The sequence below is a fragment of the Canis lupus genome, chromosome 1, assembly GCF_003254725.2.
Source record: "Canis lupus dingo isolate Sandy chromosome 1, ASM325472v2, whole genome shotgun sequence".
Lineage (NCBI taxonomy): Eukaryota > Metazoa > Chordata > Mammalia > Carnivora > Canidae > Canis > Canis lupus.
The window spans coordinates 78,736,185-78,808,273 of NC_064243.1; the positions used below are offsets into that span (position 1 = coordinate 78,736,185).

Consider the following 72,089-nt stretch of genomic DNA (forward strand, 5'->3'; position numbering starts at 1 on the left):
GGCTACAGGCCTCCCAGGGTGCCCAGGCTGCAGGCCTCGTAGGGGGGCGGGGTGGCAGGGCAGCAGGGCAGCAGGGCTGCATACCTCCCAGGGCAGCAGGGCTACAGGCCTGGCAGGGGGGCAGGGCTTCAGGGCAGCAAGGAGGAAGGGCTGCAGGGCTTCCAGGGCTGCAGGCCTCACAGGGGGTCAGGGTTGCAGGGCAGCAGCGAAGAAGGGCTGCAGGCTTCCCAGGGTGGTAAAGCTAGTCCTCGCAGGCGGTGGGCTGCAGGTATGGCAAGGCAGCAGGGCTGCAGGCTTCCTAGGGGGGCAGGGCTACAGGCCTCACAAGGCGGCAGGGCTGCTGGTATCCCAGGGCAGCAGGGCTCCAGGCCTCCCAGTGCAGCAGGGCTGTAGGTATCACAGGGCGTCAGGGCTGAAGGGCAGCAGGGCGTCAGGGCGGCATGGAGGCCGGGCGGCAGGGTGGCAGGGCTTCAAGCCTCCCAGGGCATCACAACTGTGGGGCAGCAGGTCGGCAGGGCAGCAGGGCAGGAGGGCAGCAGGGCTGTAGGGCAACAGAGCGGCAGTGATGCAGACCTCCCAGGGCAGCAGAACTGCAGGGCTGCAGGGCGGCAGGGCTACTGGCCTCGCAGGGCAGCAGGGCTGTAGGGCAACAGGGCAACAATGCTACAGGCCTCGCAGGGCTGCAGGGCTACAGGGAAACAGGGCAGCAGGGCAGCACAATGCAATCGGGGTTGGCAGGCTCTCCTTTTGGCACCACTGTCAACAAGCAGACGGCCTATGGTAACCAGCCAGGTATTCTCCACACTCCTCGTTCTACCACGACTGGCTTTGGAGGTCCCACTGGGATCCCTAGCACTGGGAACGGTAGCTCACCAGTTACAGGTACCACGACAGGCCCACAGACCGTCGTGGGGCCTGCAATCCCCAGTGGCTCACCAGTAAAACCTAACACCACAGGCCCTCAGACCTTTGTGGGACCTGCAGTCCCGAGTGGCTCACCACGCCCGGATACCACTACAGACACACAGATGTTGGCGGGACCTGCAATCTCCATGGATGGGCTTAATGTGTCCACACCAGGGTCCATTCCCTCACAGGCATCAGGAGCATTCAACGTTGGAGCTGGACTGAAGGCGACATCCAGCACCCCTTCGGCTCGTCCTCTTGGTCAGATAGCCTCCAATCCATCGCATGGAAGTCCAGCTGCTGCTATAGGAAGGGCTAGTACTGTCCCAGTATTGGGACATGCTTCTCATGCCACTTTCCATCCAGGCACCAGGGGCCCACCTGCCCAAATCACAGGCGGTACTGTGATGGGAAACACCACCATTCCCCCTGTTGGAGGCGCTGGTGCGCCCACTGCCAGTACGTGTCCCCAAGGATCACCAGGAAGAACAAAATCCGGGGAAGGACCCCCCCCAAGCCACAGCACTTCTCCGTGTGGAAACGCCACCACCACAAAGGTCTGTGTGTCCAAGGTCGTGCGTGTTTCCCTCTTACAGAGCACCAGGGCCTTGCCTGGCCACACGACCTCACTTTTAGTTGCAAGAAGCAGCACCGAGATCTCAGTGCTTCGATGCACTTCTAGTTCTACCTTCCCGCCAGGCACCCGGGGCCCACCTGCCCAGCAGGTAAGTGGTGTGAAGGCGGGGAACAACATCACTCCCACGACTGGAAGACCTGGAATTCCTGCTTTATGTCAGCATACCGGGGGCCCACCTGATGCAAGCACAGATGAGAACATCATCGTGTCTATGATGGCAGCCCTCTGTATCGGCAACCGCCCTCAGACCCCTGGGGGCCTACCTGTGTCTAAGGCCCCTGGTGCTCCCGGGAACAGCACCGTACCTACTGCGACTGGACATCATAACGGTCCCCCATTCCTACAGAGCACACAGAACCCCCGCAAGCCACAGCACTGGTGGTGCAATGGGGGATACCGCCATGCCTTTTAGAGAGAAATCTCCACTCTTGGAACATGTGGGCCTGCCCCTAGTCAGGGCACCCCTCTGACTTTGGTGAGCCAGCGCTGTGTGTGCAAGTTCTTGGTCCACTGTTCTGTGCTCTGCGCATGGCTGGGGAACCTTCATAGCCTGTCTAGGAGCCGCCACCAACTGCTTCCTTTCTTTTGTCATGAATCTCAACCTCTACGGAACAGACATTCCCCCACATATTCTGTGTCATAGTAAATGGATTTTGCTGTATCAGACCCTCAATGGGCTCTTATCTTTCCCAGATTACGTAGATATACTTCTATATCTATAAAACTTTGTTCTCACTAATCTGCCTTTGCTCGTGTGTCTTTTTGTCTCGGCAGTAGAGAAAGAATGAACCTATGTGAGTGGGGTGGGTTGAACCAGACTTTGTGCCAAATTTTCTGTGTCTCAGTGACTGGAATGTGGAAGTAGCCACAGGTTCTGGCTGCACGCACAGAACCTGAAATCTGCATTTTGAGTGTAAGGGATGGGAATCCAGGAGGAAGGAAGGTCCCAAGGAGGGAGACATGAGGTGACTTGTCCTTGCCTCCACCCTCTGTGCTTTGCTCTCCTCTCCCCCGACTCTGACCTCAATAGAGGTTGAATAACCCTTGATGAGTGAAAGGAAACCACCCTATGATTTTAGTTTTCTAAAACTATTTAAATGTTTTCTTGGGTGCCTTCCTAGTTTAGACTTAGGCCAATCTTTCTTACGTGTTCCCACTTCACCCAGAGAAGACAGATTTGAGCCCGGAGAAGCAAATGGAAAAAGAGCACATACATGCCTGCTCTGTCTGTGTGTGTTAGAAATTTCAGTTGACTTAGAATTTATTGTGCTGCTTAAGTGCACTAGAACAGGTCCTTTTCAATAATCAGCCCAGCTCTGATCTAAATCACTAAAATATCAAATCACCTGTGTCACCATTTTGCCCAGTTCTGGCTGACCCTAAACTTTTCTGGATCTCCACTAGACTTAATAAAGGCAAAATTCCTGACCTTGTGGGGCTTACATTCTAGTTGGAGGGGAGAAAAATACATACGTGTAAATTATCTGCTAGGTTAGTGAGTTCCAACTCCTTTGGAAAACAGAGTAGCCTACGGAGCATTGAGGCTGTAGGCAGAGAGAAGCACAGCTTCAATTTTAACAGTGGACAGGATAAGCCTCACTAAAAGTGGCAAATGACATGCTGGAGGGAGGTGAATGAATGAAATATCTGAGGGAAAAGCATTGTAAATAATTGGAATAATCGCTGCAAAGACCCATTAGAGGGGTACCGGATACCCTCAGGGAGCAGTTATAAACTAATGTGGGTGGCTGGCATAGGGTCAGCAGAGGGAGGAAAGAGAAGATTTGGGTTGAATACTCTGCACCATTTATTGGCTGTGCGATGACTAATGGTAGACCAACCTTCAAGAGTCTCCAGGAACTCAGTGCTTTCTCCGTGGCCTATTTACGTTGCAAGATTTTGGGAAGGCTAAGATAAGGAAGTAACTTATAACCCATGTTGTTGTCATTCTATAAATAAGGATAGATGCACAGATGATAGGTAGGTAGGTAGGTGGGTAAGTAAGTAGATATACAGATAGAGATAGGATGGAGATAGGGCATATGCATATATATGCATGCTAATGAGCTCCTTAGGCAAAAGTGCTTTCCTTGCCTTCAGCAGGCAATTCAAATAGGAGATCCCATTTTAACAGGAGCATAAAAGTGCCTACTTTTATGAAGTAAACACGTGGAAAAATATGATAACTGAGCTTAAAAATGCACAGCACTGAGCCTAGTGCAACATTTATGAGATCAGCCCTGTAAAAACAAAGAGCACCAGCACACAGAGGCTGCTGGACCCCTCCAGGCACCCTGCTGCCCGATTCATTTACTCTAAGTTGTTTATTACAGTTCCAGAGGATCAAAGCTCCTGCTCCCTGGCTGCAAAGAATTGCCTACCCTTTGTAGTCAGAACTGCCTCTCAGAAGCAGGGTTGAAATCCAGTTTGCTTCTAATAGTCCTGCACCCTCTCTCAGCCCTGTCTGGTAATGTTACCAGGGACAACTTTTAAAAATTCCTACTTCTTGACTTTTTTTTTAAGCCTTCAAGCTAAAAGTAATACCCTGAATAATATTTGTAAAATATTTAACAAATATGTGGTAGAGGTAAAGATGATTTTGAATATCATGTTTTGATGCACTTATGCAGTAGAAGCAATTTCTATATAGACATTTTATTTTTATGAAAAGAATACCTGAGCCTAACAGCAACTTGAAGGATAGTGAAATGCAGCCCTTCTCCCTCAAGGTCCCCTCTCCAGAGTCAGTTTCTTGCTACTTTGATGTCACCCCCACAATTCTAAACGTTATGCTTATCCTGCTGTATCATGACATACTCCTTTTAGACAACGTTTTTACCACTCTAACATGATGGAGGAAGATAAATTCCACTCCCACTGTTTTCTCTCCCTCTTCCTTTCCAAACATCATATTCAATTAATTTTGCTGCTTCCTCGTTGTACCTTCATGTAACTGCGCTGGGTTTATTGGTGAAGGAAGTGGTAGCAAAGGGCTAAAAGCTGTGGTTCTGATGATGCACCACTTGAATTAGAATCACAACCTACCTTATGGGGTTGCTTATGATAATGCAAATAGTAACGTATTTGCAGCCTTTAGTGTCTAACACACAGGACAGGTCAAGAAATATTAACAATTATTTATTTCTTGTGTTACTTACTTTCACCCTAATCTCGTGATTTTCCTCTATGCATGATCCTGTGTGCCATGGCTCCTCTGCCTTGTCTCTCCCCTTGCATAACTAACTCACTTAACTTACTTTCTATCAATAACATGTTTGCTTTTGTTTGTGCTGTTAGTATTTACATGTTTCCATACAATTGTAGCAAAGTGTTCTGTGTTTTATCCACAGCTTGGCTCTAAGGGCTGAAAACCAACAGCCTGTATTGACCAAGTATTGCTTAGTCCTGGGGAATATAATGTGGTAGGATTATATATTCTACTCTGTCAGTATAGCACTCCTACTGGTCTTTACCATTCCTTGTTTAAAATCATGCTCTATTTTAGTTTGCTTGATATTTCATCTACTATTTTCTCATACATTTTTAATAATTTTTCCTAAAATTTGAATTGTTTCCCTCTTTTTTCAATCTTTGCACTGCTCGCTCACTCATTAATAATTTTATTTTCTTTTTTTTGAGATTTATTATTTGACACAGAGAGAGAACATGGTAGACAGAGGGAAAAGGAGAAGCAGGCTCCCTGCTGAGCAAGGAGCCTGGTTCAGGGCTCAATCCCAGGACCCCAAGATCATGACCTGAACTGAAGGCAGATGATTCACATACTGAGCCACTCAGGCGACCTAAACTATTTTATTTTCAAACAGTGGTGTTTACTTAGCCAGGTCCCTTCCTTTCCTAGAACCCTTCACCCCTCCCCCTTCTCAGTTTGGAAGATACAAGATCAAAGCATAAGAGAAAGGGAGCCAAAGGGGCCATTCAAACTGCTTTTAGGCTAGGCCAGAAATGCTCACTAATCACTAATTATGAAAAATGCATAATTCTGGCCCCACTATCCTAAGTTTGTAGCTCTGTGGAAGAAACAACAGTCTGGATTTCTACCAGCACTCCGGGTAATTATGATGCAAATAGTCCACTTTCTATATTATACCAAATACTGGTTTAGACCTTAAGTGAGAGTTCACCAAAGGCCCCATACATTTTACAAGATTAAACATTTTATATGGCATTTTGGGCTACAACTCCAGTTAGTAATAAGCAGGACATTTTCCCTACATATATTTCTCAAGAACTAAATGGTAGCTTGTGAAAAATTTCAGTGGTTCAGACTCATGTATGCATATCTTTCTTGCCCTAAATATATTCATTTTAAAGATCTAGAAACTACCTGAGTGTGATGTGCCTGCACAGGCCCTTCCTGACCTAATCACTGCTAAGATCCCAGGGTCATGTGATGTAACCAGGCTTCCCATCAGCAGTTCACACCTCACCTGAGACAGAGCTGGAAATGTTCTTTTTAGCAGTCCTAAGACAGTGTTGTCCTCAGATATCCCTTCCAGATTAGGAAAACTGAGGCTGGCAGAATCAAACAGGTGCTAAGAATTAGAGCCATGATGTGGATCTCCTGATTTTGTCTGAGGCTACAGGTGCGAGGAGGGCAACCAAACAAAACAAGACAAAACCAGGCCTGAAAAATTCTCTCTCTGATGTAGTGTCTTTTTGTTAAATCCATGCTGAGCTTGACATCAGAGACTTAGAAGTAGATTTTCATAACGTGGAGGACGAATGAAAGTTTATGCATAAAGAGATGGCAGTGAAGGGCCTTGAGGTAAAGGCTTTAAAACAGAAGTTCAGTTTCTAGTTTTCCATTAGACTAATCAAGGCTGTCATACAGAAATTTGGAAACATTGGCTACTACCTAAGTTAGCCACATGGACAATCACTCAAAAATATTTTCTGGACAGAAATATCTTTCTGTTCCTCTTAAAAAGACTTATATTGATTTCATCAAATATATATCTCAAAGTTATGATAGGACGTTGAGATAGTTATATGCTTGAATTTTGCATTTATCATTGTTAACAAACATATTTGTAGTGCTTACACTATGACAAGTGCTTAGCAAATATTAACTCACTTAATCCCCATAATAGCAACCTATAGGTATTATTAATAATATCCACTTTTTGGGGGAAACCAGAAAGGTTATATAGCTTGTCCAAGTCACACAGTAAGTTGGTAGCAAAACCCAGGATGTAAAACCAGACCATCTAGATTTTAATCACTTTGCTGGGTTACCTTATTATAAAATGAGTTTAGGAAAAGGACTAAGTTGACAAGCATGAACTCAAAGCAGAAGAGAGATATGAGGAAATGAATGAGCACAGAAACTGGAGAGGAGTTAATTTTCAGAAATTGCTGGTAGTAAGACCTAGAAATAATAATCTGGTTGAAATGTTAATTTCAGGTAGCACCTGAATCCATTGAGAAATGCCTTTGCTTTCTTTAAGGTTTAGAAAGACTGGTTGAATGAAGAGTAATGAAAATTGAAAGGGAAATAATGTGACTTGAATGAGGAAAAAGGAACCTTTCTCCTCCAAGTATTAGAAGACGGAGGTTGTGGGGAGAAGAAAGATCTTCCTACCAGGCATCTAGATATTTTTACCAGGATGAACATGAAGAAAAATGATGACCATTGTACTGGTTTTGATGATCCTCAAAACCAAAGCTTTAGTTTCCAAAAATAAAATACATTCACAGCATCCCTACTGAGCAACAGACATGTTGCTAAGTGCATGTCCAGTCACACATTTTTTTTCCAGTCACAGTTCCTATGAAGTATAAGTTCCCTATGGCTGCTGTAACAAATCACCACAAACTTGGTGGCTTAAAACACATTTATTTTCTTACAGGTCTGGAAGTCAGAGATCTGAAAGCATTTTCACTAGGCTGAAATCAGGAGTTGACAGGGCTGTGCTCCCTCCGGAAGCCCTAAAGGAGAATCCATTCCTTGCCTTTCCTTGCTTCTGGTGGCTGCCAGCATTCCTTGGCTTTTGGCCACATCAATCTAATCCCTGCTTCTTTGACACATTGTCTTTGTAGTAAAATCTCCTTCTCCCTTTCTTTTAGGAGAACACTTGGGATTACTTTCAGGGTCCATCAGATAATCCAAAATAATATAAAAGCTCCATCTTCAGATCCTTAGCAATCCCATCTGCAAATCCCTTTTGCCATTTCAGGTAACATTCTCAAGTTTTGGGGATCAAGGCATGGACATTTTGGAGTAGGAGTATTATTCAACCTATAATAAGGCAGTTACTTTATTTTCTAAGATGCAGGAAAAAAGTTTAGGAAGTAATTTGTCCCAAGGCCTTAAGATGTTTCAGAATGGCAATTTTTAAATTCTGGCATCCTGACTTTCAGACACATTCAACCACTGCTAACCTGTGATGTTTTGTTTTGTTTTTAAAGATTTTTTTATTTATTCATTAGAGACATAGAGAGAGAGAGGCAGAGACACAGGCAAAGGGAGAAGCAGGCTCCATGCAGGGTGCCTGATGTGGGACTCAATCCCGGTTCTCCAAGATCACACCCTGGGCTGAAGACGGCGCTAAACCGTTGAGCCAACCGGGCTGCCCCCTAACCTGTGTTCTTAACCACTGGGTATGCTTGTTTAAGAGTCACAAGTCTCAGGACCACATTGGATGAAAGTCTATGTCCTGTCTTCTTCTGCACTTTGTTCTCCTGGTGTATTAATGAACGTCGCCTGGAGTAAAAAGAGTTCAGAAAACTGCTATTTAGGCTTACTAAGAGAAAGCATTCTTTGTTCGGTTTGCATTTGGTAATGGAGGGCTTTTTTAACTGAATATGTCACCAAGCAGTGTGACCACCACTTCGTATACATAAACAAGACAATAAAAACTGTAGAGGCAAAGGTGTAAGGGACTTGTCTAAGGCCATCCTGGAGGGCAGAGAAAGAGCTAGTACCAGCTGTCAGGTGCCCAAAGCTGAATGCATCCTATCCGGTCCTGATTAAGCACCTGTTCAGAGGGATTGTGACTGATCACCCAGCACCTGAGATCTTCTACCCCAACTTCAAGACTGAGATTAGCTGAGGGAATCACAGGTGCTTGTACTAATCACTAATCTATAATTGGCTAACGCCATCATTTCTGGGAGAGAACTTGGCCCTTTTAAAATCCCTTTCTGCTTGAGAAAGAGCAGAGCAGCCTTTGCTTCTCTGGCCATGACCTACTATGCTTTGCAAAGGTGATTTGGCAAGTGCAGCTGCAAACCCATCTCCAATATCACACATCTACCCAATCACAGTACATTTTTCCGAGGATCAGTAATGATTTGCTGAGGATCAGTAATGCTCTCTGTATGCTGGCTGACAAGGGCATGATCTCTGTGCTTATTATACTCCATTTGTCAGCTCTACTCTGACATAGTTGTCCGTGGGATTCCTGAGGAATATTTGAGGTACTTAGGCACCATTTCAGGAGCTGCTCCTGCCTGTATCCTCTCATTTCTTAATCAACATTTCCTCGTTGAAACTCTAAATAATCCAACCTCTGGTGGGTTAGCAGAGGCATTCCTCCCTACTCTGCTTCATTTGAATCTCTATGCCCCAGAGGGTCTCCATACATGGAATCAGGTATCTTCCATCATCCTTATATTCAGAAGCTGGGGCTACAAGGGTAATTGGCAAGTTCATTAGCCTTTCCATTTCTTTCCCTCTTGATTGTTTAAGAGTGATTTGCTACAGACTGTGTGTTTCAACATTTTGCAAAGCTCAGTGGTGCAGAGACAATAGTGGAATTCTGCCCCAGGAGAAACAGACATTCTGTTAATTGTTCTTTTCTTATAGAACAGAAAACAGATTCATCTATCACAAAGTTACTCAACATTTCTCTAAGTGCATTGCACAGGATCGGGATTAGACTGAGGATACACTGCCTTTCCTATTGGAAGATGCTTTGCACTCCATAGCATGAAGTTCGCATGGTGAGAAATGGAGTTTAACCTCCCGACTACTGATTCCTGAGGTTCAAATCCCTTAGATTTCCCATCCTTACACTGTTGTAGAAGAAGGAATGGTTGGCCAAATTCTTGGTCAGATGTTTATAATTCCTAATTTGTCACTTGTCTTGTAATTTTATTTTATTTATTTATTTATTTATTTATTTATTTATTTATTTATTTATTTATTTATTTTTATTGAAGTTCAATTTGCCAACATATAGCATAACACCCAGTGCTCATCCCATCAAGTGCCCCCCTCAGTGCCCGTCACCCAGTCACCCTCCCGCCCACCTCCCCTTCCACTACCCCTTGTGTGTTTCTCAGAGTTAGGAGTCTCTCATGTTCTGTCATCTTCACTGATATTTTCACTCATTTTCTCTCCTTTCCCCTTTATTCCCTTTCACTATTTTTTATATTCCCCAAATGAATGAGAACATACACTGTTTGTCCTTCTCTGATTGACTTACTTCACTCAGCATAATACCCTCCAGTTCCATCCACGTTGAAGCAAATGGTGGGTATTTGTCGTTTCTAATGGCTGAGTAATATTCCATTGTATACATAAACCACATCTTCTTTATCCATTCATCTTTCGATGACATGAGGCTCCTTCCACAGTTTGGCTATTGTGGACATTGCTGCTATAAACACTGGGGTGTAGGTGTCCCGGTGTTTCACTGCCTCTGTATGTAAATCCGTTTAGATTACTTTTTGCCATGTAGAATTTTTTAAGTTACACGAAGTCCAATCCCCTGTCTGGTTCTTTCTGATATCTCACTTTCATGTTCTGCTTAGGCAAAGACTTCATCATAATAAGAACAGTATTTCTCATCCTACCTTATGTTCCTCTATATTATTCTTTTCTTACAATAAAATATTACCAAATGCATACTATACAGGCAGTTTTTGCTCTGCATTGCACACCTCTGCACAAATTTCAGTTACCACTATTTAGTTAAATAATATCGGTCCCAGAGCAACACAATTCACATTTCAGTTACCACCATATATTAAGGGTGAGAAAGAACATGAAGTACAAACTTCATAGCTAATTCCTCAGATCTCAAATTACCATACAGATAACAGATGTGTGTCGTGATCAGCAGTCACTTCCTTCACGGTCGGGCAGTGCTTGGTCCCCGTGCACATTATTCAGTTCACACACAGATACCCAGACAGCAAACATGTCATTCTGCTGCTTCTTTGTCCTCCTCTTGAACATCCACATCACAGATCACAAAACTGGACAATCTTGAGTGGGAGGGAGAGACAACAAAGGGACACGTGTCACAAGGGAACAGAAAGCGATTCTTTGGAAGTGCAATTCTCACAGAATATGAAGGAACCGCTACAGAAATAGCTGCCTCTGGGGATGTTGAATCTGCAGGCACAGTGAGAGTAAATATGCAACCAAAGCTACTTAGTAAAGGCACAATCAGTACCTGTGGAAAGGGATGAAGGGAAGGGATGGAAGGGACAAAAGGATGAAGATGTCCGAGAGTAAACGATGTCAGCCAAAAGCTTCACATTAAAGGAACTTTCAGATATATCTATATATCTCCCCACATTAAAAGCACAAAGGATAAAATGTCAGAAGTGGATACCAGACTCAGAACGGAGTATGACACTTTGCCAAGGCATGGAAGAGATTCTTGCTCTTTATTGTCAGCTACACGGCAGGAGGAGGGCAAGCACTGTGCAAAATAGCCTTGATAGAAGTCTTTTCTTTTCTCCTTTAAAATTAGACTTTATTTTTTGGAGTGGTTTTAGGTTCATAGCAAAACTGAGCAGAAAGTAGGGAGTTCCATATCTCTTCTGCCCCCATGTAAGCACAGTATCAACTTCCCACACCAGAGTGGCATATTTGTTATAATTGATGAGCCTACATCAAAACATTATTATGGCTCAAGTCGACAGTCATTGGTTCATTCTTGGTGTCCTATATTCTATGAGTTTGGACAGATGTATAATGACATATATCTACCTCTGTAGTCTAGTTTCCCTGTCCCCCAAATCCTCTCTGCTCTGCCTTTTCATCCCTTTCTTGACCCTAATCCCTGGAAAACTATTGACCTTTTTACCGTCTCCATACTTTTATCTATTCTAATATGTCATAGAGTAGAAATCATATAATGTGTAGTCTTTCAGATTGGCTTCTTTGGTTCAGTAATATGCATTTAAGTTTCTTCCATGTATTTTCAAGGCTTGAGAGCCCATTGTATTTTAGCACTGAATAGTATTCCAGTGTCTGGATGTACCACAGATATTCATCCATTTATGCATTGAAGTATACCTTGGTTGATAACAAGGTTGATAACATTAAAGCTACTGTGTACATCTGTATGCAGCTTTTTATGTGGACTTTTCAACTTCTTTGGGTAAATACCAAGGAGAGCAATTGCTAGGTTGTATGGAGAGCAATTGCTAGGTTGTATGGCAAGAAAATGTTTAGTTTTTCTTGTTTGCTTTTTAGTTTTTTTTTATTTGAGTGTAGTTGACACACAAGATTACATTAGTATCAGGTGTATAACATAGTGTGATTCAACATCTCTATAGATTATGCTGTGCTCACCACAAGTGTGGCTGCCATCTGTCACCATACAACATCATTACAATATCATTGACTGCATTTTCTATGTTCTACCTTTAATTCCTGTGACTTCATTCATTCCATAACTAGAAGCCTATATCTCCCACTCCTCTTCACACATTCTGTCCATCTGCACATCCCCCTTCCCTCTGGCAACCATCAGTTTGTTTTCTGTATTTATAGGATTCTGCTTTTTCTTTGTCCATTTACTCATTTGTTTTAACAGTATGTTTACTTATATAAAATCATCAAACTATCTTCCAAAGTAGCTGCACCATTTCACACACCAACTAACAATGAACAAGACTTTGTGTTGCTCTACATTGTTGTCAGCAGTCAGCATTTGATGTTGTCAGTGTTCTGGAGGCTGGCCCTTCTAATAGGTGTGGACAACCTTCCTCTGATCACTTATTAGTTTCAGAAGTTTTTGGATATTTTTTCTGATTTTTTTTCACATATTAGACAGTCATGTCATCTGCAAAAACGAAGACAGTTTTAGTTTCTCCTTTTCCATCTGTACTCATTTTATTTCCTTTTCTTGGCTCATTGCATTAGCTAGAATTTCTGGTAAATGTTGAAAGGGAGTATTGAGTGGAAACCCCCTATCTTGTTCCTAACCATAGCAGGAAAGATTTTAGTTTCTCACCGTTAAGTGTGATGTTAGCATAATGCTGGCTTCATAGAATGAGGTAGGAAGTATTCCCCCTGCTTTAATCTTCTAAAAGATATTGTGTAGAATTGGTATAATTTCTTCCTTAAATGGTAGAGTTAATCACTAAACACATCTGGGCCTTGTGTTTTCTGTTTTGAGAGTTATTAATTATTGATTCAATTTTAAAAGTAAATATAGGCTTATTCAGATTATCTATTTCTCTTTGTGTGAGTTTTCAAAGATTGTCTTTCCAGGAATTGGCCTGTTTCATCCAGATTCTTCTCAACTGGGTAGGCATAGAGTTGCTCTTAGTATTCCTTTGCTATCCTTCTAATGTCTGTGGGATATGCATTGATGATATCCTGTCCTGCATTTCTGATATCAATAGTTTGTCCTCTCTCTCTCTCTCTCTCATTAATCTGACTAGAAACTTTTAAATTTTATGTTTTCAAAGAATCAAATTTTGGTTTTGTTGACTTTGTTGATTTTCTGTTTTTATTTTTTTTTAAGATTTATTTTTAAAAAAAGATTTATTTATTTATTCATGAGAGACACAGAGAGAAAGAGACAGAGACATAGGGAGAAGGAGAAGCAGGCTCCCCATAGGGAGCCTGATGTGGGACTGGATCCTGGACCCTGGGATCATGCCCTGAGCCAAAGGCAGACGCTCAACTGCTAAGCCACCCAGGTGTCCCAATTTTCTGTTTTTAATTTCTCTGATTTTTACTGTTTCTTTTTTCTGCTTACTTTGGATTATATTTGATCTTCTTTTCCTAGTTTCTTAAGGTAGAAGCTTAGGTGATTGATTTTAGATATTTCTTCTTTTCTAATTACACATCCAATGCTATAAATTTCCCCCTATGCTCTGTTTTTGCTGCATCCCACAAGTTTTGATCTGTTCTCATTTTCATTTTGTTCAAAATATTGTAAAAGTTCTCTTGAGATTTTTTTGACCAATGCATTATTTAGAAGTGTGTTGTTTAAACTCCCAAGTATTTGGGGGATTTTCTAGCTATTTATTTGTTCTTGATTCCTCATTTAGTTTCACTGTGGTCTGAGAACAAACATTATGATTTCTGTTGTTTTAAATTTGTCATGTGTTTTAGGGCCCAGAACATGGTCTGTCTTGGTGTATATTCCACATGAGCTTGAGACATATATTCTACTGTTAAATGAAGTGGTCTATAGATGTTTGTTAAATACATTTGGTTGATGGTGCTGTGGAATTCAGCTATATTTTGATTTTCTGCCTGTTGGATCTATCCATTATGGTGAAGGGATGTAGAAGTCTCCAGCTATAATCATGGATTCATCTCTTTCTCCTTACATTTTTATCAGTTTTTGTCTCACAAAGTTGGATGTTTTGTTGTTAGGTATATACACATTAAAAATTATGTCTTCTTAAAGAATAGACCCCTTTATTATTACATAATACCTCTCTTTGTACCTGATACTTTTCTTTGTCTTGAAGTCTTCTCTGTCTGAAATTAATATAGCTCCTTACACTGATTCATATGAGCATGGTATATTTTTCTCCACCCATTTACTTTTAATCTATATGTATTTTTATATTCAAAGAAGATTTCTTATGGTTAGATCTTGTTTTTTTCACCCTCTCTGATAATCTCCTTCTTTTATTTTATTTATTTTTTTCTAAGATTTTATTTTTTTATTCATGAGACACACACACACACACACACAGAGGCATAGACACAGGCAGAGGGAGAAGCAGCCTCCATGCAGGCAGCCTAATGTGGGACTTGATCCCAGGACTCTAGGATCATGCCCTGGGCTGAAGGCAGGCACTAAACCGCTGAGCCGCCCAGGGATCCCCAATCTCCTTTTCAAAATAATATATTTAGACTGTTGCAATTTAAAGTGGTTATTTATATAATTGGATTAATTTCTAATTAATATCTAACATATTTGTTACTGTTTTGTATTTGTCGCTCTTATTCTTTTTCCTATTTTTGTTTGTCACTCTTTTCCTGCCATTTGTGGTGTCAATTAAGCATTTTACATGATTCAATTTTCTTTCTTTCTTTCTTTCTTTTTTTATTTCCAAACTAATTTATTTCTTAGAGTCCAAAACTTTGTGAGCCCTGGCCCAGAAAATTCCCCTGGTCCTGATGGAGATCCAAGCTTCTTAAGCCTCAAACTCAAATTCAAAGTACTGTGGGTGAACTAGTGGATGTGGACATAACCACCTTCACCACCGCTGCTATAGCTCTTGCCATTGGGATGGAAGGCAACGCTGTTGATGGGTCCGAGGTGACCCTTGACTCTTCCAAACTCTTCTTCAAAGGTCAAGTGGAAGAATCTGGCTTCAAACTTGCCAATCCTGGTAGAGGTGGTGGTTACATCCATGGCTTCCTGACCACCACCCAGCACCACATGGTCATAGTTGGGAGAGAGGGCAGCTGAGTTGACTAGATGTTCTGTCCAGAAAGTCTTCTGGTCTTCAAGAGTTTTGGAGTCAAAGAGCTTAGCTGTGTTGTCCTTGGAAGCAGTGACAAACATGGTCATGTCCCTGGATAACTGGATATCATTGATCTGCTGGGAGTGCTCCTTAACATTCACCAGTACTTCTCCAGACTTGGCGCTATACTGGTTGAGCTCTCTGTCTTCATGACCCGCGATGATGCACTCCCCCAGGGGTCCCCAAACAGCACTAGTGATCTTGGAGTTGTTGCAAGGGATCTTAATGTAGGGCTCATTGTTATCAATTTGGCTTGGATCCCGCAGGTCAAAGAAGCTCACAAAGCACTGGTAGCCCATCTGTTTGTCCGTGGAGAACATGATGATGTTGCCCCCAAAATCAAAGCCACACGTCCTGACAGCTGAATTGGTCTTGAGTAAAGCCAGCTGCTTCCCTGTTTCACAGTCCCAGAGACGACAGCTATTATCAGCTGAGCCGGTTAAGGACATGTTTGGTGTCCCAGTCAGCATCTACACACCACACAGCTCCACTATGGCCCATGTAAGTGCCCAGCCTCTCACCATTCACGGAGTACCACACATTGACAATAGGGTCCTTGGCCACCGTGAAGAGGAGCTCTCCCTCGCGGTTGTACTTAATCTGCATAATGGATCGTTCTTGGCCCTGCAGCAGGATGGGCTTCATCCTGCGTTGACTCGAGGGAAGCCTCAACTTTCCATCCTTTAAAAAATCCAGGGACACCTGGGTGGCTCAGTGATAGAGCATTTGCCTTCAGCTCAAGGCATGATCCCAGGGTCCTGCGGTAGAGAACCACATCAGGCTCCCCGGAGGGAGCCTCCTTCTTTCTCCCTCTGCTTATTTCTCTGCCTCTCTCTCAATGTCTCTCATGAATAAATAAATAAAATCTTTATTTAAATCCAGATTTGAAGTACTGGATGAAATTAACTGCAGAAAGTAAGCCCTTAGTGACGTGATGTTGTGGTGTGGGAGTGGAAGCATTCTAGAGTCCTACCACTAGATTTCAGTCTTGCAGTGAGCTTGTGCCCCTGAGCTATACACTTCACAAATGCCTCTCAGGTTTTACTCCCACCTGTTGATAGGGACAGAATGGCTGGACAGGGCTGGAGTTGGGCATTTTCCTTCCTCCAGGTCAGTTAGTATCTGACAATACCCCAAGAGGTTTCTTAAGAACAGGCCATAAGTGTGACTACATGCTTTTGTGTATTTCCAACTTGTGCCTTTTCTCTTCTCCCTGCAGGAACCCTAAGGAGATTTTTCTCTGATCTTCAAAATGACAATCTGGTAGAGGTCCAAGAAGGGAAACTCGAAAGTACGGGGGCTACCCTGGAATTTTTAACTCACAGACTTATTTATTTATTTTTTTTTACAATAAGCCTCTAGCAATTTGCCAAATATAATTCAAGTTTTATACCTCTGTCCTGGTTTCCATGCAGATTTCTGCTCTTGGGTTTCCGCTCCAGTATGTTGTCATTCTCTGTATCTGCCTGTTTGCCTCTCCAATTTTGTGGACAATGATTTGCCCTGTGATCCCACTCTTCTAATGAATCTAAGAGGAATTGTTGATTTTTCAGTTTGTTCAGCTTTTTACTTGTTAGGACAGAGTTGTGACTTCTAAGCTCTTCACATGCTGGACTGAAAACTGGAAGCATCATGAGATTTTTCCAGTGAAATAAACTGTTAATTCTAAGTATTTCTAATGTTCTAATTACAGTATGTTCACTGAATATAAGGTTTACCATCTTTTAAATTTGTCTATACCTTTATAACCGACAGGAAGAGATTTTCAGATTTGTCAGAAAACTTTTAAGGTCATGGAACAGTCATATTTTTCTTATTGATCATTAAGATCACTTTAAACAGATCAGCTTGCATGATCATCTTAGCAGTTCCACAAGTAAGAACAGCCTGTATTTTATTTCTTCTATATTTTATTTCTCATAGATGCCTGGGTTCCTCTTCTGGCTCAATGATATATATATTGACGTACTGTTACAGCTTATTAGATTTTTAAAACTTTGGAGTGTATTTTGATTTTGGATATGGACATTTCTCTCTCCCTTCCAACTATTATTTTAGTTTTACAAATCTGCTTTATGGTTTGATTATACTTGAAATCATAAATCATACTTGATTACAATGACTTTTTTTCAATATGTCACTGGAATTCATTTGCTGACATTAATTAGAACCTAAAAGCTGAAAAGAAAGGTACTCTAGTAAACTCTAGTAAACTTTTACTTATTTGGTATATTTTCCATGTCTGATTTTTGTATTAGGATTGTTAGCTTTCTTTTATTTCTTTTTTTTTTTATGAATTGGAAAGCAACCAATGTCTTTCTAAGGTGTACATCTTTGATTATGGTTTCTAATTTCATAAAGCTGTTTGTATTTTCTACTCAAAATATAAGTCAATATTGGCTTCATATAATTTATTCAATAGTCATCCACTTTGTCTAGATTTTCTTTTTTTAAAAATATTTTATTTATTTATTCATGAGAGACACAGAAAGAGAGGTAGATACATAGGCAGAGGGAAAAGCAGGTTCCCTGTGGGGAGCCTGATGCAGGACTTGATCCCAGGACCCTGGGATCATGACCTGAGCCGAAGGCAGATGCTCAACCACTGAGCCACCCAGGTGCTCCTATCTAGATTTTCAAATGTGTTGGTATAAAGTTAGCATGGTACTCTTTTGTAATTAAAAAAAGAAAATCTCTGCTTTATGGCTAATCACATCTCTATCATATTTGCCAAATATTGCTTATTTTAATGGTCTTTTAAAGAAACAAGTGTTTGGTTTTATTTGTCAAGGTTACAGCTTTTCTTCTCCATTTTGGCTTTTCTGTTTATTAATTTTGTCCTTTTACTCTTTTGGATTTACCTTGTTCTTTTTCTATGTCCACTGTCCAATTCCTTTGAGAGCCATTTTCAACAACTCAACCAGGTCTTCCAGCTGTGTCATAGCCACTTCATCATATGCCATTAAAACTTAATCTTGTACACTGGGTGAAGACTCAGCAGCCTTATTTTGCTTTCAAAATTGTTCTATGGCCTTAGACTCTTCTCCTGAATTAGCACTATCATGAGGGAAAATTCTAGTGGGCCTTCATACTGCTTATAAACCTTGCCTTTCCTCCAGTTTCATAATGAAAGAAAAAATATTTCTACTCTTTTTGTTGTTGTTGTTGCTGTTGATCAAAAACTTAGCAAGGCTCCTTTGCAGTCTATTCAAATCCAGAAAAATAAGCAAGTCTTCATACACAGGCTTACTGAAATGTCATAATTTAAACTATATATAACCTTGAACAATGGTCCTTTCAAAATCCCCATAATCTCCCTTTCTAGGTATTCAAAGTTTTCTATTCCTACAATATATTTTAATGGTCAGTTTGTGTCCTACAGTCTTCCTCCTGCTTCTGGGTATACAGCTAGCTGACCCCTGAAAAACCACAGGTTTGAACTGTTCAGGTCCACTTATATGTGAATATTTTACAGTACCATACTATAAGTGTAGTTTCTCTTTCTTATGATTTTCCTAATGGAATTTTCTTTTCTCTAGCTTACTTTGTTTTAAGAATACAGTATATAATCCATATAACCTACAAGCTATATATTAATTGACTGTTTAGGTTATCAGTAAGGTTATTAACAGTTAAATTTGGGGGGAGTTGAAGTTATACATGGATTTTTGACTGCACAGAGCATTGGGGTCCCCTAACCCCTGCACTGTTCAAGGTCTACTGCATATTCAAAGGAAACATAATTATTACTTGAAGAGCTATCTATACTCCTATGTTCATTGCATCATTATTCACAACAGCTGAGGTATGGAAACAACCAAGGTGTCCATCCACAGATGAAAGGATAAAGAAATACAATATACAATGTAATATTTTTCAACCTGAGAAAAAAAGGAAATCCTATCATTTGCAACAACATGTATCAAACTGGAGGGCATTATGCTAAGTGAAAGATGCCAGTTAAAGAAAGACAAATACTACATGGTAGTGCTTATATATGGACTTTAAACAATTAAAAATTAAATAAACTTCCTCCCCAGGACATTTTTCTGTAATAATATCGAGCACCCTATGCCATTTGGGTATAGGGTGTCACATTTTCTTACTGTTTGTGCTAGATTGCAACCCCATGGGGTCTATCATATTTACTAGAGTATCTAGATTATAGTTTAACCATTGTTTTGTGTCATTTTGCTTTCTTTGTAATTTATTCCTCTACTTCTGGCATTAGAACCTAGTTTCTTCCTTAGGAGAAGTCCCTATGATTCAGGTAGGTTGCATGTCCCTGCCCTACCCCCCTAATTTGGGCCTGGTAAATCACAGTATTTTTTATATACTCTATATGTCTTAAGTACTTATTTTCTCTATTTTATCCTCCAAATTTTAGTCTGGTTATTTTTTTTCTTGACTTTAATAGTCCTTTCTTATGTTTGACTAATGTAATATTAAACCAATCAACTGAGTGCTTCATTTCAACTATTGCTTTTTTAATTCTAGAATTTTCCTTTGGTTGCTTTACATAGATAATTTTGCTTAAATTGTATATGTTGCCCATGGGTTTTCTTGAATACATTAATCATAGTTTTTAAATAATAGTTTCATTGAGATATAATTTACTTTCCGTACCATTCAAAATGTACAATTTAATGTGCTATGCATCTATTGCCACAGTCAATCTGACAACATTTTAAATCACCTCCTCCTCCAAAAGAGAATGAAACCTATTAACAGTCACTCACTCCCCATTTCTCCCAATTCTAGACAATCACTGATACACTCTCTATATCTGCAGATTTTCTTATTCCATACATTATACGTTTATACATTTAATATGTAGGCTTTTGTGACTAGCTTCTTTTATAGCATATTTTCAAGGTTCATTTATGCTGTAGCATATATCACTACTTCATTTCTTTTTATGGCTGAATAATATTCCATCAGTATGGATATATCATGTTTTACTATTCCATTCATCAGGTAATGGACATTTGGGTTATTTCCACTTTTTGATAATTAGAAATACTGCTTCTATGGCTATATTTGTGTGCAAGTTTTGCATGCAAGTCTAGCAAAAATGTTAAATTATAGTCTATTTTTTAACTGTTTTTTTTTTTTTGTTTATGGAAAGATTAAGCAGAAAGTACAGAGTCCTCATATATCCCCTCACCACTCTATCTAGTTTCCCCCGTTATTAACATATAACATTAGGGCAATACATTTGTTACAGTTAATGAGCCAATATCAATACATTATTATTAACTGAAGTCCATAGTTTAGAGTTCATTCATTGTTTTGTACATTATACAGGTTTTCACAAATATGTAATGACATGTATCTACCATAATATCCTACACGGTAGTTTTACTGTCCTAAAGTCCCCACCCCCCCGATTCTGCATTTATTAATTCCCCCCCCCCCCCGACTTCTGGTAACCACTAATCTTTTTACTATCTCTAGTTTTACCTTTCCCTGAACTTCATGTAATTGGAATCATATAAGACAGCCTTTGCAGATGGCTTTTTTTCACTTTTTTCTTTGATATCTTTTCATGGCTTAATAATTTTTCTTTGTATTGTTGAATCCTATTTCTTTGTGTGCTATACCATAGTTTGTTTATCCATTCACCTATTGACAAACATCTTGGTTGATTCCAAGCTTTAGCAATTAAGAAAAGAGCTGCTATAAACACCCACATGTAGATTTTTATATGGACATTACTTTCCAACTTCTTTGGGTAAATTCCAAGGAGTATGATTACTAGATCATATGGTGAGAGTATGTTTAGTTTGATTAAAAAAAAAAAAACTGCCAAACATCTTTCAAAGTAGCTGTAATATTTTGCATTCCCTGTAGCCATAAATGTGTATTCCTGATATTCTACACCTTCACCAGCTTTGGTATTTTACTTTTTGGATCTTAGCCATTTGATTAGGTGTGTAGTGGTATCTCATTACTGTTTTAATTTAAACTTTGCTGATGACATATGTGTAGCATCTTTTCATATGCTTATGAGCCATTTCCTTTATTAAATCATATATATCCAGATTTGCAGAAGGGAAGCTAAGATGGTGGCATAGTAGGAGGACCCTATGCTCATGTCATCCCTAGAGGACAACTAGATAACTATCAAATCATTCTGAATTTCCACAAAATCAACCTGAGTACTGACAGAACAACCAGCACAACTAGAGGGAGAAGAGAGGCCACATGGAAGGAGATAGGAAGTGTGGAGATGTGGTTTGGGGGAAAAATGGATTGTGAGTACTGCAGAGACAGGATGGAGCTCTACTCATAGAAAAAGGTAAGACAGAGAAGAACACAGGGAAAGCACATGGAGATCACTTCCTTGAAACTATTGGCTAGGTAGGTAGTAAGAGGGGCTGATTTTCATGAGTTTTCACAACTAGCAGTTCTCAAAGACTTTAGTTTTATTCTATTTTATTTTTTAAAGATTTTATGTACTTACGAGAGACACAGGGAGAGAGAGACAGAGAGAGACAGAGACAGAGAGACAGAGACACAGGCAGAGGGAGAAGCAGGCTCCATGCATGGAGCCTGATGTGGGACTCGATCCCAGGATCCAGGATCACACCTTGAGCCAAAGGTGGAGCTAAACCACTGAGCCACCCAAGGCTGCCCCCAAAGACTGTAGTTTTAAAGGTCAGTGTGCTTAGCTGGGATAGAGCCCCCAGGGCAGTGCCCTACTCCTGGAGAGAAGGCAGACAAACAACACTGGGGCAGATGATGTGATCTGAGGCATGCCTAAGGTTCACAAGAGAGACACCATTCACTATTCTTGGACTGTGTCTGTGAGGGGTAGCATTTGCAGAGGTGCTTTTCCAGGGACAAAGGAACCTCTAGGCACATTCTCCCACCTCTTCCCAACACCTGGCCCTCAGCATAAACCAGCTTCAGTAAACAGCACAGCACTAACACTGGGTGCCTAACCTGTTTACACCAAGTCCTGCCCTCCTGCATCTTGCTGATACTGCTTTTCTTGGGCAAGTGTGCTTAAGGACCAGCACAGTGGGACCCTTCCCCCCAAAACCAACAGAAGCCCCCACACATACCACAAGTCCAGACCAGCAAGTTCTATAAGGCTTCAGTTCTAGTGGAAGTAACATCAAGTCTCATTTAACAAGCAGATCAGAGCACATCTCGTTAAAACTTGCCACACTCTGGCCAAGACCAAACACTGTCCACTACAGGCAAGGAGAACCTCTAAAGATGACTGGCCTGAAGCCTACAGCAGCCAAAACAGCAGTAGAGTGAATGCAGCACACACCAGAGATACTTCCTGAAGCACCAATCCCTGGACACTGTATGACTTCTTCATAAAGGCATTACTCTCAGGAACAGGAAACACGAGAGGCTTTTCTAATGCACAGAAGAAGATAAAGACTTAGACAAAATGCCAAGACAAAGGAATTAATCCCAAGAGAAAGAAACAAGTTAAGGTCACTGACAGAGAGCTAATAAAAGTAGATATAAGTAATATGCTTGATGGAGAATTTAAAGCAACAACCATAAGGATACTCACTGGGCTTGAGAAAAGAAAGGAAGACTTTAGGGAGGCCCTTACCATAGAGATAAAAGAGCTAAAAAACAATCAGAAATGAAAAATGCAATAACTGATATTTGAAATTGACTGGATTTGTAATGCCCACAAGGATGGAAGAAGCAGAGGAACAAATAAGAGATATAGAAGATAAAATAATGGAAAATACTGAAGCTGAACAACAGAGAGAAGATTATGGACCATGAAAATAGACTTAAAGAACTCAGTGACTCCATCAGACATAATAACATTCATATCACAGGAGTCTCAGATGAAGAGAGGAAAAAGGGGGCAGAAAATTTGAGGAGATTATAGATGAAAACTTCTCTAACCTGGGGAAAGAAACAGGCACCAACAGACATCCAGACCCAGGAGACACAGAGAACTCCCATCAAAATCAACAAAAGGAGGCCAATGCCAAGATGTATTATAATTGAATTTGCAAAATATAGCAATAAAGTAAAATTCTTAAAGCAGCAAGACAAAAGAAGTCCCTGACTTATGGGAAAGACCTATATGGCTAGGTGTAGATCTCTCAACAGAAACTTGGCAAGCCAGAAAGGAGTGGCATGATATATATATTCAACAGGTTGAATGGGAAAAATATGCAGCCAAGAATATTGTATCCAGCAAGGCTATGATTCAGAATTCAGAACAAACAGAAACTAAAGGAATTTGTGACCACTGAACTAGCCTAGCAAGACATAGTAAAGGGTACTCTTTGAGTGGAGGGGAAAAAACAAAAGTGATAAAGACGGAAAAAGAACAGAGAAAATCCGCAGAAACAATGACCAAACAAGTAATAAAATGGCACTGAATACGTATCTATCGATAACTCTGAATGTAAATGGACAGAATGCTCCAATCAAAAGACATAGGGTGTCAGAAGAGATGAAAACCAAGACCCATCTCTATGCTGTCTACAATGGACTCATGTTAGACCCAAAGACACTTGAAGACTGAAAGTGAGAGGATGGAGAAACATTTATCATGCAAATGGACATCAAAAGAAAGCCAGAGTAGCAATACTTAGACAAACTAGATTTTAAACCTAAGACTGTAACAAGAAATGAAGAAAGGCACTATCTCATAATAAAGGGGACTATCTAACAAGAATATCCAACAATTGTAAATATTTATGCCCCCAACATGGAAGTATCCGAATATATAAAACGATGACAACATAAAGGAATTCATTGATAATAGTACAATAACAGTAGAGGACTTTTACACCCCACTTATATCAATGGCCAGATCATCTGAGCAGAAAATCAACAAGGAAACAATGACTTTGAATGACAGACTGGACTAGATGGGCTTAACAGATATATTCAGAACATTCCATCCTAAAGCAGCAGAATACATGTTCTTTTCAGGTGCACATGAGTCATTCTCCAGAATAGACCACATACTAGGTCACAAAGACTGAGATTGCACCATGCTTATTTTCTGACCACAATGCTATGAAACTCAAAGTCAACCATATGAAAAAATCTGGAAGTACCACAAATACATAGAGGTTAAACAACATGTTACTAAACAAGGAATGGGTCAACTTGAAAATCAAAGAAGAAATTTAAAAATACATGGAAACAATGAAAATGAAAACATGATAGTCTGAATCTTTGGGATATAGCAAAAGCAGTAAAAAGAGGAAAGTATATAGCAATACAGGCCTACCTCAAGAAGCAAGAAAAAAAAAAAAAGAAAAAAAAAAAAAGAAGCAAGAAAAATCTCAAATAAACAATCCAAAGTCAAAGGCACAAGCTGAACAACAGAGAGAAGATTATATTTTATAGCAGCATTATCAATAGCCAAATTATGAAAAGAGCCCAAATGTCCACCAACTGATGAATGGGTGAAGAAGATGTGGTATATATATATATAAAATGGAATATTACTCAGCCATCCAAAAGAATGAAATCTTGCCATTTGCGACAATGTAGACGGAGCTAGAGTGTTATGCCAAGTGAGATATGTCAGTCAGAGAGAGAAATACCATGTTTTCACTCATATGTAGAATTTAAGAAGAAAAACAAATAAACTTAGGGTGGGAAAAAGGGAAATCAAGAAAGACTCTTTAACTACAGTGAACAAACTGAGGGTTACTGGAGGGGAGGTAGGTGGGGGATGAGTTGAATAGAGGATGGGGATTGAGGAGTGCACTTGCTGTGATGAGCACCGGATATTGTATGTAAGTCACGAATCATTAAATTCTACACCTGAAACTAATATGACACTGTATGTTAACTAACTGGCATTTAAATAAAAACTTTAAAAAAATCATATATATCCAGAATGTCCAAGATCTCACCATGCTGTGTGAGGTTTCTATTTTTCCTTAGTTTTTGATCATTTTGTTTTTTTCCTGGAATGTCAAGGAATATATGTGTGTGTATATATATATTATATACCATATAAATATACAATAATATTTTATATTATTGAATACTGGGCTTAATTTTAGAAAACTATAGAGATACTTACATTCCAGTTCTGTTTTCCTTGAGTAGATTAACTTTTACTTTTTTATTTTATTTTATTTTATTTTATTTTATTTTATTTTATTTTATTTTATTTTATTTTATTTTATTTTTTGCTTATGGCAGAGCTTTTACAGAGACTGATAACCTTAGTCCATTCTTAGTTTGAGCTCATTCAAAGCTGGCTTCTATCTTTGTGAAGGCTGATCTATTTAGGAGATCTATTTAGGGTGTGGCCCCTGGGATTACCACTTAAAAGTCTGATTCCCCCCTGTTCCCCAGTACCCTTTTCCTTGTTGGGATTTGAACCTCATTGTTATCCCTGCTTGTCAGTGTCTTAGCCATTGCTTTTTGCTTCAGCTCTTGCCATTGGGCTTCAGTGCTTGCTGTCTTTTCAACTACTTGGCTTCTCAGCCCCTAGGCTGTAGTTTTGAATCCGTGAATGCCCAGGAGAAAAGCTGTCACAAATATCAAGCTTGTGCCTGTGTTTCCCTTCTCTCCTGAATTTGGCCCATATGTCTTTTGCTTTTCTCTAATATTCTGATGCCTGCAAACAGATGTTCTCTTACTTGATCCAGCTTAGCTAAACTCTCTCAGCTCTTACCTGATCTTATTTCATTATTGAACTATCACCTCAATTTTTCCTGGGAATGAAATTTAAAGTTTTATGTTTAAAGTGTTTTTGGCCTTTTTTAAAACTTTCTGTATTAATTCAATTTCTATAGGGACTTGTTTACTTGACTGTTTTATCTAGTTTCTGTGTTATCAGTAGGAAGTAGCTAATGTGTTATCAGGGAGGCTACATATATTGGGGAAAAATAACTGATGAGTGAGTTGTTCTTTTTATTTTTCTTCTTGTTTACTCTGGTAGTCTAAGTTGGCCTTTTTTGAGTTGACCCAATTGCCCAAATAAGAAATCCACACAACAAAAACTTGACTTCACCCTAATAAATGTCTGCATGTCAGGAGGAGCTAGACGATGAATACTGTAACAACTTTCTCTGTGGGAGGATTTTGCAGCATTTCCCAAGACCCTTTAATTTGCCTTCTGCCAACACTGCTCAGGTTGTGGAGGTTTTCTGAAATTCTGTAGGGCAACCCTCTCTACTTGCTCTTCCACCAGATGAGCTCTTCTCTCTTTCTCTGAGCTCATTTGTGGGCTGTTGCTCTTGTTTCCTCTTTTTCTCCATCCAATCATAATTGTTCATAAGTTCCACAAAACCTTCAAAGCACATTCTCCCTCCCTGCCTCTCTTTCCAATACTGTTAAATATTAATAATATATTTGCATATTCCTATCTTAGTAACAATGGAAAATTGGAAGAGCAAATCTTTAAGTATGAGTCCCATTGACTCACAGAACACCTCTCCTCTGGGTCTAAGCTTGGGATATCCACCTGGTTTTCCTATAATATCTTCTCTGTTTCTCAATTTGTAATGATTTAGCTAATTCCCGAGTTGTGTGACAATAACAAGAGTAGCCATTAGCACTGCAGAAGTACAGCTTCAACCTAGAAACCAGAACCAAGGACTGGAAAATCTACTTACCAATAAGTTTTATTTGTGCTTTATGTTTGACAAGCGCTGAGGGCAAATGACAAGTGAGGGAAAAGCAGCTTAATTTAATTTAGTATCATAGATCCTTGCACTGAAAAAGAAAATGACATTGTTTTTGGTTCAGGTCATTAAAATCCGCTTTTGTGAACAATAGTAACATGTATGGAAAGCAAACACTAATCGATAGGAATAGTGGGTAATTAATTACCAGATCAGGGGCACAGATTACATTTGCTATGGGAGGTTATTAGAGAAGAATTCCAAAAAAGCACTGACATAGAGAAGAAGTAGGGTCTGAGATGAGTCTTAAACAGATATGTAGGAAGGAGAACAAAGAGCCTTGAAGGCAGGGAAAAGTAGTGTCAGGAACGAGAACAGATGGTTATGAAACCAAGGAGTGAACCTGGCTAATCAGGGCAGTGGTGTGGATTGGGGAATAGTGGCAGCAAGACTGGGAGAAGTTGGTTATGTGAAAGAGGATTAGACAGAGGAGGAAGTAAGTAGAAAGACAGAGACTGTGAAATGTCTCCGAAGGTGTAGATCAGTGTAATAATACTTGGAAATCAGTGGTGCCTTGATACTGTATGTTCGGTTTTAAGTAATTAGGGATACACTATAAAAGAAACAAACCACTGATATACTTGATATGTGCCGTGATAGCAGACACAAGAGAATGCATGCTGTGTATTTCCATTAGATGGTGTGTGGTGATAGAGGTCAGTATAGGGGTGGCTTCTGAGGAATATAGAGTGGGAAGAGGTGACAGGGCATTTTTAGGGTGCTAGAAATACCTGATCTGGTGTCAAATACTTGGGTGTATAAAGATGTAAAAATTCACTTATGATCAGTGCAGTCAGTGCTTATTGTTTCTATTTATACCTTTAAAAAATCCATTAGGATAATGAGGCTGTCAGTTGAATGAGGAAAACTAGAGTCAAGGAATAGCCAAGATATGAATCTAGTAATAATTTAGAATGTGCTCGCCATGGAATAGAATGTCACTATTGGAAATAAGGGGAAATATGGGTAAGAAAAAAGATAAACTTTGGATGGTTGGATGAGCTAGATAAATTAGATGACTCTAAGAAGTTTGGCAGTGTTTGGACACTTTTGAACAAAGAAAGGAAATAGAGTTTTATCGAGCATGTGCTATGTGTCAGTCCCTGAGCTACGTTTGTACACATGTCACCTTACTTAATACTGCATCTTATAACCATAAGACTGTGCACCTGAGAGGTAGCTGGTTTTGACATTACAGGTTAAGAAAACAATTAGCTCACATTCATGAGAAGTTTGAAGTCAGAGGAAAGGAATCAAGAGGAAAGGAATCAAAAGGAAATGAGTAGTCAGTGCCCAGAACCATGAAACATACTTCAGAGCTCTCAGTAACCACATGAGAGATGAAGCCACCAGAATTCCTGAGCTTCTTTAGGGGCACAATGAGTCAAATAAAAGCCCAAGGCTTTTATTCTTGCAAAGTGATAAATGTTAGGGGATTAAATGGTGAAGCATTATGAGAGGAGAAATTACATGGCCATCCCAGCACAGAAATACCCTATGTTCTGTCTCAGCATTTCTCAAATTGGCCTTCCACAAAACACAGTTCTCTTAGTTGATTGGGGCTTTGCTCTGAGAAACAGGTTCAGTTGTAAAGCAAATTTGAGTAAAACTGAATTAAACAAAGTTAAATCAATTCTTTCATTCAAAACTTCTGAGTCTATACTGCAACAACGTGTAAGTTGAATCTTATAAAGGGATATTTGGTATACAGCTTTTCCCAAATGTTTTTGCCTCAGAAATGTGTTAATATCATTTAAAACCAATGTTCTGCAGGAGAGAGATGGTGAAATGCTTCTCTCATGTAAAATCTCCAAATCCATTCTTCCCTCTGCCTTTGCTCACATTGCCCCTTACACATGGAATGCCCCACCTAACCTCCACTTGGCAAAATCCTACCCATCTTTTAAGATTCAAGAGATAAGGAAAGGCCTGTATTACTCAAAAGGCAGAGAAAGAAACCCATGGATCTACATTCCCTGTCTAAGAAAACAGAAAATCCTAAAACCATACCACAGTGGCCTTAATTCTGTGTGAAGGTATTGTGTTACTTTGGGTACTGTAAAAAGTCAATGCACCGCAATATATATGGATATGAATGTTTGATCTCTGACAGGACCAGTTTAATTATTAAACAAGTCATTGTGTTTGGCTTAGCTCTCATATCCAGGGAATATTAAAATTGGAACGGTCTTGAATATTAGCCAGTTTATCCACATCATATCCCAGGTGAGGAAACTGAGACCTTCACAGATTGGATAGTTTACATTGACAAAAGATAAGAAAATCAGATACTGGCAGATCTATCTTTTCGATTAATAATTCTGAGATTTTGTAGAATACCAGGAAAATAGCTCCACTGCTACTGAGAAAATATGTTGCTTATTCATCCTTTCCTGTTGCAGTGACTAAGAGAGATAGTAGTCAGGAGTTATTTCAAGGGGAAAAACCCCTTTAGAAAACTCTCAATTTATATACAGAGGGAAATCCATCATTCATGTTATTTAAGTTAATTGAATGAGGTTTATCAGCTACATGGGGAAATGATGAAGCTGCTTCTCTAGGATTAACCTGTCAATTTGTTCCAAGGTCTCCCTCTCCTGGCATATTCAAGTGAGTTAATGGTTACTTAGCACCCAATTCAATTTGGAGTCCAGTATAAAGTTGGACTAAATCTCTACCTGTGGCATCTCTATTCTCTGGTAAGCTTGGGCAAAATTATTTCTCTTACGTTTTGACAAATTCAAGTATTAAAAAGGACTAAGATTTTGCAGGTTCTTTTGCCTGGATATGAGGGTAAGGAGGATCAGTGAGTTAGAGTACTCCTAGATTTAAGCATAGTCAAACAGGAAAAAAAGTCTTATGTCTGCAGTAAAAGAAAACTAATTAAAGTTATCTTTTAAAAATAAATTCCCAACTACCTTTCAAATGTTCTGAAATGGTCATGAAGTAAATGCATATGATAGGAAGTGAAGAAGACATCCAAGAATATTTTCTAAGAACTTGTGGATAGCAGTGCAGAGGGCAAGGAAAGTGGAGACCACAGGAGTACTAAAGATGATTTTGTTTGGCCATCATAGTGGAGTCAGAAAGAAAATAAAACAAGAATGACAGATGCAATGGGAAAGAGTATGCAGGGATAGAAAACCCAAAAGGAAAGTAGAAAAACAACAAGACAAGGTAAGGGAGGAAAGGAAGAGGAAAGATGTGAGGAGAGGGCAGATGACACGCAAAAATTAATATGACACACATTTAAGATGTGCCCACAATGGCCATGATAGTTACTATCAAATAGTTTGCAGTTTGTGTTTCAAAGACATGTATAAATAGAAATTTTCATTAAAATAAGTCTCAAGATAAAGGTATCCACTGAATAGTAGGGGAGAATAAAGAGAGGGCACTCAGATTAAATCTTGCCTATAGAATCAGGAAAGTCTTCATAGAGGAGATCTTCAAAGCAGATGATTGGGGGAATATGGAGAAAGAAGAAGGTATGATGAAAGATAGGGAGAGAGAGATATAGAGAGAGAGACATAAAGGAGATAAAGAAGAAAAGAATTTAAAGAAGAATACTGAGGAGCACAGAGAAAATATCACAAGATTGCCTTGAGGTCACTGAATGATTTTGGAACATTCATATTTTGAGCATTGCAATATTTGTGGATAAAGGCAATAACTATTATTATAATATGCTAGTACTTCACGTGTTTTATTAGATGTTTTAACATTCTATATTTCAAATGAGTATACTGATCTACAGAAAGGTTGAATAACTGCTGGCCAAGGGCAGGGTAAGAATTTGAATGAATCCATTCAGATATGTAAATCCATACTTTATTTACTAAGCTCTAGAGAAAAACAAACAAACAAAGAAAAAACCCCAAAACAAAAGAAAAAGGTAGACTATCAAAAAGAGAGGAGAAAGAGAAGAAAAAGAAAAAGAAAGGAAAGCAAAGCAAAGCTATACATTTAAAATAGAATAATTAATGCTAGCTGGAGATAACTCACCAGTATCAGAGTTACACCAGGATTGCAGGATTCTTAATCCACATCCTCCCAATACACGGCACACCCGACCAAAGGCAGACACGTTCTAGAGGACTGTGGAGATTCCTGGAGATTCTTTCCAAATCTCTTCTCTCTTAATCCCAAAGCAGAATTATGGAAAAAAGAATTAATCAGCTGGAAATTGGTTTTTCGCTATCCAAGGACCTTATCATCTCACAAAGGTGTCAGTTTGATTGATTATACTTGTAAGACCATCCTAAGGAACAGAGAACAAGTTGCTGTTTCTATTACTAAATGCTTACCACAGTCACTGCACACCTACTTCACCTAATTTTCATAATAGTATTATACACATTGGTGCTAACTTCCTGACTTTACAGATGAGGAAGCTAAGGCTTTAGAGAAGTTTCACCACTTGCTCAAAGTCACATGGCTGATAAGTAATAGAGCAGCTCTAAATACCCAGGACCACATGACATTCAGTGGTTTAATACTTTGGAGTTCCCTGAAGCTTTTGAAAGCCCAGCAAGATATAGTACTTGGGTCAAGCTTTCAGAGAGCTACAACACCAAGTCTGAACTACAAATATTTTGAGGTATTTCAAGTAAAAGAGGTTGGTAAGATCAAAGAGTTTTTGGAATAAATTGAAATAATTGGAGAAATTTTGCAAGAATTATTACATCTTGACCTCTAATTTAGAGGAAAGACCAGCCACTGTTTTGCCAAATGAAATAGAGTTACCTCAGGCAACTTCCAGAAAAACTATAAATCATTAAAGAGTCATCCTCACTGTTCAGGAACAAAAGGTCTTCTCAGACCCTCCATCCACATTTCTGAGGTCCCTTCCCAATGTATGAATCTAGGACTTCTGAAATTAAAGCTCCAAATAACAACTGACAATTCCTGTGACTATTTTCCTTTGCTCTCAGGAGTTACTACCAAAAGTTCAAGGAGCTACGGATTCTCTTATAATTTACTATGTTGATTCCTGGCCTCCAGGTTTTAGAGATTTCAAAGATTTTCCAAACGAAATCATATGCCATGAAAAAATGGAGTATAATTTAATCCTTTCTATAATATTGTATCACAAAAACTGAGTCTACTAATATAAAAACTTGATAAACACTATAATTGTCCCACCAGGATGGGCAGGTCAGCAATGTACATATCTGCGGACTGAATGTTACCCGCAGAGAGGCAAGAACGTACCTGGAATAGTCAAGGAACAGAAAGAATCTCAGTGTGCGGAGGCCACAGTGAGCAAAGTGTAGAGAAGAAGGAAATGAACTCAGAAAGGAAGTTGGGAGGCCTAGGGCTGTAGGGGCATTTTGAGGACTTTGGTTTTTGCCTTGAGTGAGCAACTAAAGACATTTAAGTGATACGGTTTGAACTATGTTTTAACAGAAGCTCTCGGGATGCCATGTTATCAGAGACTGAAGGGGAGTAAAGACAAGATCAGGAAAACCGATGACTGGTTTAAAGAAGTGAATTTCTAAAGATGACCTTCTGGGACACCTCAGTGGCTCAGATGTTGAGCATCTGCCTTTGGCTCAGGTTGTGATCCCGGGGTCCTGGGATCAAGTCTCACATCAGGCTACCTGCTGGGAGCCTGCTGCTCCCTCTGCCTATGTCTCTGCCTCTCTCTCTGTGTCTCTCATGAATAAATAAATAATAATAAGAAAAAAAGATGTGCCTTCTACTCAGTGAAGGTGTAGGGCAGGGGTTAGCAAATAACGGTCCCCTGGTCAAACTGGGTTCTCAGCCTGTTCTTGTAGGATCTACGAGATAATAATGGTTCTTAAATTTTGAGAAGTTGTTGGAGAAGGAGAAGAAGCTACAGAAACTGCACATGGCCCAAAGAGCCTAAAATACTTAAAACCTGGAAAATATTTCCAACACCTAATATAAAGCCTCTGGCTGGTGGTAGGTCCTCAACAAACCTGGAAGGAGGAATACGTGAGTAACTTAGTTGCTGAAAATATTATGAAGTGATACGTGTCAAGGAACATTTGTGTCTTTACCCCTAACCTTGAAGAACAATGTCATTTTCATTGAGCTACTGAAAACTACGGTCTATTTTTTGAAACGGTAAAACGAGAAGGCATTTTCTCACATAAGCAATGTCAGAAACCAGGTTCAGGCACAATGAAATAGCAAAAAATAATAAAAAACAGTTTTATAGAGCTTTAAACTTTACAAAGGATTTTCATGTTCATCATCTCATGTTATCATGAAAATAGGTATTATTTTCCCATTAGAAATTACTACATCCTGGGACAACTGGGTGGCTCAGCAGTTGAGCGTTTGGCTTTGGCTCAGGGCGTGATCCCAGATTCCCAGGATCAAGTCCCACATTGGGCTCCTTGCATGGAGCCTGCTTCTCCTCCCTCTGCCTGTGTCTCTGCCTCTCTATGTCTCTCATAATGAATAAATAAAACCTTTTAAAAAAGGGGGGGGGGAGAAATTACTACATGCTAAATCCTTAGTGATTTCTCAAGAAAAGTTGAAGTCTTGAATGTTACATCTGTGAATTCTGAGGTTGTTCCCTCCACCCCCATGGGAATACTGAGTGCTAAATTCAACAGGTATTTTCAGTTCAAGATGGCAGACCAGAAAAACATATTTACTTTCTGTTCCTTTTGACACCATATTTAACAAAGCATAGAAATTCCAAAATGAAAGCAATCAATGCCAAGAGACTGGGGAAGTCATCCACTACAGAAAGGTTTTGATACATTTATAGTGAAATGAAAGTGAAAAAGTGAAAAAGTGAAATGTAGGAGTGATAAAATGACCAAGAAAAGACCACCTAAGAAGGAGCTGCACAAAGCCAGTTTGCTTCTGCTGAGCCTTGGTTATAATAAAGAGAAGAGAGAAGAGGTGGGCTGTAAACAAGGGGACAAAAGGTATTTTAGGGAATAAAAGTTCATTTAACGAGCTCCATGGATCATTCAGTCTGCCCTCCATATTAACTCTGTATGAATTACAATGGGTTGTTGGTGAGGAAGACAAGGGAACAGGGGATGAGTGGTCAAACACAGCTGGTTAGCTATGGCTCACTGCCACTACCACAGATCCCATCAAGGCTGCCCGCCTATGGCTTCATTTGCTGTAATCAGAGATTGCGCTGTATAAACTGTCAGACGAGAGGTAATCTTCCTGGCAACGATAAATTGCTGTTATTATTAAAATATTTTAATTAATGATGAAATTAATCATTTTTAAAACAATATTTTGCCTTGACGAATTCTGTCTCAACATGTTTGCTCCCGCCAAGCCAAATTATCTCAGAGTAACCACTTGTCACCTACTATTATTTTGATTTACAAGGACAAATAAGAGCATGGTCTTTATTTCAAAAAAGCACCCTGTCCCTCCCGTCTCATTTGGCAAGAAAAATGAGGAGGTAGATTTTTCTGGGATATCCTTGTCCAAATTTCCTTTATTGTCCTGAAATACTAACTCTTATATGTTTAAATTTCCCTCCTTGAGAAAAAAAAAAAAGGGGAGATGGAACTAATATGACTGTAATTTATTGTTTTCACATACGTCTGACATGACCACCTTTTTCAGAGTTCCTATAAGAAATCTTTGCCCAAAATTTGTACAAGCTTGCTATTTTTGTTCAAACAAAATCAAGAAACTGTTCCTTATTGAACTCTTCCCAAATGATATCAAAGAATTATGGCTAAATGTCATAGCTGTAAATCATTTCTCTCCTAGAGAGGTTAGAAAGGGCTTCTAACGTTTCTCCTTTTTTCCAACAGAACGTGAGTCTGGTTGAAACCAACCTCAAAATGTGTTGGGGATGGAAGTCCGAATTTGCTCTAACATGCCTAAAAGGAATCTCTTCAACAGAACGCTAAAACTAACTTTGTACATATGAATTATGTCCAATGCTATTCTAAGTATAAAAGATAAATATATGACATTTAAAAATGTACATATATGTTTTTTACTGGTCGGTAGGATTCTTGGTTCTGAAACTTCTGTATGTCATATTCCTAAAATGCAACATCAGCCCCGTGAGAGAGAAAACACTTCAATGATGTAAGCCAAAGAAACAAGATTCAAACTAGGTAAAGCCCCGTGTTTGAGGATTTTCAAACTCTTCCTCGTCATGCTGAAGCTTCCACCTCCTAGGCAATAAAACATGTTTCCCTTGCCAGAGGCCCAAGAGTATGTGTCCTCTCTTGGGCATAAGAATTGCATGTGGGTGCCAACAATGTGAGGTGAAGGGCGAACCTGGCTGGCCTACTCATAATGACGGATAAGGATCTTACTTTAATCCATTCATTACATTGCTCCACCATTAACTTCCAATAAATGATGTATTTGCTCTCTAGACATGAATGAGATGCCTTACTAGACATAGTCCTAGAGGCCAGAGAAACCAGCCTCGAATCCATATGCAATAATCCTCTGGTGCATCCCTTTCAGGTAGATTACAATTTATCTACAATATAATCTTTAGAGATTTACATGAAATTTTTACATAGAATCTTACACATTTGGATCCTGCAAGGAAGACCAAAGACCAAATTGGAGCTGCAAGGCTGAATTACAAATGTGGCATGATGCTATGCTGACGACTGCTGGTCTATGACCTCTGTCTTGTAAGACCAGAGCTCAGTGTGGTCTCTGATCCATTTATCAATTGAACAAAAGAAGACCTAATATTGGGCAGTGCTTGAGCTCGTATTAAGTATAGCTCCGTGCTAAGTACCCTAAGAAATACGAAAAATAAAAATCAATTTTAAGAAAATGGTAACACACACTCCTGAGGAAAAGCTCTGGGAGAGTCAGGCTGGGTTCGAACCCAGGCTATGCCACTACCGTCTCTATGACCCAACGAGCGCTGTCCATTCTAGGTGTGGTTTTGCCAAATTCCTATAAAGAAAAGAACTTACCTGCAAGTGAGAGGGGGCCGGAGGAGGCAGCGCCAGTCAGGTCAGGGTCCAGTGTCTGCTCAGAAACCTTAAAGGCCGCGTAGGTGACACTGGTGACCGGGCTGTAGGCCTCGCAGGGTGGCAGCGCTGCAGGGCAGCAGGGCAGTAGGACTGCAGAGAAGCATGGTGGAAGGGCTGCAGGGCAGCAGGGTGGCAAGGCGGTAGGGAAGCATCGCGGCAGGGCTGCACGCCTCTCAGGGTCGCTGAACAGCCAGGCAGCAGGGCGGCAGGGCTGAAGGCCTACCAGAGCAGCAGGGCTGCAGGGAGGCAGGGCAGCAGGGCGGAAGGGCTGAAGAGCGGCAGGGCTGCAGGGCTGCAAGCTTCCCAGGGCATCAGGGCTGCAGGCCTCTAGGGCCACCCTGCTTCAGGGCAAAGGGCTGCAAACCTTCAAGCCTCCCAGGGCGTCAGGGCTGCAGGCATCGCAGGGCATCAGGGCTGCAGGCCTCACAGGGCCGCCTGGCTTCAGGGCAAAGGGCGGCAATGCGGCAAGCATCCCAGGGCGTCAGGGCTGCAGGCCTCTCAGGACGTCAGGGCTGCAGGGCCGCAGGGCAGCTGGTTGGCTTGGATGCCGGGCAGCAGGGCAGCAGGGCTGCAGGGCTGCAGGGGAGCAGGGTGGCTTGGCTGCAGGGCAGCAGGGCTGCAGGGCAGGCCCTCGGGGAAGCAGGCCAGTCAGCGCCTCTGGGCCTTGGGGGGTCCTGAGCTCGCCTTCCTCGGCTTCCCCGGGGAAGGGTGGCCAAGCACACCCTCGGGGCTGAGTGCTCCGGGCCTGGCCCCTGCAGTCCCAGGCCGCGCCCTTCCCCCACGCTGGCGGTTGCCAGGCTGGGGCTCAACCGCCTCCGCCCCGCCCCGCCCCGGGTGGCGGCCCCGCCCACCTCGGGCTGCTGGTGGGCGCGGCCCCAAGCCCCGCCCACTGCCTGCCCGGGGAGGGGCCCCGGAGTGGCGGCTCCCGCAGGTGTTCTAGGGACACCTCACAATGGCCGGGCGCAGCGCTCAGCGGCCCAGGTGTGCTGCACCTGCAGAGGAGCCAGGCGCCTCGGAGACCCTCTCAGGTCTGGCTCCAGCTCGCGACTCTGGGGCGCACAGCTAGCCCTGCATGGGCAACCTCCTTGGCAGGTGTCTTCGCCCTCCCCGCCGCCGGCCCCTGCCCGGCCGCAGCCGCCCGCTGGGCACCCCTGCCTGTGACACCGCCCGTCCTGGCCGCGACCACCCTGCCGTGCCTGCCCCTGCCCCCTGCTCTGGGCGCAGGCCATTCCCCCGGGATCGCAGGCCCCTACTGGCTCGCTGCCACGGGGAGCCCAGGAGGCGGTACCCGCTCCCTCAGGCCGCGGGCCCCCCTCTGGGCCTCCTCCCCGTGCTGAACTGGAGGGACCCTCCGGGCCAACCGGGGCTGTCTGCGCGCAGTTCCCTGGGGTGCCGGCCCTCGAGGACTGGGAGGATCCCTGCTCTGGGGCGCGCGTTCAGGCGCCTGCATTCACTACCTGCACAGGGAGCCAAGGCTGCCAGTCAGGTACCATCCCCTCCCCGCCCCCTTTGCAGCCCACAGGGGACGGAGGACAAGGTCCCAGAGCACCCCGGAGAACAGACCGAGGCTCTTGGTGGGAGTGGCCGCCCCCGGAGCAGTGGGGGGACACCCTGGACATCCGAGCCCCCGGGCACCAGTGGCGTTCCCAGCCTCCGGCAAGCCAGCCCTGCAACTCTGGACCGACGTCTCGTGCCCTCCGGAGAGAGCTCGTGGGACAGCACCCCGAGGGCTCCGAGGTCCTCCTCTGAAGGCCGTGTTGCCACCTCTTCACGTGGTCCCGTGGGAGATGCCCTCGCGAAGGCCGACAGGGATGCGGCGGTGCTCTCGGGCCCAAGCCCAAGCTGCCCCTTGCCGCAGGGGACGTGCACCGAGGAGGCGGAGGCTGGAGACCATCGGCCTGTGCAGAGCACGCGGGGCGGGTCGAGGAGGGACACGCAGGCTCAGAAGCCGTCGGGCGTGTCACCGCGGAGCCCTCTGCCACCAGCACGTGCCAGCAGCAGGCAGAACAAGCGGAAAATAGCCATGCCTCTCTGTCTGCCACTGCCGCCACCACTGCCACTGCTGTGGGATCGAGGGGACTTGCCCGCACCCCCGAAGCTTCCTTGCCTTGCTCTTGACAAGAACCTGGGCACCTTGCCGAACACCGAGTGTCCGAGGAACAAGCTCTTGAAGGACAGAACCAAGATCGCGGCAGGCTGCTGGGCCGCTCGGCCTGCCCCTTGCTCCCCGCCACTTGCCTCGGAGGCTGCAGGCTCCCCGCCCGCGGCCGCTCCCGCTGCCCAAGTCCCTGCTCCTCCCACCGCCTCGGCTGACCCTTCTGCCAGGCCCCCGACCCTCTCTGTCCCGCCGGCTTCCCCAACACAGCCTGGTGCTCGGGAAACAGGACCCGGAGTCCCGAAATCTCCTCCCCTTGCTCTTCCTGCTGATGCTCTTCCTGCCCTTACTTCCAGCCCCATTAGGGAAACTCCCCTTCGCGGAGGTCCTCTTCCTCCAGGCAGGGCTACAGCACCGACCTCTGACCGCCCCACACCTTCGAGCACCTCAACCTCCTTACACCCACCCTCCTGCGCAAAAGAATCCCCAACCCCTATGTGTGTAGACTCTCCCCCTCTTTTCCTAACGACCCCTCTTCCAGGCCGCTCCACAGGGAGCTCTGTCGTTGCAGTCCGGCCTGGCACCTCTAAACCGACTTCTTCTACCATCGCAGCAAAGTCATCTACTTTGACCTCCAAGCCTATTTCAAATCCTGCTGTCGTGGACATGGACACTACGTCTCCTTCCCGGGCTGTCATCGTCCGCGCGCCCCCACACTCCAGCATGAGCTGTCCTCCGTGTTCCCGGGGCCATCGCAGTATGAAGCGCAGATGCCCTGCGAAAGTTGCAGCCTCCGCCAGTCTACCTGCGTCGATGGCCCCCGGCCCCACCCCACTTCCTGATCAACTCTTCAGCCTCCACATCACCCCTCAGCCCACACATGGGACTCTCGCTGGGAGGCAGCCAACAGCTTTTCTTCCCGGTGCTCCTATCGCCACTGGCTTGCCCAACCTGAGTTCTGGAGCCACCACCACTCCAGTGGGCAGCACCTCTGCAAACCTCAACCCTCACTCTGACCCCGATGCCATGGATACCACATCTCCCTCCCGGGCTGTCATCTTCCACACCCCCCCTGGGTCCCAGAAGAACCGCTTGCCACTTTACAAGGCGCTTCCTGCTTCTGGCAACACACCACCCAGTAGCAGCACTGCCTTGGCCCATGGCTCTACCACTTTACCTCAAAAGTCAGCCGTCATACAGGCCTCCGTTTCGATGCATCCTAACCCAGGAATCGCCCCTCACTCTGACCCCGATGCCATGGATACCACATCTCCCTCCCGGGCTGTCATCTTTCACTCCCCCCCTGGGTCCCAGAAGAACCACTTGTCATTTTACAAGGCACGTCCCGGTTCTGGCAACACACCACCTACCAGCAGCACTGCCTTGGCCCACGGCTCTACCAGTTTCCCTCAAAAGTCGGCCAGCATACAGACCCCCGTTCCGATGCATCCCAACCCAGGAATCGCCTCTCAGCCCACAATTGGAGGTCACAATGGGCAACAGCCTAACAATTCCTCCCTGTTAGGAAAAACAGTTGCCCCAACACAGGCTGTCGGCCTGGCCACTCCTATAACTCAGCCACCCGGAGGGACCACAACGCAATCGGGGTTTGCGGGCTCTCCTTTTGGCACCACTGTCAACAAGCAGACGGCCTTTGGTAACCAGCCAGGTATTCTCCACACTCCTCGTGCTACCACGACTGGCTTTGGAGGTCCCACTGGGATCCCTAGCACTGGGAACGGTAGCTCACCAGTTACGGGTACCACGACAGGCCCACAGACCGTCGTGGGGCCTGCAGTCCCCAGTGGCTCACCAGTAAAACCTAACACCACAGGCCCTCAGACCTTTGTGGGACCTGCAGTCCCGAGTGGCTCACCACGCCCGGATACCACTACAGACACACAGATGTTGGCGGGACCTGCAATCCCCATGGATGGGCTTAATGTGTCCACACCAGGGTCCATTCCCTCACAGGCATCAGGAGCATTCAACGTTGGAGCTGGACTGAAGGTGACATCCAGCACCCCTTCGGCTCGTCCTCTTGGTCAGATAGCCTCCAATCCATCGCATGGAAGTCCAGCTGCTGCTATAGGAAGGGCAAGTACTGTCCCAGTATTGGGACATGCTTCTCGTGCCACTTTCCATCCAGGCACCAGGGGCCCACCTGCCCAAATCACAGGCGGTACTGTGATGGGAAACACCACCATTCCCCCTGTTGGAGGCGCTGGTGCGCCCACTGCCAGTACGTGTCCCCAAGGATCACCAGGAAGAACAAAATCCGGGGAAGGACCCCCCCCAAGCCACAGCACTTCTCCATGTGGAAACGCCACCACCACAAAGGTCTGTGTGTCCAAGCTCGTGCGTGTTTCCCTCTTACAGAGCACCAGGGCCTTGCCTGGCCACACGACCTCACTTTTAGTTGCAAGAAGCAGCACCGAGATCTCAGTGCTTCGATGCACTTCTAGTTCTACCTTCCCGCCAGGCACCCGGGGCCCACCTGCCCAGCAGGTAAGTGGTGTGAAGGCGGGGAACAACATCACTCCCACGACTGGAAGACCTGGAATTCCTGCTTTATGTCAGCATACCGGGGGCCCACCTGATGCAAGCACAGATGAGAACATCATCGTGTCTATGATGGCAGCCCTCTGTATCGGCAACCGCCCTCAGACCCCTGGGGGCCTACCTGTGTCTAAGGCCCCTGGTGCTCCCGGGAACAGCACCGTACCTACTGCGACTGGACATCATAACGGTCCCCCATTCCTACAGAGCACACAGAACCCCCGCAAGCCACAGCACTGGTGGTGCAATGGGGGATACCGCCATGCCTTTTAGAGAGAAATCTCCACTCTTGGAACATGTGGGCCTGCCCCTAGTCAGGGCACCCCTCTGACTTTGGTGAGCCAGCGCTGTGTGTGCAAGTTCTTGGTCCACTGTTCTGTGCTCTGCGCATGGCTGGGGAACCTTCATAGCCTGTCTAGGAGCCGCCACCAACTGCTTCCTTTCTTTTGTCATGAATCTCAACCTCTACGGAACAGACATTCCCCCACATATTCTGTGTCATAGTAAATGGATTTTGCTGTATCAGAGCCTCAATGGGCTCTTATCTTTCCCAGATTACGTAGATATACTTCTATATCTATAAAACTTTGTTCTTACTAATCTGCCTTTGCTCGTGTGTCTTTTTGTCTCGGCAGTAGAGAAAGAATTAACCTATGTGAGTGGGGTGGGTTGAACCAGAATTTGTGCCAAATTTTCTGTGTCTCAGTGACTGGAATGTGGAAGTAGCCACAGGTTCTGGCTGCACACACGGACCCCTGAAATCTGCATTTTGAGTGTAAGGGATGGGAATCCAGGAGGAAGGAAGGTCCAAAGGAGGGAGAGATGAGGTGACTCGTCCTTGCCTCCACCCTCTGTGCTTCGCTCTCCTCTCCCCCGACTCTGACCTCAATAGAGGTTGAATAACCCTTGATGAGTGAAAGGAAACCACCCTACGATTTTAGTTTTCTAAAACTATTTAAATGTTTTCTTGGGTGCCTTCCTAGTTTAGACTTAGGCCAATCTTTCTTACGTGTTCCCACTTCACCCAGAGAAGACAGATTTGAGCCCGGAGAAACAAATGGAAAAAAAGAGCACATACATGCCTGCTCTGTCTATGTGTGTTAGAAATTTCAGTTGACTTAGAATTTATTGTGCTGCTTAAGTGCACTAGAACAGGTCCTTTTCAATAATCAGTCCAGCTCTGATCTAAATCACTAAAATATCAAATCACCTGTGTGGACAGCAGGGAGGCAGGGTTGCAGGGCAGCAGAGCTGCAGGTCAGCAGGGCAGCAGGGCTGCAGGGCAGCCAGGGAGGCAGGGCTGCAAGCCTCCTAAGGTGGCAGGAGTGCAGGGAAACTGGGTGGAAGGGCTGCAAGCCTCGCAGGGCAGCAGGACTGCAAGGCAGCAGGTCGGCAGGGCTGCAGGGCAGCAGGGCAGCAGGGCTGCAGGGAGGCAGGGCTGCAGGGCAGCAGGGAGGCAGGTCAGCAGGGCAGCAGGGAGGCAGGTCAGCAGGGCAGCAGGGCTGCAGGGCAGCAGGGAGGCAGGGCTGCAAGCCTCCCAAGGCTCCAGGGCTTCAGAGCAGCAGTGCTATAGGCCTCGCATGGCTGCAGGGCTCAGGGTGCAGAGCCGCAGGGCTGCAGGCCTCACAGGGCGTCAGGGCTACAGGGCAGCATGGAGTCAGGGTCGCAGGCCTCCCAGTGCAGCAGAGCTGTAGGTATCACTGGGCATCAGGGCTGAAGAACAGTAGGACGTCAGGGCGGCATGGAGGCCAATCGGCAGGGTGGCAGGGCTTCAAGCCTCCCAGGGCATCATGACTGCGGGGCAGCAGTTTGGCAGGGATGCAGGGCAGCAGAGCGGCAATGCTTCAGGTCTCCCAGGGAAGCAGGGTGGCAGGGCTGCAGGACAGCAACGCGGCAGGATGGCCAGCCTCACAGGGCATTCGGGTCAGGGCAGCAGGTGGAAGGGTTGCAGGTCTCCCAAGGAGGCAGGACTGCAGGGCTGCAGGGCAGAGGGCATCAGGAAGGCATGGAGGCCAGTCGGCTGGGTGGCACTGCTTCAGGCCTCCCAAGACTCCAGGGCTTCAGGGCAGCAGTGCTACAGGCCTCGCAGGGCTGCAGGGCTCAGGGTGCAGGGCGGCAGGTCTGCAGGCCTCACAGGGCCTCCTGGGTTCAGGGCAAAGGGTGGCAAAGCTGCAAGCCTCCTAGGGCAGCAGGGCTGCAGGCCTCTCAGAGTTTCAGGGCTGCACGGCAAGGGGAGCCAGGGTTGCAAGGCAGCAGAGCAGGGCAGCAGGGCTACAGGGCAGCAGGAAGGCAGGGCTGCAGGGCAGCAGGGCGGCAGGGCGGCAGGGAGGCTAGGCAGCAGGGTGCAGGGCTTCAAGCCTCCCAGGGCATCACGACTGTGGGGCAGCAGGTCAGCAGGGATGCAGGGCAGCAGGGCAGCAGTGCTTCAGGCCTCCCAGGGCTCCAGCGCTTCAGGGCAGCAGTGCTCCAGGCCTCTCAGGGCTGCAGGGCTCAGGGTGCAGGGCCACAGAGCTGCAGGCCTCACAGGGCCGCCCGGCTTCAGGGCAAAGTGCGGCAAAGCTGCAAGCCTCCTAGGGTGGCAGGGCTACAGGCCTCCCAGGGCATCAACGCTGCAGGGAGGCAGGGTTGCAGGGCAGTAGAGCAGGGCAGCAGGGCTGCAGGGCAGAAGGGACACAGGGCTGCAGGCCTCGCAGGGCGTCAGGGTTGCAGATATGGCACTGCGGCAGAGCTACAGGGCAGCAAGGCGGCAGGTCTGCAGACCTCGTAGGGCAGCAGGCCTGTAGGGCAACAGGGCAACAATGCTACAGGCCTTGCAGGGCCGCAGGGCTAAGGTCCTCCAGGGGGGCAGGCCTGCAGGCCTCACAGGCCCGCAGGGCTGCAGGGCAGCAGGGATGCAGGGTGGTAGGCCTCGCAGAACGGCAGGGCTGCAGGCCTCGCAAGGCGGCCAGGAGGCAGGGCAGCTGGGCTGCAAGGCCGCAGGGCAGGAGGGCTGTAGTCCTTCCAGGGTGGCAGGGCTACAGGTATCGCAGGGCGGCAGGGCAGCAGGGCTGCAGAGATGCAGGGTTGAAGGTATCACAGGGCAGCAGGGCTACAGGCCTCCCAGGGCAGCCAAGGAGCAAGGCAGCAGGGCAGCATGGCTGCAGGGCAGCAGGGTGGCAGGGCTGAAGGGCCTTAGGCCTCCAAGTGCGGCAGTACGGCAGGGCAGCAGGGCGGCAGGGCTGCAGTCCTTGTACGGCAGCAGGGCTGTAGGGCAACAGGGTGGCAGGACTGCAGGCCTCCTAGGGCAACGGGGCTGCAGGCCTCCCAGGTCGCTAGGGCTGCATGGCACCAGGCAGGGTAGCAGGGCAGCAGGGCAGCACGTCTACGGGGCAGCAGGGCAGCAGGTCTACAGGCCTCCCAGGGCGGCAGGGTGGCAGGGCTGTCGGCCCCCAGGGCGGCGGTGTCCAGGCCTCACAGGACGGTAAGGCTGCAGGGAAGCAGGGCGGCAGGTCGCCGGGCAGCAGAGGGCAGGGCTGCATGCCTCCCAGTGCTGTGGGGCTACAGGGTTTTAGGCCTCCAAGGGCGGAGGAGCGGCAGGGCAGCAGAGTGGCAGGGCTGCAGTCCTCATAGGGGAGCAGGGCTGTAGGGCAACAGGGCAACAATTTTTCAGGCCTCCCAGAGCAGCAGGGCTACCGCCCTCCAGGGGGGCAGGGCTACAGGCCTCACAGGCCCGCAGGGCTGTAGGGCAGCAGGGCAGCAGGGATGCAGGGCTGCAGGTATCACAGGGCGGCAGGGCTACAGGCCTCCCAGGGCTAGGGAACCTTCATAGCCTGTCTAGGAGCCACCACCATCTGGTTCCTTTCTTTTGTCATGAATCTCAACCTCTACGGAACAGACCTTCCCCCACATATTCTGTGTCATAGTAAATGGATTTTGCTGTATCAGAGCCTCAATGGGCTCTTATCTTTCCCAGATTACATAGATATACTTCTATATCTATAAAACTTTGTTCTTACTAATCTGCCTTTGCTCGTGTGTCTTTTTGTCTCGGCAGTAGAGAAAGAATTAACCTATGTGAGTGGGGTGGGTTGAACCAGACTTTGTGCCAAATTTTCTGTGTCTCAGTGACTGGAATGTGGAAGTAGCCACAGGTTCTGGCTGCACACACGGACCCCTGAAATCTGCATTTTGAGTGTAAGGGATGGGAATCCAGGAGGAAGGAAGGTCCAAAGGAGGGAGAGATGAGGTGACTCGCCCTTGCCTCCACCCTCTGTGCTTCGCTCTCCTCTCCCCCGACTCTGACCTCAATAGAGGTTGAATAACACTTGATGAGTGAAAGGAAACCACCCTATGATTTTAGTTTTCTAAAACTACTTAAATGTTTTCTTGGGTGCCTTCCTAGTTTAGACTTAGGCCAATCTTTCTTACGTGTTCCCACTTCACCCAGAGAAGACAGATTTGAGCCAGTAGTTTTATATTAACTGCTCAGTTAAGAAACTCTGTAGGATATTGGCTTTTTTCCTTCCATGAGGAAAAATGATGTTTGTGCATGTCAGTGACAAAGAAATATCTCCCAAGGACTTGAAAAGGAGTGGTGATTAAAAGTTAAACTATGTATCACTGTGCTTTACCTCTGAAACCAGTAATACATTCTATGTTAATTAATTGAATTTAAATAAACACTTAAAAAACATTTTTTAAAATAGTGTTAAACTATGGGATCAATATATTTTCTAAAATGGAATATAGAAAGATAGTCATCTAAATGTGAAAGAATGACTCACAGGGCTGTACATTTTGACTGTAATATGATTATCCAGTGAAGTTATTTTCATAATATATATGAAGTTAGAAGATGGCACTAAAAAATTAAAAGTTAGTCACCTATAAAAATGTAGAAAAAGTAGTGTACCCAGAGGTAAAATTTGGGAGTGCACATCAAAAGGCTGGCTGGGTAAGAGTTAAATTAGTAAGTGGGTTCAGATTTTCTGTCTTTGGCCATGTCGTTTTGGCTATCATAGCATAAGAGATGAGAAGTGACAATCCTAGAACATATACAGGCTTTGGGAACTGTATTAAAAGTGTAAGATTATTCCATGATTATCTGGCTTATTAAGGACAATCGAGCCAGATCACATCTCAGTAGAATAGATGTTTCTGCTATTAATCATCCTGACATGAGATTAATCCTACAATAGAGAATTAAGACTTGCAGAATTAGGCCTGAAGCTATGACTGAAGACACCATTTGTTCCCTCTGGAGCTAGGAGGGAATTTAGCTTGAACCTCATGACTTTGAAGGTTCTACAGCAGATCTGGTATTGAGTGGCACACTGTCCCTTGACAGACATGGATAGGCTGGGATCCAGGCCAATAACTGGTCCTATAAGAGGCTCTAGGGTCATCTGAAGTTGTGAGATAGTTTGAAATCTCTTCCATTATCCCTAAGCTTCAGTAAAGCCGCATTCAAATGGACTAATCTGGCCTCAGCTGCACTGAGGGAGAACTATAAAAAAGCCCATGCCCCAGATGTGGAGCCAAGCAGTGTAGAGAACAATATCCCCTCCCTAGTGGCCATGATGAGATTATAACCATTGTCACTGGAGAGAGGTAGCCAACCCCAATGGAGTGATTGCACAAGTTTTTCTATTACCTCTGGCTCCGGTGTAGTGGCAGCTGGGTGAAAGGAAGTCAGTAGAATTGTTTCTGGGCACACATAAAGAGGACTGTCATGGAATGCAGGAAGGACCTTAGAGATATGTTCATTTCTGTGATTGGGAAGTAAGGTGGAGGGGTCATAGATTTACAAAAGAGAAGTGAAATTTACTTTGAATCACAGACCACTCTCTTGCTCATGCGATACATACTCTAGCCACACAGAACCTCTTCTAGGTTTATTTCCTGGTCTAGAATGATAATACCTTCCTTTTGACATGGCTTGCTGCTTTATATCTTTCTTGCTCTGACTGGATGCTATCTCCTCATGGAAAATTTCACTGAACTCATAAGCAGATGACCAACTGGACATTATTCTCCATCTTATCATCCAAAAATGGAGGCATAGAATGTTGTAATTTTTAAAATTTTAATTTATCATTACATTCATAACTTGACATTCTATTTTCCTTTTATTTATTTTTTAAAATATTTTATTTATTTATTCATGAGAGACACACAGAGAGCGGCAGAGACACAGGCAGAGGGAGAAGCAGACTCCTCACAGGGAGCCCGATGTGGGACTTGATCCCAGGACCCCAGGATCATACCCTGAGCCAAAGGCAGACACTCAACTTGCTGAGCCACCCAGGTGTCCTGACATTCTATTTTCAAATGTTATTCATGTTTGCTAGTGTAATGTGTCTTTCCCTGGGAACAGAAATTGTAGTCAGCATCCTAAAAATTTCATGATTCCAAGTCTCAGATCTGAAGGATAGATCCTGGGCTTTGGTAAATTCATCCCAATGACATAATATGGCCTCAGATGTAAAAACACCTTTTCTGGTTCATATGTCTCCACACAACTCATCTTGCTTTTATTTCTTATTTTCACCTTCCATAGAAAAGGCCAAATATTAATCACAATTAACATGGGACAACTCTGTAATAAATATAAATTTCATCCATATTAAATATATTGCATATGCAATTAATAGAAATGTGTAGTCAATAGGGTGGCAATCTCTCTTCCATTTGAGAACTATCTTTAAAAAAAGTTTGAGATTGCGGCTCCTGAGTGGCTAAGTCTGTTAAGGCCTGCTTTTGGCTCAGGTCATGATACCAGAGTCCTGGGATTGAGCCTTGCCTTGGGCTCCCTGCTCAGCTGGGAACCTGCTTCTCCCTCTGCCCCTCCCCCTGCTTCTGCTCTCTCTCTCTCTCTCTCTCTTTCTCTCACTCTCTCTCTTTCAAATAAATACAATCTTTTTTTTTAAGTTTGAGATCATAAATCAGATATCACCATTCAATATGAAAGATTGTATACACATAAATGATCACAAAGTACTTTCATACCTCTACCACCTTCTTTATCCTTTGGTTATTATAATAATTATTGAGAGCAGTTTGAATATCTTTGATCAAAGGGAGGATCCCTCCATTATGGAAACTATAAGGGTAATATCTATAAGCCTGCTTTTCAAATTTGTGGTTGTTTTTTATTCTCATTTCTTTATCCATAGAAATTAGAATTGATGCATCGGTAGTCATCAACCACACAGGGTAAAAATAAAAACTAAAAGCTGAGAAAATGCAGCATTCCTCACACTGTAATGAAGGAGTCAGTATTTCCAAACCTTATGATGTTATACATCATAAGAGACACCTAAAGTCAGTTGAAGTCAAACCACTGTCTTTCATCCATAGATAATTAAAATGACCCCATGTTTCAAGACATAAGTCAAGGATTTTCAGGAGTACAGTAATCTTTAATGGCTAACCTTCAGGAAATTTTCTTTGCAACCTGGGAAAGGTACTGAAAAGAAGCTTATGGACCAAGAAGAGAATTTAATGGGCTCTTAACCCCTTTCAATTGAGGTACAAGATGTGAGATTAGGAAATGGAGCAACTATGTAAGTCTTTCCATTCTATTTTTCACTCGACTCAGAAAGAGTCCAGCTAGCAAAGCACAGTCACTTGAAATTGTACGTGCATCCTCATTCCTTTAAGTACTGAACTTTCACATTTATGAGAGTCATATAGGTATCTCTAGAAACTAAAATCTCATCTTCCTACCTGTAAACTAGTGTATTACAATAATATCAAAGAGAGTGATTTTTAATGTTATAACAGTATCAGAGTACTATATCGAAATAAATGAACATTTCTGCTGTGCTGAGAGAGTACTATAAAATTAAAATGCCAACTTTAAATCGTAAAAGGGTTAATTTCCTGACCCTGACTATGTTTAATTGTTACTAATGTGTGGTATACTAATTAAACATGCCTCCTCAATAATTATATGAAGAAGCTGCAAAGCTTTTAAGACTCATGCTAATCCAGCACCCTCTGGTTGCTCGTTTCTAATTTGTTCATTTTAACATACCAATTATGCGAATTAGAGCAAATAAACATGTGAAAAATTTCTCTTCTGAGACTCTGACCTCAAAATGTTTTGAATCAGATGGAACAATCCCTGTTCTAGCTTAATTATTCTGTTTCTAGAATAGATTAAAGGATTAAAAGGCTGATTTATTTAATTATGAATAAGCAGATATAGCTTGACATTTTGAAATGTTTATTGTGAATTCTCGAGCATGAAATATTGTCCTGCTTCATACAAAGAGGACTAAATGGAAGTAAAGGCACAATGAATTATGATACGAATTTTTAATGAAAACTTGATAAAGAAAATAGAGTAAAATTGTTTCGTATGTACTGTCTATGGCAAGCATTGGGGACCCCCATAAATATCATAGTACAGATGAGGGGAGCATACTGTATCATATTGTATCTTTTTAGGCTAAAGAATTTGTAACACATAATCCTTTTATTTTCTGTCGTTTGATAATATCTGTGAGTATATAGCTCTCTGCTTAGATCTAACCCCCTCCTTTTTTTTCAGGGTTACATTTCCCACTGGGGATGGATTTCTTTTAATGTTTATAAAGTAGAATATATCCAGAATTGCTAGATCTCCTCCTTTTCCAGGTCACCTAACAGATAACGATCATCATTTCCACTTAGTGGATGTAATGGTGCACCCTCTAAACAAAAAGGGTGGCATGTTTTTTTCTCCTCTGGACTGATGCACAGTGGAAAATGAAAGATTCCCAGGTTGTAACACTTCCCTTCACTCAATAACTGAGTCAATATTTACAGGAAGCCAATTCAATACCTTTTATTGTGTTTTTTCCCCTTTCTGATTATAAAAATATAGTATAAACAACGGCAGGGTTGGAAACTCCAAAAAGTAATAGTCACATAACTCCACCATCTTAAGGATCCACAATACATATTTTGATATTGCTTTTACTTTCTTTAGCTTCTTTTTGTTATTTTTAAGATGTTTGAGATCATAATATACGTAGTTTTGCACCTAGCCAGTTTGCTTCCTCAATACTATAACAGCGCTCTCTGATGCAATGAATAACAGATGAATAACATAAATAACATGATTTTAGGGCACTAAATATGACTACGTGTAAATTTTTGTGAGTTCCTTTAATGTGCAGTGAGATGGTTTCCTTTCTTGTAGTGATATCTAACATTGGTATGGACATTGCTATAGATTAATTTTTGCTAGCAAACAATATATTCTGATATTTTTGAGTGGGGAATATCTTTATATATTTAGTATAGCTATTGTCTCTATGGTAAATTTTCAGTAGCTGTCCCTGGGATCATTTTCCTGAAAGCAGACATATATTATTGAATAAAAAGTATCATCAGAATTCTGTAGGTATCAGTGTGGTTGGCCTACATGAAATATTAGTGACAGTCCTCATGGTTTTCTTCTTGTGGCAGGGGTTCTTTCAGAACATGCTGGTAGGGGTTCCTAAATTTCTCTCCTCAATCATAAATGCTTATTTATGTCTTTGTTCTTGTAAATCACCCAGATTGAATTTCAAAACATATACTGAGCACTCAGAATATATCTTTTCCTCTTCTTCACCTGTATCTTCTAGTAATATATATTATGTTCCATAACATTAAAAAAATAAATTCCTCTTGAAGGATTGTTATAGTGAAGCATGCATATCTACAGTGATAACTAATTTAATAATAGTAATAGTTGAAGTAAGCTGAAGAGTGGCCCTCAAATATATCTGTATCCTGTCCTAATCCTGGGAACCTGGGAATGCCACTCGATTTGACAAAAGAAACTGCAGATCTGATTGGACTAAAAATCCTCAGATAGGAAGGTTATCCTGAATTATCCTTAAGACTAGATAATCTAGAATGTTGTAATTGTCCTTACATTATCCTTATAGGAAAGTCGGAGTATGAGAAGAAGGTGATGTGGGGATGGAGTCAGAGACTGAGTGGTATTCTTTTTATTATTATTATTTATTCATGAGAGACACAGAAAGAAAGAGAGAGAGAGAGGCAGAGACACAGGCAGAGGGAGGAGCAGGCTCCATTCAGGGAGCCTGATGTGGAACTCGATCCCACAACTCCAGGATCACACCTTGAGCTGAAGGCAGGCGCTAAACCTCTGAGCTCCCAGGGATCCTTGAGTGGTATTCTTTATAAATGGAAGACTATAAATGGCCATAAGCCAAGGAATATATTTGGTAGTGGAACCCTACCAACACCTTGGTTTTACCCAATGAAACCAATTCTGGACTTTTGACCACCACTATGAGAGAATATATTGGTGTTATTTTAAGTCACCAAGTTTGTGGCAATTTGAGGAGCAATAGGAAAGTAATACAGTAGTTATCTATGTTCATGGTAGAAAATCTGGTAAAGAAGTAAAGAAAGGAATAGAAATAAACCCTAAATAAATCATAGTTAACATGGTGGTGTATTTTCTTCTATATGTATCCCCATAAATATATAGATCCAGTTCTATACACAAACACAAAATACAAATGTGCACACAGAATCTTATATTCTAGGGCCACCCTGGTTGGCTGAGTCAATAGAGCTTGTGACTCTTGATCTCAGACTTGTAAGCTTCAGTGTCACATTGGGTGTAAAGATTACATAAAAATAAAATCTTTAGAAGAAAAAAGAAACATGTATTTTGCTGATTATCTTGTACTTTCCTCATATAATAAAGTAATTTTATGATTTCCAAAAATTATTTTATTACTTAATATTATATCTGTTTATATAGCAGAATTAATTTAACCAATTCCTTATTTTAGGCCAAAAGCTGTTTTTAAAAAATTTCTATATTAAACATATATCTATATTTACATATCATATATTATTTTTATCTCCATATTAAATATTGAAATAAACACCATCAGAAATCTTGTCCGCATCTGATTATTTGCTGAGGTTAATTGCTAGAAGTATAGCTACTAGTTCAAAGGTTATTTATATTTTTAATATATGTGATACAAATTTTTCCTTCAAAAATGTTTTTTTCGATTTACATGTTGTCAAGCAGTGTATTAGACTATCTATATTTGCCAACCATTCTACTTGTTTCTCATTTCAATATGTCACTTTGAAAGGAAAAGTGGTTTATTACTACTGTTATTTTTAAAGCATTTTTTGCTAGAGAGGTTGAACATTTCTTTCATCATTATTGGTAGTCTGTACTTTTTATTTATTTTATTTATTTTTTTTAAGATTTTATTTATTTATTCATGAGAGACACACACACACACACACACAGAGAGGCAGAGACACAAGCAGAGGGAGAAGCAGGCTCCATGCAGGGAGCCCGATGTGGAAATTGATCCCGGGTCTCCAGGATCAGGCCGTTGGCTGAAGGCGGCGCTAAACCGCTGAGCCACCCGGGCTGCCCTAGTCTGTACTTTTTAAATGTAAATTTCCATTCATAAGCTATGCCTGTTTTACCATTGAGGTATTTTTTATTGTTTTGTAAAAGTGTTTTGATCATTGCAATAATAATAATTTTATGCAGTATTTGTTGTATGATTATTTACAATATACTCCCCTTTTATTTATTTGCCATGATTTTGAATGTATGCTCCTCGGTTTTATACCTTAAAACCCTAATGTAAGGAAGATGTTCACTTTTTTTGTATTTCAGATTATAACTTTTCTGTAAAAGTTAGAATCATTTCAATGATTTCTTAAAATTATTGAAAAATGTGAGAAATTGATCATTTTTTTCATTTATTTGATTCTCTTATTTCTCAAGAAACATGGTGACATCTTCCTCTTCCTTTCCTTCCCTTCTTCAACATACAATTTTAAAGATATTGATGGGCTCAAGAAAGGCAGGCATCCGCTATGACATGGAGAGTATGAAGTGGAAGCTCCAGGGACCCAAGCAGAATACCCGAATCCAAGAAGAATGCGAAGGACAAATGCATAAAAGGACATTCCAGAGCAGGGTGGCAGAGCCTAAGGTGGGTAAGGAGGCTACCTATGAAAGGGCAACCCGCTATAGTCAGGCAGAGTGCCATTGGGATAAGGAGGAGGAAAGTAATTGTGTATGTTAGCTGTCTACCATGGGATGTTGAAACCCAGGCTGGGTAAAGAAAGATTTTGAGGGAGGGATATGCCTGTGGGGCATCAGAGTACAGGTGAGGTAAGGAGGGTAATGGTAATGGTCAGATATAGAGTATTAGAACCCTGGTTGGGTGAAGAGGGATCTGCAGGGGTGGGGGTGGCAGCAGCAATGGGTGATTTGTTGATACAGGGAGACTATCACATCAGTAAATTAAGGGTGATGGGAGTCAGTTATATCATTATTGGAGAAGAGAGCTACAAATATAGAATGGGAGAAACTAGTATAAATTCTGCAGTGGTGGATTGCTTGGAGGTGTCAGTATGTGCTCATTGTTTGCAGATAGAATAGATGATAGATAGATAGATATCTATTTGTAACTTCTTAAATAAAATAGATAGATGATAGACAGATAGATGATAGATGATAGATAGATAGATAGATAGATAGATAGATAGATGATAGTGATGTGTGTGAATATACATCTAAAAATCTCTACAGTCCTTTCCACAAAGAGAAAGAAACTGAGAACAGCAATAACCTAATGGTAAGGAAGGCACTTAGGGAACCTGGACCTGCCAGAGATGCATAACTTGAACATAATATGAGGAAACACCAGACACTCCCAAATTAAGGGATATTCTACAAAATAAGTGTTCTATAATTTTCAGAAGTGTCAAGATATAAAATACAAAGAAAGAATGAAGTGATATTCTAGGTTGAAGATGAATAAAGAGACGTATGGTAAGTAAATGCAACATATAATACTGAATTGGAGTCTTCTGCCAATTGAAAAAATTTGGGGTTCAAAGGTCAGATCATATTAATATATTAATATTAATTTTCTGACTTAGTTTATTTTCAAGACATACAGTCATATAATCAGAAAAGAACAATTTTATATTTTCCTTTTAAAATTTTTCATGTCCTAGACTACTAGCTAGAGCTTTTACAAACTTTTTTCTTTAGTCATGAAAATTAAAGGCATTTTTATATTACTTATGACTTTAATGAGACTATCTCTGATGTTTCCAGCTGTGAAAATAATACTGGGTGTTGATGTCATACTAAGAATGTATCTTCCTATATCTAGGGTAATATTTTTCTAATATTTATATCAGACCAATTGTTTTCTGTATCTGTTGAGATTAATATATAATTTCTCACTTTGACCTATATGATGTGATTAGGCATATTAGCATATTTACTTACTTACATTAAAAAAATAATAAATCTTAACTTGGCTGAAAGTTACTAATAGTTGAATATACTGTTAAATTATATTTACCAATATTTTCTTAGAATTTTCCACCTGTATGCAAAAAAAAAAAAAAAACTGTGTGTTTTATTATGCTTTTTACCCAATATTTTAGTTTGAGACAATACTAAAAAAATAAGATTTACAAAATTGCATAGTTTTCTATGTACTAAAACAACAACTGAGGGTAGCCCAGGTGGCTCAGCTGTTTAGTGCTGCCTTTGGCCTAGGGTGTGATCCTGGAGACTCAGGATGGAGTCCCATGCTGGGCTCCCTGCATGGAGCCTGCTTTCTCCCTCTGCCTGTGTCTGTGCCTCTCTCTCTATCTCTGTCTCTGTCTCTCATGAATAAATAAATAAAATCTTTAAAAAACAACAACTGATATATCTTTCAGTTATAGTCTTATCTGCCAAATTATTATAGTTTCATATTTAATAATAATTTTTGAATGCTTTAGATTAAGGGCCAGCAAACTTTTTCTGTAAAGACCATATAGTAAAAGGCTGTATGGCTTTGCAGGCCAAACGGCCTCTGTCACAACTACTCAGCTCTGCTCTTGGAGCACAAAAGGAGCCATAGACAATTCATAAATGAATGAGCATGGCTATGTTCCAGTAACACCTTATTTACCATAACAGATGTTGGGCTGAAATTCGCCCTCAGACTAGAGTTTGCCAACCCCTGCTTTATTTTAGATATTCTTTTTGCAACTTCTTAAATAAAATTAAAAATTTTAAATTTTTACTTTTTTTCTTTAATTTTTAAATCATATGGAGAAATTTATTTTCCTCTGAGTGTAATTTTGGAAATCTCTCATAAATTTTGATATGTAAAGTTCTTACTGCTGACATTTTACTGTATATTATATAATTTACATCTATATTTTCTCTTGGTCTAAGAATTATTTAGAAAAATTATCAGTTTAACTTTTAAATGTTAGAAAATAAAAAACATTTTGAAAATAGGGACACACATAAGAAGAATAAACAGGATTTAGTGGCATTTTAGGACTGACAGTGGCACATCCTGTTCAATGCACATGTGACAGGCTCAGGGATTTAACTCATTGCCAGAGCTAGAGCTATTTGGATACATAGTGGCCAAAAAGAATTACACTGTAAATGTTATTAATTACCTATAAAAGTACTGAATGAGGTCAATGAGATGATCACAGAGAACGGTTTTCTATTAAGAAATTATCTCTAGGACACCTGGGTGGCTCAGGGGTTATGCACCTGCCTTCAGCTCAGGGCATGATCCTGGGGACCCGGGATTAAGTCCCACATTGGGCTCCCTGTGTAGAGCCTGTTTCTCCCTCTGCCTGTGTCTCTGCCTCTCTCTCTCTCTCTCTGTCTCTCATGAATGAATAAAATCTTTAAAAAAGAATAATTCTCTGAAAGAATATGCAAGGAAATACTCCTAGAAATAGTTATAATCCTGCAAAACTCAGAAGACAGTCAAGTTAATGAGTATTGTTCATTTTATTTTGCTATTATTTTCTTCTTATAGTCAGAAAATGTATCCACTGCATTTGCAACACTTTGCAAGGTTTTGGATTCCTCCATTTAGCTTAATACATAACCAATTCTTTGCAAGTGTTTTGAGTGTTGGGAAAGAAAGGCTAATCTCTGTAGGATACTGATTTATTTATTAATTTTTTTTGTATTTTTTTTGTATTATTGATATCTCCAAGATGATACAAACTGTATTTGTCTTCCATTAGTACTGTATTCCTTTCAACTTCTTTTGGATTTCTACCAACTGAATATTTTGACTATTTTACATATTTTATGTTGGTTATTTTTATGCAAGGGGCACAAGTTTATATATTTTCTCTGAATATTGTGCCCTTCATCCATAATACAGTATTGTGGGTGCATTTAAATGTTTGACATTGAATTCTACCTTGCCTGGCATTAATGTTGCTATCTCTAGACTTTCTTTTTATTTCAATGAATGCTTTATATCTTTACCCATCTTTTGCTTTTAACTTTTGTGAATAATTTTTAACACTGTATAATCTTATTTTCCTTTTATATGGTGCAGTTTTTAATCTTTTCTTTTATTAAGAGATGTTGATGTGAGTTTTCCCCTATTATTAAACTTATTTCCCTATTATTAAACTATTTGGCCATTTTAGTCAAGATCTGAGAAATGAAATAGACTCTAGCACTCTAGCATGTGTGAACATGTTACCTTGAAGTTAATTGATACTCTCTTTTTCTAACATAACCTAATGCAAGTTTTATGGACTTCATTTTTTTTTTTTAACTTCTAACTAGAATCTCCTAGACAAAAATTTCACATTGGTTTTTGATGAATCACTCACAGCAAGGTTTAACATACAGAAGTGTAACGGCTAGTTGTTACTGAATCAAGTTTATATTTTATGTTATCTTTAACATGTTCTTTAGAGAGAAAATTAATAAATAGGGATGGGGTAGAAGTAAGAGCACTGAACATCTTAAAAATTTTACCCCAAATCTTGAAAATGCTGGCCTTCATCAGGTATACTCCATCAATTTGCATATAGTTCCTGCTACCAAGAGCGTGCAATGGGACAAGAGAGAAGATCAAATGTGTGAAGGAAACCAAATGGTTTCTTTATGACATAGTTTAAAAACATGAATTGTCACGACCCCAGGAAACATTAGGATAGAAAAGAGAAGATAAATCCAATTTTTTTCTTCTCATTCAAATCAAACTTAAAGGGAATTATTGGCTTCCCCTCCAATCCCCCCTTCCCTCTGCTGTGATATATGTTTTTATTTAATTACTTTCTATGACAATGATCCAGACTCAGCCACCCTCTAGGGATTGCCTATCTGATTGGAAATTCACAAAGCAATTCCTGAGAAGGTTAGCTGTTATGTTTTATGGATAAGAACTAAGCTGGCTTCCGGTTTACAACCACATCACAAACTCAATGGCCACATCAATGATTTAGTGGCACTACTCTCAAATTCTCTACTAGCTGAATTATGGGGACTGAGGTTGCTCTGCTTCTGCCAGACCATATTCCTCTAACCGTTCTGAACGTGAAGATGTCTAGCTCCCACATTACAATCCCAAGAGACTGTTTTTTTTCCTATGTACCTAATTCTTATAGGAGCTCAAAGTATTCAAAAAAATTGTGAGCAGAAAGAGAGTAATTCTAATGCTGTAGCCACAATTCAAAATAGAGAAAATTTGAAGGTTGTCAATTTACTATGTTCTTTTATGACTTTTTGCTATCAGGCTATTTCCATCATAAACAAAAACAAAAACAAAAACAAACAAAAAACAAGTTCCCAGATGCATCAACTGAATGTCACTAAGACAACTATCTCAAAGTACTATAGCACTGCAGAGCTCTGGAATTCCTGAAGAGATAGGCATTCAACAAAGGAATTGCATTAGGAAGGCAGCAAGCTATAAAGGTCTATTTTCCCTTTTGGAAAGGTCATTATAGTAAACGTTTCCTCCTTTATGAGAGGAAGATGCAATTAAAAGAAAGATTCCTAGACACTAACACTGCAATCCTATTGCCATCATTAGCTCCTCCAGTCTGAAGGCCTAGTGGGGGGTGGGGGGATGATCCACAAGTCCAATATATGTTGTACATAAACAGTAATGCAATAGCAGTATCAAATTTTTTTGTCAGGCAATTAAACTTTATGCCAAACTAATTCAATTTTGCTGCTGTTTTATTAAGTCTTATGAAAAAAAAAAAAAGAAATCTGTTCTCTCTGGTAAATCATAAGTTTCACAACACATTTCTTAATACAAGCTCCTTGTTCTGCTATTTTGATATATTAAATATCCAGCAACGAATTTCTGGGGTCATAAATCTACAGTGATAAAATTAATCCTATTGCTGAAGACAAATAAATATTTTATTGCAGTTTTATGAGCTTTTCTTCCCTCTTCACTTGCAAGTGGATGTTGTTTAGTGGTTTGAAGATATTTTGCTTCTGTGAAATGTATTAGAAACAATATAGCAGTAATAGAATTCATATCTACAAAACTATTGTGCACTCTTAAAATTGAAACTCAGGCACAATGGTCCCCCCAAATTTATAAAGAATCGTTTATCAATTAAACATATCCAGTCATTATAGTCAACTCAATTTATATCCTGAAATCTTTTGTATTTCATTTGTGGGCAGTAATTCTACTATGTGACACTTTTTCTGTTGTTATTTGGAAAATATTTGAGTTGTAGGGAGGGGGGAAAGTTCAACAAACCTAGTACTCACCAAAATGTAGTTCTTTTAACTTTCCAGATTGCACAAATCCTGGAAGTTACATGAAAGTTTTATATGGAAAATTGAGTATAAGCAAGAATTGCAAGAATTAGAAGGGAAATCTCAGGTGTAAAGTGACCCTCTGACATCTTTACCTACTTTCATAAAACCTTTCACAAAAACCTAGACATTTAGTATAGAAAAAAATCAAGTAGTTTATTTCCTCCCATATACAACAATAGGAAACAGGTTTAGAGATGGTAGATTACCTACCTTGAAAATATTTTATGCCAGAATGAAAACCAGATGTGAGTAATCTGACTGCCAATCCCTTAAATTTTGTAGCTTTTTTTTTTTTACAATAATGCATTCATTGCTATAAACTTTTTACAAAAATTTGTGCAAATTTGAATTAGGCAAAAATCCACAGGAGTGTTATCTAATTAGTTCTCCAATCTAATCTGTTCATCATGCACTTTGACCTTTCTACAACACAATCTTCTTCGGGGTATTGCTTACTACTTTCTTAGGTTCACACCCTTTCACTCCAGATATATTCTCTTCTTGAACTAATCCACATCTCCCCCAGGCTCAAATTGTGCAGAGAGGTAGACATAAGTAGAAATAAGACTATTCAAAAACACTTTCATTTCTTGCAGGAGATAATATGTATATGCCAACTTCACTTTACATCCTAGCAAATTGCAAAGAATACCAAAATAATTTGCAAAGCACCATATAGATGGAAAATATGGAATATAATAATAATAAATAGATGGAGAAAAAGTGACTAGGGTAGAGAACTTTCACTCCCAGCCAAGAAAAAATAACAGGGATCTGATTAACTTTTCCTACGTGAAACACATGAACAATAAAAGCAAATAAAATATATGAAACAAAGGTTTTTGAGATCCTGGATATCAGGTAATGAAGGGAAGTGATCCTTTATGATAATAAACATGTAAGGTGAGCCCTAAAATTTCCACAGCCTACTGATGTGAGGAAGAGTCCAGATTGTAATGTATCAGGGGAAACCCAGGCAAAACCCAGGAAATTCCTTGAGTTGAAAAGTTGGTGTTGAGAGTCTGGGGAAGATGGTTAAAGTTCCTAGGAAACAGTATCAGAGAGGAGACAAGTGCTCAGAAAGAGAACTCCTTAAGAAACAATTTTTAACAACCAGATACACTGCCACCCAGCTCAACACTGTATCCTCTAGCCTTTTTTTTTTTTTTTTTACAGCTAGGTATGACTATATGGCTGCTTTGGCTGATGAGATGTAAGGAAATGCTGTATGTAGAATTTAACAGAGAAAGAAGACCTTTCCTACTGGCTAGAAATTGAGTGTGATAGTTCAAGTTTTAACAGTCTTCTCGGATAATGAAGCCAATGTGCAAAACCACAGGCATCTGAACCTTTGTGCCTTTCACCCATAGTGATAACCTACAGAGATATCCACTGTCCTATTTGGGGCTCAGCCACTAGTCTACACAGGTTCCCAAGGTCATATAACTCCGTTTCACATATATGGTCTATTCACATCTGAGAGCTCTCTTACCTTCCTTACTTGTACTTTTGGGCACTTTGGAGAGTATTCTGTTGTTTCTGCAGCATAGTGTTAGGGTATGGGAAATCTGATGAAGAGGCCGAAGGCCTCGAGAAAACAGACAATTTTATTCTTGTAACATGCTGTCTGTAGGATCTACCTGAGCATTGAGACATAAACCAACTTGGAGGTTTTCTATATGCACTCCCACTCCCATTCTACAATCAGCCCAAGAAGGTGGTTGTTGGGATCTACCACTGTTGAGTTCTTTTCTATCTCTCCTTTTTCTTAGCAGTCAGCAAGAATGTTTTGCTCTTACTAAAGTATTATCCAAAATACTTTGTCTAGGCTGTGAGCCCTTTCTATTTCAACAAGGATCCAGGTTTTTTTAAAGTCATAAGTTAGGAAGAGAAAACCCATTTGACCTCAGTTTCTATTGTCCCTTCCTTGATTCACTGAGCAGAGAAAAAAATTGGCTAAGTTAAAAAAAAAAAGTTGGAAATTTTGGGAGAAACTAATCAGTGAAGACATGAAAATATTGTCCTCCCACGCTAGATTTAATGAACTTCAAGCTTTTCTTATTTTTTTAACTCATGGGTACTCTGATCTGGAAAACAGATGATTAACAATTTGGGCACTTTCTCATTCTATCTTTTTAGAAAATATTCTCTTGTTTTCTAATAAGTAAAAATAGTTTATAATGAGTTCTTAATTCTTTTACAGTGAAAAGTTGCCTTTTTTGCTCTGGTGGTGCCAAGTTTCAGACATACTAAAAAAAAAAAAATGCAACAGGAAGCAATCAAATAGGGAATGACAATGCTCAACTGAAGCCCATGCAAACAGGGCAAAACCACAGCATTCTATAAATGCATGAAAGATGAACATGGCATGTCAGAGATGTTTGGGACTCTGGACTCTTCACCCAGGAATGGAAAATGTGAAAAGAGCTAAGGAAAAACAGGTTGTACAAATCACGACTTTAAAAGAAAACATATGAAAGTAAAGTAATTCATTCCTTTATTCTTTGTTCTCTTCTAAATTACATTTATTTTTTATGGAAAAAAAAGGAACCAAGTGAGTTTTTTACCAGCAGCCACCCTCTTCTTACACCACTGTCCCACAGTCATAAAAAGATCATATGACTTGCTGAGTAATTCTAAAGTAATAGAATAATATTTTGAAATGTTACTTGGCATGTCTTTGTGTTTCAAGTTTCCTTGTGTCATTGCCCTCCCTACTCCCAATGGTTGGGCCATAGTGACAGTTGTCCATATGCCCTAAGGGTAGGCAGGAATAAACAACATTTGTTTTGGTTATTGAAAACTTGTTGAGAAGTCAATGTATTGAAAATAAAAACATTTGTGATTTTTACACTCATGATATTTGAGAGTGAATCAAAGGTTTAAGGCCCAGAGCCTGTAGGCTTAACACAGCTCTTATTTAAAAACAGAACAAAACTGAAAAATAGTAGGGAAGATACAGGTTGGTGATATGAGAGCATCATAAAGCAAAGAGAGAGAGAAACATTTCCTAGATTATAGCAATGAGCTTGCAGAGGACACTGAAAATAGGGCTAGAAATTCAGAGACTGGCTTGGGTCTCTATTCTCTGTCTATGCCCATATTTATTTATTTATTTATTTATTTATTTTTTATGCCCATATTTAGTACCTGCCAACACTGTGGGTGAAACCTCAATTAAGGATGGAAATAGGGAACCGCTGTGGCTCAGCGGTTTAGCGCCACCTTCAGCCCAGGGCAGGATACTGAAGACCTGGATCAAGTCCTGCATGGGGCTCCCTGAATGGAGACTGCTTCTCCTTCTGCCTGTGTCTCAGCTTCTCTCTCTCTCTCTCTCTCTCTCTCTCTCTCTCTCTCTGTGTGTGTGTCTCTCACAAATAAATAAATAAAATATTTTTTTGAAAAGGATGGAAATAAGAAAGCAGAAAAGGTATGTCTCAATTTCCAACTGGAACTCTTAGAAGAAATCGTCTCCCAATGTAAAGTGATCACAATAGATTACAAATGATGATTTTTGCTTTGTTATAGTAAAACTTTTTGGAAAGTAATCTGAGATTTTAAAAAAAGTAAATATAAGGATGCTGTAAGTAGTGATAACATCTATACAAAATAATACCAGGTCAGAAGTACTTCTAGAATACTGATGTCAGGAACTTTGTAGTTCCTCTCCCCAGTAAATAAAAATAATGTGAAAAGATAAAAAGTAATTTAAATTCTCTGGAAGTTGTCCTAAGGTCATGCAACAAATGGAGGAACATTAATACAAGAAAATCTAAATCTCAGTAAGAACAAAATGTCAGTAAATTTGAGCCATGACTTGCTCTCGTTGCCTCCCCAGGTAAGAGGGATGGAAGCTCTACTCTAAGCATGTGAAGCTAAGAGAATGGGGTTTTCTTACTACAGTTCCAAGTCTAGGATTATGGTGTCTCCCCAGGAGGGGCAGGCTACCAGTATTTCTCATACCTGCCTCCCCCAGCTCCTTGTTGCAGAAACTCTATTCCTGCCAAAAATGGCACAGAAGTTGATATCCTTCCCTCCACCCCCTATTCCCTTGTCATAGGAAAGTTCTTTACCAGACATAGGAGGCTAGGAATACTGGGTCCTAATCATCCTTGCCTCACTTCACCTGTATAGCAAAGGTTCCATGTCAGGAAAAGAAAGCCAAGAAAACCACAGGCTTTCTTTGCTTAGAATTCTGTTCATAGAACATTCGTTCTGTAAGTGAAACAGGTTTTTGTCCTTACCCCAACTCTGGAACATTAGCATTCATGTTCTTCCTAGGGGGAACAAAAAGGCTAGAAGAACAAAAACCTCCATATCTCTCCATAAAAGGGCACACTGCATATGAAACCGAGTATGGAGAAGTTCAAGTTTACAGGCACTGTGGAAATGATGGAGATTCTGGCAGTGAGCAGTTAGTTAGAGAGCTTGTAGCTCTGTGATAGCAATAAGAGAAAAGACAAAACAGTGAGACAGTTAACAGAAAAAAACTGAGGAAACAAGTGGCTAGGAAGACCTCTCCTGGGATTGAGGGAAGCCTTAAGGTTTGGCCTTAAGTTTGTAGATATTCCTACAAACAGGAGTCAGACTGTTCCTGTTCAGGTGGAATTGGGTCAGCCTTCAGAGTCATTTCTTTATCAGGGTGTTGTCAAAAACAATAGAACAATCAGAAATTAGCATAAGCTAACTGCTGGGTCTGATACCAATACAGGCAGACAGAGCCAGCAGCTAAAGGTGGAATTGGTGGAAAGAAACAGTCAAAGTAAAAGCTTCATCAACCCAGGTAGGTGGGAGAAGTCAGAATAACTGTGTATATGCCCACAGCTGTGCTCTCTGAGGAGCAACATCAGAAGTTGCTCATTTTGGGAAAAGTAGTTTTCACTGAACTAGTTCAGGCATGTACCTACAAAAATAAACAAGTAGACTACCAACAAAAATGACAGCCCTGAAGGTTGAGTGATAGTATCAGAGCTTCTATAATATATTAATAAAATATCCAGTTTTGAACCAAAAAATTACAAATTATGAGACAAGCAAATAAAGAAGAAGGCATAACCCGTATTCAGGATTTAAAAGCAGCAACAGAAACTGCCATTAAAAGAGCCCAATGTTGTACTTAGCAGAGAGACTTTAAAGCAGCTATTATAAATATGTTCAAATAACTAAAGGAGACCATGCTTAAAGAATTAGAGGGAGGGGGCACCTGGGTGGCTCTATTGGTTCAGCATCTGACTCTTGATTTCTGCTCAGGGTCATGAGATCGAGCCCCTCATTGGGTTCCATGCTCAGCTTGGAGTCTGCTTGAGATTCTCTTTCTCCCTCTCCTTCTGCCCTTGCCATCACTCACCCACACACACACTCTGTCTAAAAATAATTAAATAAATCTTTAAAAAAATAACTAGAGGACGATATTATGCTAATGTCTCATCTATCAGATAATATTAATGAAAGATAAAAATTATTAAATGAACCAAATGGAAATTTTGGAATTCACAAGTCTAATAACCAAGCTTAAAAATGGGCTAGAGGGGTATAAGGGAGGGGAGAAAAGAACAAATCAGTAAACATGAAAGTAGATTAATAAAGATCATACAATCTGAGAGCAGAATACAGAATGAGGAAAAATGACAACATCCCAGGAGAATTGGAGTGTACTATTCAACACACTAATATACAGTCCATCCTCATTATTCATGGATTATGTGTTTGTGAAATTGACTACTCACTGAAATTCATTGGCAATTCGCCAACTTAATACTCATGGAAATTTTCACCATCATTCATAGACATATGCAGAGCGACGAAAAATGTGAGACACACTTATATACATTTTCACACACATTCTTAAACATGTTCTAAAGTAGATCAAGGCAACACGCTGCCTTATTGTTTCGGTGTTCATACTGTAAACAGTGTCCTTTTTGATATATATTAGTGCCAAGTGTTTTGCAGTTTTGTGGCTCTTGTTGGTGATTTTGCTGTTTGAAATGCTATTCCAGTGTAGTGCTAGAGTTCTATTTCACATTTCTTGGCACAGGAAGGCTGTGATGTGCCTAATAGAGAAAATACACGTTAGATAAGCTTCATTCAGGCATGAGTTACAGTGTTGTTTAGCATGAGTTCAATGTTAATGATTTGACAATACATTACATTTGGGAGAGAGAAGAGGAGATCTGTCATTTTGTACATGAGACTGCTCCAGAAATGTACTAAAGTAAAATGTATGGTGCATGATGAAGCTATGGAAAAGACAGAAAAGCAGCTAAATTTGTGGATCTGTGAATTGATAATCAATAAAAAGATCACTCTTGCATTTTTAATATTATGAAAAATATTTGAGGAAGAAATGATTCATAAACATAGCTAATAACCCCTTGTAGGGTTTTGTAGACCACTGGACATGGGATTTGACCTACTCTCAAGATTTAATGTGAAGACTATTGTTAGCTTAGAGGTGGACTATAATTCTGATAATATTTCAAATTAATATTTGTATCACAGTCTTAAATGTTGGTTCACACCTATAGTTCTAGCAAGCAATACAATGAGGTATCTTCCAACAAAAACAGAAGGAAATCTGAAATTTAAATTGAAATGATTAACAGAAACTTTATACACAACCGTAACCATATGGTCAAAAATATACAGATGTAGATATATTGTGTGCTCAGATGATGATAGTGTCTTCTTCAGCTAACACTGATGAATAAAGAAAAGGAAGGACTGAAGTCAAATACTAAAATAATTTTCTGTTCCTCTGTTAAAATGCTGGAACTAGGTATACTTCTCCTGACTATGTTAAATAATACTGAGAATAAGCAAAGTCAATTAGGTACTTGCTTCAGGAAATACTTGCTCCTGGAAGATAAAGCTATGAACAAACAAGAATAGCTTACTTAACAAGACTAACAGCTTACTCATGGTACACTCTTCAAGACCCTCACTTCTCTGTGCATGCCAACACAAAGCAATCATGTTACAAACTCTATCAATGTTGTAGTTTCCCTTCATTGCAGTAGGTCTAACAAACTTAGCTTTTCTGGATTAACAGAATTTTCTCTTTGTCTTTTGGAGAATTGATGGTTGTTATACCGATTTTTATATCCTATTAGACAATGAGTTGTTAAAGATAGGCTCTTAAGGTCTGTTCTCTCTAAATGTACCAGAAAGTACCAAAAATAATGATTGCATTTATCAGGCAGTCAGAGAAACCTGTTGAAGTGAAACATGGCCTTATATTTGTACCAATAGCTATAATGCAAAAATAAAAGCGTTATATGCTCGTGCTTTTGAGACTAAAAATGTTTTGTTGCCTTTTAATTAATGTGGAGATTATCTAACATGGAAAAAATGAAACTTAGAAAATCATATCAGCCAAGAGAAAAAATAAAGTTTGCTGGGTTTTAGAAAGATACATTTTAAAAAGAAAAAGGAGACCATGTAGAAGGACTTTGAATTTAACCATCATGATATAATAAGTAATCTATTCCTAAGAGGGGCATAAAGATTTCTTCAAGTATGGGGATATATTTATTCACTCAATAAATATGTTTTAATAACTACTATAGGCTGAATACGATTTTTGAAATTCATATGTGGTGGTGAATAAAAAGATATATTCCCTAACTACATGGGACTTGTATTCTAGTGGTGAAAAGGCAATATTTAAAAAGGAAATACACACATAAATATAGAACTATGATTTTTGGTAAGTACTAGGAAGTAAAAAAAACTCAAAAAAGATTCAAAGGGTACTAGGAAATTAAGCTAACTTTGTGGAAGACCAGGCATAATATGAAGTTGAGATGTAGATTTTTTTTTTCTACTTTGACTTGAAGGATTAGGGCTAAATCTCCCAGCAAGTTGGATTCTCCCAAAAATTGAGGAGGAAAATGAAAGCAAAAGCAAATTTTCAGTTGTCTTACATAATGGGAAACAATAGATAATGGTAATAAGATATTTTATCAATCTTGAATCCAGTGATGTTCTAGGTTTGGGAAGAAAGGATTGAGACTATGTAAAACTGTCACCACTAGCATTTCTATTTCCATACAACATTTTCAAAAGCTTTAGGCAAAGTTATTGTGAAAGAAGTTGGAATTAGGACCTATTATGAAACCCTAAAGGAAACCATGTTTACTGGTATAACAATCTAATTTACTGATTTAGTTACACATTATCAGTAAATGCATTTCACATTGCTTATCTAGAATGTCCAGAGCATAATTCGTTCTGTATTAGTAATGAATTTAGATATCTTAATTCCAAAAGAGTGCACAAATAGGACAAATAGCATTTTAGCATAAAACACACACACACAAACACAATTACCCAATCACAACTTAATACTTTTAAAAGAGTTTGAATTTTAGAAAATTAGACCTTTTTATATATGCTTTATATAATGGCAGATGCTTTATAAGATTTTCAGTAAATCCCACAATTCAACCATTCCATTTACAAAAGAGGACACTATAGCTGAGAAACTAAATAAATTACTAAAGGTCCAGGGCTAAATAATTGTGTAAATGGCTTTGAAATCAGGTGTATTTGAATGCAAGAGCCCATGCTTTGTTTTCTTGGCTACTTGTTTTCCCAGAGTGAACCTGATGTTAACATTTCTCAACAATTCCTAGGTTTGACCCAGGGTATTAAAAGTGGGAGAAACTAAGACTTATCCTATCATACCTTTAGTCAAGCAAACAGCCTACTAAGACATACAGAGTTTTCACTGTCACATCAGCAAAAATCAAAATGCTGGAGAACACACTTCTGATTTGCAGATTTAGGGCAAATCATCAATAGAAGTATGAATTCATGAAACTCCTAAGGAGGTAAATTTGGTAGAATCTACTAAAATGACAAATACATATACCTTTGATCCAGCTATTGTAAATTTGAGCTTGACATGCCCTTGGTCTTCTGAGAAAGGAAGCTCTTGGGATGCTCTGGCCAGCTCTTAAAAGCCTGCTCTATACTTTCACCAGCTGCTCAGTCACTGACATGGATGTCTTCTGAATGCACTCATCACCTAGAACCATATTCCTAATAGTCTTGACCTTGATTATTTCCTGGAATCCTTGGCCACCCTGCCAATTCACTTGATGAGACCCCTTTATAGATAGACACTTGCCTGAATGCACTGTGAATCCATCACGACCTTTTCATGATTAGCAGGACCAGTGGGTTACCACTCCCTAGTAGTCAGATTTATAACCCTCTCTCTATTTCTCTTCCCTTTGTCCAGTGCTATATTGGTGAGTCACAGCATACTCTGCAATTCAGCTTGCCCAGTATGATACCTACAAAAATTGGCTGTATTGCACCCCATCATGTACAACACTAAACCACCTAGGTCAAGGAAAGGATTTTTTTTTGAAATATTTTCTAAAAGCTAAGTCCTCTGCTAGTGACTTCTACATATATTATCTGATTCAGTCTCCACTACAGACCTGTAATGTAGATATTACTGTCTTCATTTTCCGTTGAGTAAACCAAGACCTAGAGAAAATACCTTTCTTAAGGTCATATGTTAAAGACTGAGCTGGGATTATCACGGTGATCTTGACTTTCAATCTAGTGCCATTTTTAATTAAACTTCATAGCCTCTAAACCACCTCCCTTTTAATCAGAAAGGGATATTCAATCAAAAGTCTATTTCCATTTCAGCAGCTTTAATGAATATAGAAGAATTAATGTTTTCTCCATATGACAATTTCGTGACTCCTTAGATACTATATAAATTCATTGTCAGATGGCTTTTAATATCTTTTAAATATTCCTTTGTACTTTGTTACATTGGCCTTTTCTGGTTTTGTTTTCCACCACATCAAATCTAGATCTAAGTCAGACATGTCAATTTCTTCATTTATGAAATATCTTAGATTACTTTTTTTGCAACTCAGTTATATGCTATATCTTTTCTAGGTCTGACACACAGCCAATCTCTGTGTTTTGGCAGCAGGTGACTTATGAAGCCCTACAAATGGAACTTACCATCTGTTTGATAGCTAAGGATTTCAAGCTTTATTTGTCAAAAAGATATTTAATCTGGATTGATAAGTATAGATTTATATAATCATTTTTAACTTTCATGAGTTTAGAGGATATCTCTGAACATGACTTTGCTCTTCATCTTATTTTCTTGAATTCAGATTGCTCCTGGTTTTTAATACAAGTCCAGCTGATGTGATCTGCTCCATATGTACCTGGTTTAAGACACTTTGATTCAAGGGCACCTGGGTGGCTCAGTTGGTTAAGCATCTGACTTCAGTTTAGGTCATGATGTCAAGGTCTTGGGATCCAGTCCCACACTGGGCTCCCTGCTGAGTAGGGAGGCTCCCCCCTACTTTTCCCTCTGTACCCTCCCTGCTTATGTGCACATGTGTGTGCTCTCTTTAATAAAATCTTTTAAAAAAAAGAAGACATTTTGATTTGAAGTGTCCTGTTTCTGCTTTAAATGTTCTCATTAATGGTAAAGTTACCTTTCAGATCTTCAGGATTTCTGAATTTTCTTTTGTCTCTTTTGTTCTTTGGTCTTTCATTCAACAGAATGTGAGCAGAGAGCATTCCAATCACAACGTTAGGTGATTTAGCATCACACAATGAGATGTTTTTATTTTATTTTTTAATTTTTAGTAAAGATTTTATTTATTTGAGAGAAAAGCAAGAGAGAGAGCATGGGGGAGAAAAAGGTTGAGGGAGAAGGAGACTCCCCACTGAGCAAGAAAGCATGTCATGGGCTCAGTTCCAGGACCCCAGGATCATGACCTGAGCCAAAGGCAACTGCTTAATTGACTGAGCCACCCAGGTGCCCCAACAATGAGATGTTTTTAATATTTTATTTCCATTTTATTTTTATTATTTTTTAAGGATTTTATTTATTTATTTTAGAGAGAGAGAGAAGGAGAGAGAGAGAGAGCATGAGTGGGGGGAGAAGGGGCAGAGAGAAAGGGAGATGCAGACTCCTGCAGAGCAGGGAGCCTGACACAGGGCTCAATCCCAGGACCCTGGGATCATGACCTGAACCAAAGGCAGATGCTTAACTGACTGAGCCATCCAGTTCCCTTTATTCCCATTTTAGATATGAGAATACTAAAGCTTAACCTACTGCCAGTGTTTTTAGGGAATACATGTTGTTGCAAAGTTCCTGGAATTTACTCTAATGTGGTATTTTCCATATTGGATACACATCATGTCACTACATGTCACTATGAGAATCCAGAGGATAAATGCCACAACACTATCTGGATCATCAATTTTACTTTAAGTATGTTGTGGTATAAAAAATAAGATGTTTGAATTTTTCCAAAGAAAATAAGAAACTGAAGAAATTTAAAGTTTGTTATTCAGGGGTACCTAGGTGGCTAGGTTAGTTGAGTGTCTGCCTTTGGCTCAGGTCATAACCTCAGAGTCCTGGGATGGAGCCCTGTGTCAGGCTCCCTGCTCAGCAGGGAGTCTGCTTCTCCCTCTGCCTCACCTCCCCTCATGCTTGCTCTCTCTTACAAAGAAACAAATAAAATCTTAAAAAATAAAATTTGCTATTCATTATGTAAATTGCTCATATTTTTTGCTATAGGGTGTATGTATCAGGTAAGAATTTTATTCAGCAGCATTAAGGGAAAACTGAAATATCAGTGTCTTGTATTAAGTAGAGGTTTTATTTATCAGGTAATGAGAAATCTAAAGGAAAAAAAAAAGAGAGAAGTCTACAGTGAGTTAGGGAGTCCAGTATTGGCATAGGCTTTATGATAGCACTTTCTGTCATGGGGCTCAGCCATCCCATCATGTGCTAGTAAACTCATGGCCATAAGATGGTTCCTACTCTGCATCATCATTGAATCTATGTTCCAGAATTAAAGAAGCCTGGAAAAGACAAAAGGCTAACAGACAAGCTAGCCAAATTTGTCCCATCTTATATGATTTATTGGAAGCACAAACCAAAAATTTTCTTTCAAATTCATGGGTCAGAATTGTTTCACATGGGAAAAAATTAGTTACAGGGAAGGTTAGAAAAAGTAGGTTTTTTAGCTGGGCAATTACTACACCCAGTAAAATTGGTATTGTGTGAGTAAGGAAGCAAATGAGAAATAGATATTGGGTTGGAAACAGTTGTCTACCCAAATAAAAATTTGAATGTAAGCAATGGCTAGGAAAACCCCATCATGCCTTGGACACATGTCCATTGGTCATCACAGAGGGCCTACTCTCAGAACTGGGGCTCTTAGAAATGAAGTGAGTTTTAGCTTAAAGTTTTGAGAAGGATTGCTTTATGGGTATATGCCATCTGGATGGCTCTTCCCCTTGCAGAATCCATTGACTGCCACTTGGACTTGCAAGCAAATGATTGATTTCACCCCCTATACATCAAGCAGAGGCTATGCTTGTCTGAAATCACTACAGATCTTCAGCTAAAGATTCTCCCTTTTCTGCTGACTCCATGAGTGTTCTCTGTCTGCTCCTTGTTGGAGCATTTATGGTAAAAGTTGTTTTCTTAATTTCTGAGAATTTGAATGAAAGAATTCAACTGTTGAGTGGCTTTACCTGGACCATGAAAATATCAAATGCAATTTAGTTAAAAAAAAAAAAACAAAAAAAACTCTACTATGGACAAATGGCATCAGCAGAAGCCAAAGTCAATTTGTTGACTCAGTTTTGATACTCTGAGGTACAAGCAGCAGTGTCTTAGAAACTACTGTGGTTTACCTCAGAAAATTAAAATCTCTGAAGCAAGACTGATAGGAGTGTCCTGTCCCCAGGTGCTTTTTAATATTCTTATTTAATCACACTGTGGTCATGGGTGAACCCTGGCCCTGCTGATGATAGAAAGGATTGCATCCTGTTTTCAAAAATCCATTGTCAATTTCAGAAAAGAAGGAATGCTTCTCAGCATACAAATCCCAAGATTTGGATACTCAACAGCAAACTCTGTAATGTGCTCACACCTGGCTATTCTAGGGGAAAACAAATGTCACTTTTTGTAGGGGAGGTGGGATTTAGTTACATTTCCCAGATGAAGCCCTCACTATGATCTAGTATTTTCAATTTACCCAAATCCCACCAGAAAACATAGAATTTGAAGGGTACAGGAAATATGTGGAGTCAAAGTAGCTAGATAAAAACAATTATGAAGATGAAAACTCCATAATTAACGGTGTAATACTTCATGTCTCACAGAAATGCAGATAATTAAAATGGACCAACCACTAACAACTCAAAGGAACAAACAAGGCAAAGATGGCCTCACAGTGCCCCCTAGCAAACATCACAAAATTCCTCTCTGTAACGTTGCTTCTTTGTTACTATCAATCTGGCTTAAGCTATTTGGAAGCCAGAGTCCAGCCATTTCTTGATTCTTCCTAATCACCACTGGAAGAGTTTGGAAATTATTAAGATATATGCTGATGGTCATTTAACACTAGACAAGCAAAGCAGAATAATATTCTTTGATTGAAATCTGCAACTCTATACTGACTGATGTCTTTTTAACTTCATCTGTCCTTTCCTTTTTTTCCTTCTATTCTTTATTTTTAAAAAATTTTACTTAGCCTGTGATCTTGGACCTGAAACACAATAAAGTAAAAGCAAAGCTAATATGAATTCAAAGCTATTTTCCGCTCTTCCAGAAATTCACATGTGTTAACTTAGATCATCATTCAATTCTGCTAAGCCACTCTTTCTATATAGGACTAGATTTTACAGTCTATTCATCTTATACCTTTTAATTAAATGGTCTATACCTGGTGCCCAGTTCCTAGTCCACTGTCTTACATAATGTATCTGTTTGCATTTTCCTTTTGATTAAGAATAAGAAACAATCATAGGGAATGGAGTGGAAATATGCAAAGATTGCAACAAGGCAAAGCAATTTATTTTTCAACCTGGATGTGCCCTGAGCTTTTCATTCAGGTCAGCTGAGCTTCTAAATGCTGTGAGTGAT

The 72,089-nt window shown here is 41.0% G+C and overlaps 1 protein-coding gene, 1 long non-coding RNA gene and 1 pseudogene across 3 annotated transcripts; 1 reads left to right on the forward strand and 2 right to left on the reverse strand.

Moving 5' to 3' along the window:
- Positions 1–3,862: 3,862 nt before the first annotated feature.
- Positions 3,863–36,603, reverse strand: LOC112644674 (uncharacterized). Of its 2 annotated transcripts, XR_003126634.3 has the most exons (5): positions 35,820–36,603; positions 30,910–31,042; positions 26,836–26,935; positions 10,599–10,777; positions 3,863–8,267 (listed from the first exon to the last, which is right to left on the reverse strand). It is a non-coding gene; the product is annotated as an uncharacterized LOC112644674 (long non-coding RNA). The 2 variants fall into 2 exon arrangements; XR_003126633.3 differs by lacking the exon at positions 3,863–8,267 and having other exon boundaries at positions 10,512–10,777; positions 35,820–36,600.
- On the reverse strand, positions 14,883–15,923 carry LOC112644672 (eukaryotic translation initiation factor 3 subunit I-like; annotated as a pseudogene).
- A 348-nt stretch (positions 36,604–36,951) lies between the features above and the next one.
- Positions 36,952–40,806, forward strand: LOC112643507 (nuclear pore-associated protein 1-like). Its single transcript, XM_025421486.3, has one exon. The coding sequence runs from the start codon at positions 36,952–36,954 to the stop codon at positions 40,804–40,806; it is 3,855 nt and encodes a 1,284-aa protein (XP_025277271.3).
- The last annotated feature ends 31,283 nt before the right edge of the window (positions 40,807–72,089 follow it).

Coding starts and splice junctions, on each gene's coding strand:
- LOC112643507 (XM_025421486.3), top strand. CDS start 36,952: ATGGGCAACCTCCTTGGCAGGTGTCTTCGCCCTCCCCGCCGCCGGCCC.